Here is a 72,089-nt window from a genome sequence, read left to right as displayed (position 1 = left end):
TTTTTATGAGTTAGAATATACTTATTTTAAGGTATTTTGGGGTTCATTGAGGTTAGCTAATTTTACTTGTTTTGGAAAGTCTTGACAAGCCAAATTTTCTTGTTCTATTGGCAGATAATTTTGCTTAGTTCAAATAAAATACCCCTCATTTATGTATTTTTTTTCTTGTTTTTGAACACTGACTTCTTGTAGTGTACCTGGTACTGTCAAAATTAAAAGAATTGTATAAAACAAATGAAACATGAAAAAATTAAGAAATAAAATATTTGAACTCACAATTTGTAGCACACCATTCGACGCCGTATAAGCCAGTGGTACCGCTCGTAGTCGGTCGTAGTCGGTTGATTCGCGTGAAAGTGGCGGGAAAACCATTTCACCGCCGGGATAGCTTCCGGGATAGGTTGATTGGCAACACTAAATTGGCCCTAATGTGTGAATGTGAGTGTGAATGTTGTCTGTGTATCTGTGTTGGCCCTGTGATGAGGTGGCGACTTGTCCAGGGTGTACCCCGCCTTCCGCCCGAATGCAGCTGAGATAGGCTACAGCACCCCCTGCGACCCCAAAAGGGACAAGCGGTAGAAAATGGATGGATGGATGGATGGATGGAAAGCTTCCGGTGTCGGCCGATCTAGTGTCACAAGATGTTGTTTCTCTTAAAGGCCTACTGAAATGATTTTTTTTTTTATTTAAACGGGGATAGCAGATCCATTCTATGTGTCATACTTGATCATTTTGCGATATTGCCATATTTTTGCTGAAAGGATCTAGTAGAGAACATCGACGATAAAGTTCGCCACTTTTGGTCTCTGATAAAAAAAAACCTTGCCCCTACCGGAAGTAGCGTGACGTTGTCAGTTGTTCACTCCCTCATATTTTCCTATTGTTTTCAACGCAGCTAAAGCTATTCGGACCGAGAAAGCGACGATTACCCCATTAATTTGAGCGAGGATGAAAGATTCGTGGATGAGGAAAGTGAGAGTGAAGGACTAGAGTGCAGTGCAGGACGTATCTTTTTTCGCTCTGACCGTAACTTAGGTACAAGCTGGCTCATTGGATTCCACACTCTCTCCTTTTTCTATTGTGGATCACGGATTTGTATTTTAAACCACCTCGGATACTATATCCTCTTGAAAATGAGAGTCGAGAACGCGAAATGGACATTCACAGTGCCTTTTATCTCCACGACAATAAATCCACGAAGCTCTTTAGCATGAGCTAACGTGATAGCATCTGTCTCAAATGCAGATAGAAACAAAATAAATAAATCCCTGACTGGAAGGATAGACAGAAGATCAACAATACTATTAAACCATGGACATGTAACTACACGGTTAATAGATCTCAGCCTGGCAAAGCTTAACAATGCTGTTGCTAACGACGCTAAGGCTAACTTAGCAACCGGACCTCACAGAGCTATGATAATAACATTAGCGCTCCACCTACGCCAGCCAACCCTCATCTGCTCTGCTCATCAACACCCGTGCTCACCTGCGTTCCAGCGATCGACGGCGCGACGAAGGACTTCACCCAATCATCCGTGCGGTGGGGCTAGCATCGGCTAGGCGTCTGCTATCCAAGTAAGTAGTCCTGGTTGTGTTGCTACAGCCAGCCGCTAATACACCGATCCCACCTACAACTTTCTTCTTTGCAGCCTCCATTGTTCATTAAACAAATTGCAAAAGATTCACCAACACAGATGTCCAGAATACTGTGGAATTATGAAATGAAAACAGAGCTTTTTTGTATTGTATTCAATGGGGAAGGCATACCTCTGTTCCCCGGGCTACGTCACACGCATACGTCATCCTCCAAAGGCTGTTTCAACCGGAAGTTTTGCGGGAAATTTAAAATTGCACTTTATAAGTTAACCCGGCCGTATTGGCATGTGTTGCAAAGTTAAGATTTCATCATTGATATATAAACTATCAGACTGCGTGGTCGGTAGTAGTGGCTTTCAGTAGGCCTTTAAGTATCCTTCTTGAAAATGGCCTTGCAAATATTTATCTGCCACCTAATCAACATTCTGCTCTCCTTCTTTGTGAGCACCGGGTAGTTTTCTGTGGCTTTCTATGGTTTGTATGGCTCCGGTGCCACTTCCTGTTTTCACAACTTGTGATTGGAGACTCACTTGGGACGCCCAAGTGAGTCTCCAATAAATAAACGCGTTACCGTCTGGCGAAATAAACCAAAATTGGACAAGTCGCCACCTCATCACGGGGCCAACACAGATAGAGACAGACAACATTCACACTCACATTCACACACTAGGGCCAATTTAGTGTTGCCAATCAACCTATCCCCAGGTGCATGTCTTTGGAGGTGGGAGGAAGCCGGAGTTCCCGGAGAGAACCCACGCAGTCACAGGGAGAATATGCAAACTCTGTAGAGAAAGGATCGAACCCAGGACCTTCTTATTGGGGAGCACACGCACTAACCCCTTTTCCACCGGTAGCGTGGTATTTGTGTCATCCTCAAGCTCGGGTCCGCTACCAGAGGCCTGGCAGTTTGAGGGTTCCGTGCAGTATCTTGGCTGTTCTTAGGACTGCGCTCTTCTGGACTGAGGCTTCGAATGTTGTTCCTGGGATCTGTTGGAGACACTCTTCCATTGGCAGCAAAATGGAACTGGTGCTTTACAGAGAGTAAATGGGACAATGAAAAAGGAGGATTACCTCCAAATTCTTCAGGACAACCTAAAATCATCAGCCCGGAGGTTGGGTCTTGGGCGCAGTTGGGTGTTCCAACAGGACAATGACCCCAAACACACGTCAAAAGTGGTAAAGGAATGGCTAAATCAGGCTAGAATGAAGGTTTTAGAATGGCTTTCCCAAAGTCCTGACTTAAACGTGTGGACAATGCTGAAGAAATAAGTCCATGTCAGAAAACCAACACATTTAGATGAACTGCACCAATTTTGTCAAGAAGCAGCATGGCTGGATCAAAAGAGACGTCGGAGACGCTTTACTGAACCAAAAGTTGCGCTGGAGGAGCTCAGGTCAAAAAAATGAGGCACTCCTAAACTGGAGAAGCCAAACCACCAGTTTTATAATCCCATCTCCTGTCTGTGTGTGTGTGTGCTGGGTCAGGAGAGCACATCCTGACCATAAAAGGAGATGTTTGTGTCTGGAAAACAACTGATTTAAGTCACAACTTAAATGTTGGCGTTGAGCTAGACAGGTAGTCTCCTCTCAAGGATATGTTTATCACTTTTGCATTCCCAAATCCCAATTAGGGCCTCTTTCCTACGAGAATTGATCCAATCCACCTGCGAATATCAAACTAAGGGGCCTTATCTTATAATGTGTTCAAACTGAAATACCACTTTTTACTTAAACTTGGAGGTTTGCTTTCTCCAATGTGAATATGAACATTCACCATATGTAGAACATAATATGAGTTCATGAATTCACTTCAGTTAATTTTCTCATCTATTATTACTTCTGACCACAGAACTTTCCTCCAATGACTTTTTTGTGATAGAGTGATTGGAGCACATACTTGTTGGTCACAAAAAACATTCATGAAGTTTGCTTCTTTTATAAATTATGGGTCTACTGAAAATGTGACCAAATGTGCTGGGTCAAAAGTATACATACAGCAATGTTAATATTTACTTGCATCATATTTGCCAACCTTGAGACCTCCGATACCGGGAGGTGGGGGTTGGGCGGGGGGCGTGGTTGGGGGCGTGGTTAAGAGGGGAATATATTTAAGCTAGAATTCACCAACTCAAGTATGAAATACTTGACTTTCAGTTAATTCTAGCTATGTATACATATATATATATATATATATATATATATATATATATATATATATATATATATATATATATATATATATATATATATATATATATATATTTATTTTATTATACATATAAATAAAATAAATACTTGAATTTCAGTGTTCTGGAGACTATCCAGTAGATGGCAGTATTGTCCTGTTTAAGAGTGTCACAACATTGCTGTTTACGGCAGACGAACTGCTTTACGGTAGACTAAACGTGACGTGTGTTGTTGTGTGTTGTTACCGCGCTGGGAGGACATTAATGAAACTGCCTAACAATAAACCCACATAAGAAACCAAGAACTCGCCCTCGATCATTCTACAGTTATGACGTCATTGGGCAGGCAAGCTGTTTATATCGTGGGAAAGCGGACGTGAGAACAGGCTGTCCCCACTCAGGTCCACATTGAGCTGGAGGGGGCGTGGCCTCTAAATACCGGGAGTTTGTCGGGAGAAAATTTCTGCCGGGAGGTTATCGGGAGAGGCGCTGAATACCGGGAGTCTCCCGCTGAAAACGGGAGGGTTGGCAAGTATGGCTTACATGTCCCTTGGCAAGTTTCACTGCAATAAGGCGCTTTTGGTAGCCATCCACAAGCTTCTGCTTGAATTTTTGACCACTCCTTCTGACAAAATTGGTGCAGTTCAGCTAAATTTGTTGGTTTTCTGACATGGACTTGTTTCTTCAGCATTGTCCACACGTTTAAGTCAGGACTTTGGGAAGGCCATTCTAAAACCTTAATTCTAGCCTGATTTAGCCATTCCTTTACCACTTTTGACGTGTGTTTGGGGTCATTGTCCTGTTGGAACACCCAACTGCGCCCAAGACCCAACCTCCGGGCTGATGATTTTAGGTTGTCCTGAAGAATTTGGAGGTAATCCTCCTTTTTCATTGTCCCATTTACTCTCTGTAAAGCACCAGTTCCATTGGCAGCAAAACAGGCCCAGAGCATAATTCCACTACCACCACCATGCTTGACGGTAGGAATGGTGTTCCTGGGATTAAAGGCCTCACCTTTTCTCCTCCAAACATATTGCTGGGTATTGTGGCCAAACAGCTCCATTTTGGTTTCATCTGACATCACATGGACAAAGATAAGACCTTCTGGAGGAGAGTTCTGAGGTCAGATGAAACAAGAATTTAGCTGTTTGGCCACAATACCAAACTTCATGAATTTTTTTTGTGACAAACAAGTATGTGCTCCAATCACTCTATCACAAAAAAAAAAGAGTTGTAGAAATGATTGGAAACTCAAGACAGCCATGACATTATGTTCTTTACAAGTGTATGTAAACTTTTGATCACGACTGTACACATCAAATGTGTATTTACACAAAACCAAATACAACAAAAGGGGACAGAAAAACAACAACTATATAATAAGTATTAAACCTGTGATCTAAAGATATCCCATTAAAGCCTTGCTACATTCTTTATTGTTTTCCCCCTTCCCTAAAATTGCATTTAAACTCCATCCCCTACCTAGACTCTACAATTTGTCCCTTAGTGTTTGTGTCAGAAACGGTCCGAAATTGCCGTAAAAACTAGAGGTGGGCGGAGTAAACCAACTGTTATCGATACCTGGGTGGTATCAGATCGATACTAGCGTGAAATCAGCAGAATAACCACAACTAGTGCAACCTTAATAGACAATATCTTTACAAATGTTTTAGGGATTCACATCACTACTGGGTTAGTGATAAATGACATAAGTGATCATCTGCCTATATTTGCAATATTTGACTATCAATTCCCTAAAAGAACATATCATCAAATACTTAAGAGGAAAAGAAGTGTCAACAACTTCAGGAATGACCTATTAAAACAAGAATGGAAAGAGGTGTACACAGACGATATAAACACTGCCTATGATTCTTTTCTGAAACATTATATTACTCTGGGGCCGTATTTATCAAGCTTCTTAGAATGACTCCTAAGAAGTCTGCTAAGAGTTGACTTAAGAGTAAATAAATTCTTCGCTGAAAGCTGCACTTGAAAGTTAGTTATCAAGCGTCTTACTCACACTTTCAGCGAAGTGTAGGACTGAATCTTAAGTGTCACACTCAGAGCTGAATTACGACATTACTATGTGCCGTAAACGGAATTTTAGGTGACGTCATTTCTGTGTCCATAGAAATGACCAATCACGGAAGGGAATCCCTTGTCTAAGAATAAAGAAATATTTTAGAAATATTTAAGTGGACAATGGGAGTGTATATTTTGACAATAAACTACAAAATAATACAAAACAAAAAAACAATATTGGCAATGAATCAAAAATAAATGTTTCCTTTTTGTTGCACCTTTCCTGCTTTCTGCTCCCAGACCGTAGTCGAAGAGCACAGGGGAGACACTTCTCCAGGATGTATGCTCGGGGAAACACCCTTCACTTTACCTGGCAGTGGGTCTCCACAGCGGACGACTTTAGGGTGAAAGATGAGTCCGGCTTTTAGTTGCAAATCTTGCTTTATTGATTGCTTGCACACAGCCAATCCAACACAAAACAAACTAGTCCCCGCCCGCACTCACGCTACCGCTCCCTCTCTTCTCTCGCCCACACACTCACTGAAGTCACTCACCTCACATGCTGTCACCTATTAAAGGGCCACACACACACATTCGCTACTCTCATAACATTTTCTTTCCAATTCATTAATTAGGCAACTAATTTGAAACTGGTGTGGGTGGCTCTATATACAGTATACTAGCCCACTGCAGCCACATGCAGAAATCAACATGGAATCGAAAATTATTTAATCTGTGACAAAAATAATACCCGCTCTGTCTAAACGATACCGTTTGATCAGCTGCTCGTCATCAAACAAAGCCAGGACATCCTTCCGCTCCCTGAACATTCGCGCACGTCTCTCTCGCCTCAGTGCCATCCCCTGCTGGCAACTCCTAACCACTTAGGACACCTCTGAAGGTCTCTTAAATATCGTGGAGAGTAGGAGTGATTCTTAGACTTAAGAAAGTTGATAAAAAGCTTTTATTCTTAAGTTTGAGAGTAGGACTACATTTCGCAAATTCTCAGGACTTAAGTGTAAAATAGCACTCTAAGACGCTTGATAAATACGGCCCCTGTATAACAAGCATTGTCCTGAGGTTCCATGCAGATCTAAACAAAGGCAAAATAATGCACCTTGGATGATAAACAGTTTGAAAAATGCATGTAAAAAGAAAAATAGACTTTATAAGGAGTTTATCAAATCAAGAACAGAGAATGCTGAAAAACGCTATAAGAACTACAAAAACAAGTTGACCAATATATTGAGACAAGCAAAAAGGGAATATTACAAAATAATGTTGCATGAAAATAAAAACAACATAAAGGCCACATGGAATATTTTGAATTGATTGATTGATTGAGACTTTTATTAGTAGGTTGCACAGTGAAGTACATATTCCGTACAATTGACCACTAAATGGTAACACCCGAATAAGTTTTTCAACTTGTTTAAGTCGGGGTCCACTTAAATTGATTCATGATACAGATATATACTATCATATATACTATCATCATAATACAGTCATCACACAAGATGAGTAAAGCAATAGGGATTAGGACAAGGCGAACAGAATTACTTTGATATTTTAAAAAAGATCATATGTTAATTGAAAACAAAGATGAAATTGTCAATGAATTAAATCAATTCTTTGTAAATGTAGGACCTAGCTTAGCAAACAAAATACCAAGAGCTAATGATCAATCAGGGGGTGTCTGGAAAAGGGAAAATAGGGTTATGCAGTCAATGTTTCTTAGTGAAGTGACTGAAAATGAAATATTATCTGTGGTTTATAAACTAAAAAACAAGACCTCAACAGACAATGAGGGTATTGACATGAAAATAATAAAAAACACAATTGATTGCATCATTAAACCATTACATTATATAATTAATTGTTCTTTTAAAGTAGGAGTTTTCCCAGACAGTATGAAAACAGCTAAGGTCATACCTTTATTTAAAACTGGAGATAAACATACATTTGGTAATTATAGACCAGTATCTCTCCTATCTCAATTTTCAAAAGTGCTTGAAAAACTGTTTGTTAATAAATTAGACTGCTTTATTGAAAAACATAAATTATTAAATGAAAGTCAGTATGGATTTCGATCAAATAGGTCTACAAGCTTGGCCATCATGAACATTATTGAAGATATTACAACTGCAATTGATCAAAATAAATACACAAAAGGAGTGTCCATTGATTTAAAGAAGGCATTCGACACTATGGATCATCAAATTCTCATTTCTAAATGACATACTTGTAGAGTTAGAGGAGTTGCACTGGACTGGTTAACCAGCTATTTACAACGATGACAGCAATATGTTGAGATTGATGATTATAGATCAGAATGTATGAATATTAAATGTGGAATTCCACAAGGTTCGATTTTAGGACCCAAACTTTTTATTTTATTTATAAACGATATTTGTGAGGTTTCGAAAATTTTACAGTACGTATTATTCGCAGACGATACAAATTTATACTGTTCAGGAGATGACTTGAAAATCTTAGCCGATAATATTGAAGAGGAAATGGTTAAACTAAAATTGTGGTTTGATGTAAATAAATTATCTTTAAACTTGGAAAAGACTAAATTTACGGTATTCAGTAATAAAAGAAAAATAGAAGTTAGTTTATCCATAAACAATGTGAAAATTGAGAAGGTGTCTGAAATCAGGGGCCGTACTTATCAAGCTTCTTAGAATTACTCCTAAGAAGTCTGCTAAGAGTTGACTTAAGAGTGAATAAATTCTTCGCTGAAAGCTGCACTTAAAAGTTAGTTATCAAGCGTCTTACTCACACTTTCAGCGAAGTGTAGGACTGAATCTTAAGTGTCACACTCAGAGCTGAATTACGACATTACTATGTGCCGTAAACGGAATTTTAGGTGACGTCATTTCTGTGTCCATAGAAATGACCAATCACGGAAGGGAATCCGTTGTCTAAGAATAAAGAAATATCTTGGAAATATTTAAGTGGACAATGGGAGTGTATATTTTGACAATAAACTACAAAATAATACAAAACAAACTAGTCCCCGCTGGCACTCACGCTACCGCTCCCTCTCTTCTATCGCCCACACACTCACTGACGTCACTCACCTCACGGCCACACACATACGCTACTGTCATAACATTTTCTTTCCAATTCATTAATTAGGCAACTAATTTGAAACTGGTGTGGGTGGCTCTATATATACTAGCCCACTGCAGCCACATGCAGAAATCAACATGGAATCGAAAAGTATTAAATCTGTGACAAAAATAATATCCGCTCTGTCTAATCCATACCGTTTGATCAGCTGCTCGTCATCAAAAAAAAAAAAACATTGTTCCGTTCCCTGAACGTTCGCGCACGTCTCTCTCGCCTCAGTGCCATCCCCTGCTGGCAACTCCTAACCACTTAAGACACCTCTGAAGGTCTCTTAAATATCGTGGAGAGTAGGAGTGATTCTTAGACTTAAGAACGTTGATAAAAAGCTTTTATTCTTAAGTTTGAGAGTAGGACTAAATTTCGCAAATTCTCAGGACTTAAGTGTAAAATGGCACTCTAAGAAGCTTGATAAGTACGGCCCCAGATTTCTTGGGGTCATCTTAGATGAAAAGTTGACATGGAAAGCTCATATATTGCATGTGAAAAATAAGCTATCTAAAAGTTGATTTATTTTGAACAAGGTTAAATACAGTTTCCCGTATAATACAATGAGAATGTTATATTGCTCAATTATTCTACCTTATTTCAATTATTGTGCAGAAATATGGGGAAGTACATATCACAGCAACATAATGCCTTTATTTCTTTCACAGAAAAGAGCAATTCGTATCATTTTTACAGTAGGATATAGCGACCACACAAATCCAGTCTTCATTAGGTCAGGATTATTAAAACTAAAAGACATTGTAGAATTGCATACTCTATTAGTGATGTTCAAAGCTAGAAATAAAGTTCTTCCAAAGGACTTACAAAAGTTATTTGTGTTCACGTGTGAAGATGAGAACCACAGAAGGCCGTATGATTTTAAACATCCAAGAGTGCGAACAAATTTGAAGCAAATGTGCTTGTCTGTTGCTGGTGTGAAAGCATGGAATTCTCTAGACAAAGACTTAAAAAGTTGCAAGAATATCTTTGAATTTAAAAAGAGTTACAAAAAGAGACAACTGGAATTATATCAAACTGCTTTTTGATTTTGATTGGAACGTGTCATTTTGAAAATGCTTAAACGAAAATTAAAAGTATGTTGGAGTTCGGGTGTTGGTGGAGGGAACAGTGATAAAGTCATCTAAATAATTTGTGTTAAAATGGGGGCAGATAAATATAGGAATAGTATTCTTCCATCTGCTCCTTTCTGATCACGGAAATGTATGAGAAACAAAAAAACAATGAGTGTCAACTGTACATGGCTTGTATGTATGCATTTTCATTGATGATGATGATGAATGCTAACATGCTATTTATGCTCGCTGTATGTGCATATTGCATCATTGTGCCTCGTACTTTAGGTACATTTTATTTGCAGTTTCCGTTTCCTTCAACTTGGACACACAAACACATCTTTACTCTTGGCCGTTCTAAGCCAGTAATTTCCAGGAGTTATCACACCCTCTGAAAAGCCTCCGTTTTAGTAATGTTTTGCTATGTTGTAAAAATGTGTAGAATAAATATTACATTTCAACATTTCTGTCAAAGATTTGCGTCAGCCTGCGGCACGTAGTCATTTTGATAGTAGGCTAATATAGACACTTACATCATGTGTTGCCTTCATTATAACACTTATATAAATCTTTAAATTTGTTGCAGCTCCAGACAGATTTTTTATTTTGTATTTTTGGTTCAATATGGCTCTTTCAACGTTTTGGGTATACCAACATAGCCTGTAACCTGAGGATGCACACTCCAGTACAGTAGGTGGCGCTATGCGGCTGTAACGTTGGTCTCCACAAAATGAAGAAGAAAAAAAAGACGTTTCCGACACAAACACAGAGACGTCAGGAGGTCGAAAGTGACTACGCTCTTATTTAAATAACCAAAGAGAACACATAGAAATGGTAAGTGCGAGGTGGAATTATTCAACAGGACGAGAACGTTCCACGACGTTGTTGTTGTTGCGTGCCACTAAATGCTAAGACGGGTAAGCTAGGCTAACGTTAGCGTGGATCAAATGAGCAGACTTTAAGTTAACCAAACCTCCGTTAACGACAACTAGCTAGTTTGTTTTTGTTGGCGTTGTATTGTACACAAAAACACGCCAGAACGTTGAGGTAAACATAAATGTTGATGTTGTGGTGCGACTCTGTTGAACTTGCACCTGGCTCGCTGACAACAAGCTATCCATACACTTGGGTAAAACGGAATCCATCCTGTTTGGGTCCCACATCAACCTTAAGAAAGTCAACGACTTCACTATAAAAGAGGGTGACATTGTTATCACCAGGAAAGATGAGGTCACCTACCTAGGTTCCATTCTAGAGGCTAATCTTTCCTGTGATAAAATGGCAACCAAGGTAATCAAAAAGGTCAACCAACGAACGAGATTCCTCTATAGAATCTCCTCTCTGGTCAAAAAAAGAACGATGAGGATTCTAGCGGGAACTAGACTCAAATCTAGACTCCAAACATCCCAGAACAAGCTAGTCAGGTTACTTCTAGACTTCCACCCCAGATCACACCTCACTCCTACCCACTTCTCCAAAGTGGGTCTGGCTCAGGGTGGAGGACAGAGTAAAACAACTTGCACTGAGCCTAGTCTATAAAATCCGCTACACCTCCCTGATACCGAAGTACATGTCAAACTACTTCCTTAACGTAAATGACCGCCATAACCACAACACCAGGGGCTCCACAAACCACGTTAAACCCAGATTCCGATCTAACAAAGGTCTTAACTCATTCTCCTTCTATGCCACATCAATATGGAATGCACTCCCAACTGGTGTAAAAGAAAGGGCATCTCTATCCTCCTTCAAAACTGCACTAAAAGAACACCACCAGGCAACTTCAACCCTTAACTAACACCCTCCCCTTTCCACATCCCACCTCCCCGGATTGTAAATAATCAAATGTAGATACTTATTCTTATGCTTTCTGATCTCTCTCTCTATGTCCCCTACTTGCTGTACATATCCTACCGAGTCAGACCTACACTGTTCCAATGTCCATGTCTCTGATGATGCAATTGTTGATGACTGAAGTGTTGATATCAACCAAACCTAACCCCCCCTCCACATCGCGGATTGTAAATAATGTAAATAATTCAATGTACACTACCGTTCAAAAGTTTGGGGTTACCCAAACAATTTTGTGGAATAGCCTTCATTTCTAAGAACAAGAATAGACTGTCGAGTTTCAGATGAAAGTTCTCTTTTTCTGGCCATTTTGAGCGTTTAATTGACCTCACAAATGTGATGCTCCAGAAACTCAATCTGCTCAAAGGAAGGTCCGTTTTGTAGCTTCTGTAACGAGCTAAACTGGTTTCAGATGTGTGAACATGATTGCACAAGGGTTTTCTAATCATCAATTAGCCTTCTGAGCCAATGAGCAAACACATTGTACCATTAGAACACTGGAGTGATAGTTGCTGGAAATGGGCCTCTATACACCTATGTAGATATTGCACCAAAAACCAGACATTTGAAGCTAGAATAGACATTTACCACATTAGCAATGTATAGAGTGTATTTCTTTAAAGTTAAGACTAGTTTAAAGTTATCTTCATTGAAAAGTACAGTGCTTTTCCTTCAAAAATAAGGACATTTCAATGTGACCCCAAACTTTTGAACGGTAGTGTATATACTCTGATGATTATCTTGTGTGATGACTGTATTATGATGATAGTATATATCAGGGGTCACCAACGTGGTGCCCGCGGGCACCAGGTAGCCCGTAAGGACCAGATGAGTAGCCCGCTGGCCTGTTCTAAAAATAGCTCAAATAGCAGCACTTACCAGTGAGCCGCCTCTGTTTTTTAAATTTTATTTACTAGCAAGCTGGTCTCACTTTGCTCGACATTTTTAATTCTAAGAGAGACAAAACTCAAATAGAATTTGAAAATCCAAGAAAATATTTTAAAGACTTGGTCTTCACTTGTTTAAATAAATTCATTAATTTTTTTACTTTGATTCTTATAACTTTCAGAAAAACAATTTTAGAGAAAAAATACAACCTTAAAAATGATTTTAGGATTTTTAAACACATATACCTTTTTACCTTTTAAATTCCTTCCTCTTCTTTCCTGACAATTTAAATAAATGTTCAAGTACATTAATTTTGTTTAATGTAAAGAATAATAAATACATTTTAATTTAATTTTTCATTTTAGCTTCTGTTTTTTCTACGAAGAATATTTGTGAAATATTTCTTCAAACTTATCATGGTTAAAATTCAAAAACATTATTCTGGAAAATCTAGAAAATCTGTAGAATCAAATTTAAATCTTATTTCAAAGTCTTTTGAATTTCTTTTAAAATGTTTGTTCTGGAAAATCTAGAAGAAATAATGATTTGTCTTTGTTAGAAATATAGCTTGGTCCAATTTGTGATATATTCTAACAAAGTGTAAATTGGATTTTAACCTATTTAAAACATGTCATCAAAATTCTAAAATTAAGCTTAATCAGGAAAAATTACTAATGATGTTCCATAAATTATTTTTTTAATTTTTTCAAAAAGATTCAAATTAGCTAGTTTTTCTCTTTTTTTTTCGGTTGAATTTTGAATTTTAAAGAGTCAAAATTGAAGATAAACTATGTTTCAAAATTTAATTGTCATTTTTTTTCGTGTTTTCTCCTCTTTTAAACCGTTCAATTAAGTGTAAATATCATTAATTATTAATAATAACAGAGTTAAAGGTAAATTGAGCAAATTGGCTATTTCTGGCAATTTACTTAAGTGTGTATCAAACTGGTAGCCCTTCGCATTAATCAGTACCCAAGAAGTAGCTCTTGGTTTCAAAAAGGTTGGTGACCCCTGGTATATATCAATATCATGAATCAATTTAAGTGGACCCCGACTTAAACAAGTTAAAAAACTTATTTGGGTGTTACCATTTAGTGGTCAATTGTACGGAATATGTACTGTACTGTGCAATCTACTAATAAAAGTTTCAATCAATCAATCAAATTTCAATCATTTACCTTCGTGTGTCTTCAGGCGAGTTCCATGGTGGCAGTGGGACTGACTCTGGCCGCAGCTGGGTTCGCAGGTACGTCTTCTTTACTCCTCCATATTTAAAAAAATATATACATATATTTTTCTATTTGTGTTACCGACCTTTCATGCATTGTCCCCCCAGGTCGCTTTGCCATGCAGGCCATGAAGCAGATGGAGCCTCAGGTGAAGCAAGCCCTTCAAAGCTTCCCCAAGACTGTAAGTAAATATACATTCAATGAAATAACCCAATATGGAACTATAACGTACAGTACATCTTAAATTAATGGTAAATGGGTTATACTTGTATAGCGCTTTTCTACCTTCAAGCGCTTTGACACTATTTCCGCATTCACCCATTCACACACTGATGGCGGGAGCTGCCATGCAAGGCCCTAACCACCACCCATCAGGAGCAAGGGTGAAGTGTCTTGCTCAAGGACACAACGGACGTGACGAGGTCGGTAGAAGGTGGGGATTGAACCAGGAACCCTCTCCCAACTGCGCCACGGCGTCCCCCCAATAATAAATATTTATGTTGTTCCCTGATTAATGTAAATGTTACGATAAATTAGAAAATACTCAAAGTTTTTGATTGTGTTGTCGACGTTACACCTGACAGTTTACTATTATGTTGCTATAATTCGCATTAAGATTTTGTCAATAAAATAGATAAATATCTGTACAGTGAAAACTTGGTTATCATTCAAAATGAACGTATTCAACAAAAACATATAATATGTGGTAATTGTTAAGGACAAAGATACACTATATTGCCAAGAGTATTTGGCCACCCATCCAAATGATGAGAATCAGGTGTCCTAATCACTTGGCCCGGCCACAGGTATATAACATCAAGCACTTAGGCATGGAGACTGATTCTACAAACATCTGTGAAAGAATGGGCCGCTCTCAGTGATTTCCAGCGTGGAACTGTCATAGGATGCCACCTGTGCAACAAATCCAGTTGTGAAATTTCCTCGCTCCTAAATATTCCATAGTCAACTGTCGGCTTTATTATAAGAAAATGGAAGAGTTTGGGAACAACAGCAAGTCAGCCACCAAGTGGTAGGCCACGTAAAGTGACAGAGAGGGGTCAGCGGATACTGAAGCGCATAGTGCAAAGACTTTCTGCACTGTCAGTTGCTACAGAACTCCAAATTTTGTGACCTTCCAATTAGCCCACGTACAGTACGAAGAGAGCTTCATGGAATGGGTTTCCATGGCCGAGCAGCTGCATCTAAGCCATACATCACCAAGTCCAATGCAAAGCATCGGATGCGGTGGTGTAAAGCACGTTGCCACTGATTCTAGAGCAGTGGAGACGCCTTCTCTGGAGTGATGAATCACGCTTTTCCATCTCGTAATCTGACTGCATTGTGCAGAGTGTGAAATTTGGTGGAGGAGGAATTATGGTGTGGGGTTGTTTTTCAGGAGTTGGGCTTGGCCCCTTAGTTTTAGTGAAAGGAACTTTGAATGCTCCAGGATACCAAAACATTTTGGACAATTCCATGCTCCCGACCTTGTGGGAACAGTTTGGAGCGGGCCCCTTCCTCTTCCAACATGACTGTGCACAAAGCAAGGTCCATAAAGACATGGATGACAGAGTCTGGTGTGGATGAACTTGACTGGCCTGCACAGAGTCCTGACCTGAACCCGATAGAGCACCTTTGGGATGAATTAGAACGGAGACTGAGAGCCAGGCCTTCTCCACCAACATCAGTGTGTGACCTCATCAACGCGCTTTTGGAAGAATGGTGGAAAATTCCCATAAACACACTCAGCAACCTTGTGGACAGCCTTCCCAGAAGAGTTGAAGCTGTAATAGCTGCAAAAGGTGGGCTGACATCATATTGAACCCTATGGGTTAGGAATGGGATGGCACTTTAAGTTCATATGTGAGTCAAGGCAGGTGGCCAAATACTTTTGGCAATATTGTGTAGCAGTGATGGGTGTAAATGATGCCTCAGTGAGTGTGTGGTACACTCACTAGCTGTATTGACACTGCACTGATACTGTGTTGGTGTTTTATAATGGCCATCTACATGAATTAAAATGAAGAGTTCCATCCATCAGTTTTCTACCACTTATATTAAATTTAATTTAATCTTTACTTTTTTAACTTGCTTTGCTCTGGCCTATGAGCCAAAGAGTAAATAAGAACATTTACAATATTTGGCGCTCGAACATCAAAATGATCACAAACTATCAATTAAGATCGACAATGGTGACAAATGATTTGTATTTTTTTGGAAGTATACACATCCATCCATCCCTTTTCTACCGCTTGTCCCTTTCGGAGTGGCGGGGGGTGCTGGAGCCTATCTCCGCTGCATTCGGGCGGAAGGCGGTGTACACCCTGGACAAGTCGCCACCTCATCACAGGGCCAACACAGATAGACAGACAACATTCACATTCTCACACACTAGGGCCAATTTAGTGTTGCCAATCAACATATCCCCAGGTGCATATACATATTATAGATGGGAATTATTCGTAAATATGGATTATCATTTTCATTTGGCATTGGTTTTCCCAGAGATTACCATTTTGATTTTACCCTCACCTAAAAAAAAAATGCTAAAAGTACCAGTGGAGTGAAAAAACAAGTTGACTTTAAATGCAAAATTATGTTTTATTGTATTCATTAAACCATATCCAATTGTATTTACAATCTGCAAAGTACATGAAAATACTGTTAAACATCACAAAATGCCACAAATTCAGTCGGTCATTTTGAATATTCCGCTCCAAATATCTTCCGTCGATTCTACGTCAGTGGAGTAACCACTCTGACCATATTATTAGATCAGTTATACTGGAAATACACAACAACAATGCTGTGTATCGTTCACAATGTTTATGTAAGACAGGAAAACAAATGCTTGGCATTTTTATGCATTTGAAATTATGTAAATAAATAGCTAACAATTGAGTCAATAGATCAAGGGTCCTCTTTTGCGCCCTAAAAAACATCCAGAAACCGGCAACAATGCTCCATTTACATGTCGTGACCTAAAAAATTAACCAAATGAGCAATATCATTATTCTAACCGCCAATGCAGACGGCTTATTTTAGCGGTGCATTCATAACAGTGAGCTAATGCTATTTTACGCTGCTATTGTTGACACACAGAGCCAGCGGCTGCTTCTGCTTTGTCTCAAACTTGGTAGAAGTTGATTCTAGATTATAAGCATCTCTCACCTGGTAGTAGACAAATGTGGCCATGGACCGAGAGGCTGGTCCACTTTGAAGTAGATGCGGCAACTTTTTTTTTTTAGACTGCGATTGAATCTTTATCTAAACGGGATTATGTGATCCTCCTGTTGGAGAGTGGAAATTGTACACAGTTTGTTTTATTATGGTTAGTTTGTATGTTTAGCACCTAGCAATGCTGTTGATGCTATAATATTACAGTAAAGCTGCACTTGACTTCTAAAACTTATCGCTCATCACTTACGGATCAAAAAAGTGCAGTTCCCTTATGAAGGAACTTGTAATTAGCGCGTCATCGCTTTAACACCCCTAATTTAAAGTCAATTTTACCTTTATTGAAGAAGGCGATGAAGGAGTACATTGCGATGAGTCCTCTCTTGAATTTGAGTGCAACTTTCTTTAGATACCGGTGGGCTTATTTTGCAGTTCTTCTTCATACAAGACGGACTTGTTTGTCACGCACAAATGTTTGACCGTATGAAAACCGGTTTATTCATTAACATTTTCACTGGATACCAAATCATAAAAAGTAGTGCGTAAGTAAACCTAGAAAGAATATGATTTGGAGAGGACATATTTATAAAGTATGTAACTAATATTTCAGTAACATATTATACTATTAAAGGGGTAATTATTATTATTTTTTTAACATGTTTACTACTATTAAAGGGATCATATTATGATTATTTTACATGTAAAACACTACTCAGTGGTGTACGTAACATGTAATGGTGGTGTTTTGGTCAACATTTTGCTATAGATTGTTTTACAGACCATCTTCAAGCCGCTTTCAGACTGTCCGTTTTGTGGGTGGTATTATCTCCATGAGAAAAATAAGGAACTTGTTTACACCTGAATAAAATGGTGGCGTCGCGCAAAGCTCTTTGGGTAAACTTACACCATGTATGGAAATATCCGCTGACGTAACTAAGGCAAAATATGTCACTAAAGTCTCAAACGGCTCGCTTTGAGCAAGATTGGAATACTGGATTTGGGTTTTCAGCTTCGGGTGTTTGTACACACACATTTGCACAAGTTATCCAACTACTGAGTTCTAGTAGGATAAGGTGACTTAAGAACTGTATGTGTTTCTTTCTGAAGGCATTTGGAGGAGGTTACTACAAAGGTGGGTTTGAACCAAAGATGACTAGGAGAGAAGCTGCTTTAGTTTTAGGCATCAGGTATGTTTCTTTGCACCCGCACCACATTGTCATTCCAGGCTAACAGACAAGTGGGGGAACTAGTTACTTTACATTTGGTTGTGTCTTTCAGTCCCGCTGCCACTAAGACTAAAATACGAGAAGCCCACAGAAAACTGATGATACTAAACCACCCAGATCGAGGTATGTGGAGTGGTATTGACCAAGATTTCTGTGATTTTAAATATTTATTTGTTGTGTTCTTCCAGGTGGATCTCCCTACCTTGCAGCAAAGATTAATGAGGCTAAAGATCTCATTGAAGGCCAGACTAAGTGACAACTGTAAACCAAGCCCTTTCGCGCTTAAACAATAGTTGTGTGTTCTTAAATAAATCCATTGTACAAATTGTTCATAGAACTCTTTTTTGCTGCTCTGGCCGCATATCGTGTACATAATACAACTCACGGTTCCCTGGGAGGCTGCTGTGGAGGAGGCATTTCAACGCAAAAGCCTTAAGTACACCTGCTGAGCAGAATGGATGGAAAGCCAAGGTCTGCCCAGTGGAAGTTGGCTGCAGAGGCTTTGTGGGCCGGACAACCATCAAGCTGCTTAAGGACATTGGCGTTTGAGGTCGAAACCTGCGAAACAACATCAAAGCCCTCTCAGGAGCAGCAGAGACAGCCTGTGGGTGAAGAGGAAAGACTATCTGGAGCTGTAGTAATACCTACAGCTAAGGGTGTAACGGTACGTGTATTTGTATTGAACCGTTTTAGTTCGGGGGATTTGGAGGTGTACCGAACGAGTTTCCACACGGACATATTAAGTAGCGCACCGCACGTTGTGTAAACAATGCACACTGAGGCACAACACACGGCATGCTAGCAGCGACCGGGCTACTACAAAATGCAAAAAGCCAGAGCTGGAAGACCCTCCTGCCTCTTTAAGATCTCCCGTTTGGGAACATTTCGGTTTCGCGGTGCAATACAACAATGGATAACATCGCTTCAACGAAGAAAAAGACGAACAAACAGCTCCCAACCAAATTCATGCAGCCTCTCCTCGGCGAGTCAGGCAGGGCTAAAGCAATAACAAATGCCGTTGGTGTTTTTATAGCAGCAGATTTAAGACCATATTGCATTAAAAACTAGATTTTGACCCACTTCTATGGTGGAAGAACAATGAGCCCATATATCCTCTTACTGCCAAGTTAGCCAGGCACTACCTCGCCATACTTGCTACCACCGTGCCCAGCCAAAGGGTATTTTCCACAGCTGGAATAAATGTGGATAAACTGATTTTTCTGGCAAAAAAAACATGAAAATTGAGTGAAAGTCACCAGGGTTAAAGGCTGGTGGGGAAAAGAAAAGTTAATCTGAGGCAGAGTTCACTTGAAACTACATACAAACTTTTTGTATGTAGAAGAAATGTTTTGTCATTTTATTTAATCTGAGCAACAACTTGAAGCAGTTTAATGTTGCACTTTATATGTACAAAGTTTTGTTAAGAAACCAATTCTCAGCCTTATCTTATTTAGTTTTTATTTTATACAAACCCCGTTTCCATATGAGTTGGGAAATTGTGTTAGATGTAAACAAACGGAATACAATGATTTGCAAATCATTTTCAACCCATATTCAGTTGAATGTGCTACAAAGACAACATATTTAATGTTCAAACTGATAAAACTTTTTTTTTTTTCAAATAATAATTAACTTTAGAATTTGATGGCAGCAACACGTGACAAAGAAGTTGGGAAAGGTGGCAATAAATACTGATAAAGTTGAGGAATGCTCATCAAACACTTATTTGGAACATCCCACAGGTGAACAGGCAAATTGGGAACAGGTGGGTGCCATGATTGGGTATAAGAGTAGATTCCATGAAATGCTCAGTCATTCACAAACAAGGATGGGGCGAGGGTCACCACTTTGTCAACAAATGCGTGAGCAAATTGTTGAACAGTTTAAGAAAAACCTTTCTCAACCAGCTATTGCAAGGAATTTAGGGATTTCACCATCTACGCTCCGTAATATCATCAAAGGGTTCAGAGAATCTGGAGAAATCACTGCACGTAAGCAGCTAAGCCCGTGACCTTCCATCCCTCAGGCTGTACTGCATCAACAAGCGACATCAGTGTGTAAAGGATATCACCAAATGGGCTCAGAAACACTTCAGAAACCCACTGTCAGTAACTACAGTTGGTCGCTAAATCTGTAAGTGCAAGTTAAAACTCTCCTATGCAAGGCGAATACCGTTTATCAACAACACCCAGAAACACCGTCGGCTTCGCTGGGCCTGAGCTCATCTAAGATGGACTGATACAAAGTGGAAAAGTGTTCTGTGGTCTGACGAGTCCACATTTCAAATTGTTTTTGGAAACTGTGGACGTCGTGTCCTCCGGACCAAAGAGGAAAATAACCATCCGGATTGTTATAAGCGCAAAGTGTAAAAGCCAGCATGTGTGATGGTATGGGGGTGTATTAGTGCCCAAGACATGGGTAACTTACACATCTGTGAAGGCACCATTAATGCTGAAAGGTACATACAGGTTTTGGAGCAACATATGTTGCCATCCAAGCAACGTTACCATGGACACCCCTGCTTATTTCAGCAAGATAATGCCAAGCCACGTGTTACATCAACGTGGCTTCATAGTAAAAGAGTGCGGGTACTAGACTGGCCTGCCTGTAGTCCAGACCTGTCTCCCATTGAAAATGTGTGGCGCATTATGAAGCCTAAAATAGCACAAGGGAGACCCCCGGACTGTTGAACAACTTAAGCTGTACATCAAGCAAGAATGGGAAAGAATTCCACCTGAGAAGCTTCAAAAATGTGTCTCCTCAGTTCCCAAACGTTTACTGAGTGTTGTTAAAAGAAAAGGTGATGTAACACAGTGGTGAACATGCCCTTTCCCAACTACTTTGGCACGTGTTGCAGCCATGAAATTCTAAGTTAATTATTATTTGCAAAAAAAATATAAAGTTTATGAGTTTGAACATCAAATATGTTGTCTTTGTAGTGCATTCAATTGAATATGAGTTGAAAAGGATTTGCAAATCATTGTATTCCGTTTATATTTACATCCAACACAATTTCCCAACTCGTGTGGAAACGGGGTTTGTATATGTTGACTGCATTAACCCTGGCAATCGACCCTGTGTGTATATGTATGTTATTCTTATGTTAAAAGGATAAAGCCATTGTTTACAAATGTTGGTAAATAAATAACCAGAAAATTTATATTTTGTTTTTTTCTTACTGTACCGAAAACGAACCGAACCGTGACCTCTAAACCGAGGTACGTACCGGACCGACATTTTTGTGTACCGTTACACCCTTACCTACAGCACATAATGGTTAAAAGCAGAGGTGGGGGGCTCACCTGGGACGCCGCGTGTTGCCGATGAGGCCTCTGGAGGGTGCCCACCTGATGACCCCAATGAAGCTGGCAACCATCCCCTCCTCCTCCTCCTCTCCGTCCCCCATTTTGCAATCTCACCCAACCATGAAGGTAGCCTACTGTTACCACTGTTTTGTTTTTTTTGGTATCATGGGATTGTTCCATCGAGTCCTAAAATTGAACAAAATTGAACTTTCTAACCTGTTGTGGGTCAAAATCAACCCCTTTCCTTTGAGGAGATGAGAGCACACACACAGCTTTTAGATCTACACGGAAGATCCTATTTATTTAAGAACTACCTGCATACAAAACATATTGCACATCAACCAAACAGAATGATCATTTAGAAAAAAAACAAATACTGTTGTCGACTCAACAGGAAAAACTTGAGCTGGCGCAACTTTTAGTAGTCCAAATTTGTCATTTGTGCCAAAGCCTCTCATGATGTTGCTTTTAGTGTCAAGTTAAACGTTGCCTTTTGTTTAGTTTTGTCTTTTTTTTAAATACTGTACATAAAATAAATAAACCTTCCTTTGTGGAAAAGTCGTCACCAGTTTCCAGCCAAACTAAAATCATGACGCCGTACTTGTTCGCTACACCTCTGTTCAGAACCTAAACAGGAACAAGGCGGGTTCTGAACACATTTACCTCTTGACAGAAAAATACATTTCAGTGCAAAGGAAACAACCCTCCAAATTTTTCTTTCCCAGATACGCGTTAACAACATTTCCTGGTGAACAAAGTGGTTGCATATAGAAAAAGAGAAAGCAGCTACGTCAAACTTATTAGAATATAAAGGATAACAAACATTTAGAACAGTCACACCTGACTTTTTAAAAGATATGCATCTGAAAGTATTTTACAGCTCTTTTCAGTGGTTGCGTTCGCCAGCCCTCAAGCGAGCGTTTAAAACGAGCCATCTGGTCCGACTGTGGCGAGCGAGCATCAACGACTGAAACCAAGCGAAAAGCTTTCAGATATTGTGCGCATCAGGTTTGAAACTATCCTCAAGGCACAACAGCTGATCACGTCAATGTCAAGCATACAGGGGGCTTCCGATAAACCTAGCTGCACTGTGGTACTGCCCATGCAGACAAACAGTGAAGTACTTCAGATGCACAATACTCAGAACATGTTTTGGAAGCGTCTTCATGTCCCGTTGGTAACGTCAGACTTTAAAAAAGAAAAAGAAACCTTTACAAAAAAGAAGAGCGTCAATACCACAGTATGGGCTTGAGTGGAATCCCTGACTATTTGAAATACTGCGTTCACACTCATTCCTTGGACTGAAAATGAACATTTCCATAGTCTGTGTGTTAGACTATCTTTGGCAAGCTTGTACAGGAAGAGCTGCTAGAAGAAATAGACTAACTGCATGGATAGTCGGACAGGAGTGTGTAAAGAGGTGGTGCAAGTACAGACCACTAAAATGTGCACAGTGAAACAGGTTTCAAATTTCCCTAATGTAAAAAAAAAACAGTTCTTGCTGCAATCTTAACATCTGAGACTTACTCACGTGACTGAGATTCCAAAAGAGAAATATTTTAAACTATATTCTTTAGCTTGGGTCTGACAAAGCGAGACCGTTTACAGCAGATTGGAGGTCAGGCTCGACGTTGTTGGAGCCCTCGGTGGAGACGTCTGGGGCGATGTTGCCATTTTCTGCTGCACTGTTGGAACCGTTGGTGGTTGTAGAGACAACTTCTAGGCTGTGCTCTGCTGTGGCATCCGCCTGAACCTGGAAACACAAACAAGGAAAAAGATGCAAAGTAAAAAAAAATGATTAAACGTTACTACGTTACCAAGTTTTGGCTAAGCCTCAACATAAGAATGTGTACCGAATTTGGTGCTTTTATTGGTACCAACCAAATTCCAAGTATCAAGTAATGTAAAATCAAAAGGTGCCACGTTTAAAGGCCTACTGAAAGCCACTACTACCGACCACGCAGTCTGATAGTTTATATATCAATGATGAAATCTTAACATTGCAACACATGCCAATACGGCCGGGTTAACTTATAAAGTGCAATTTTAAATTTCCCGGGGAGCTTCCGGTTCAAAACGCCTTTGGAGGATGACGTATGCGCGTGACGTCGCAAGGTCCACGGAAGTGTTTGGACCCTTTTGGACACAATACAAACAGCTCTGTTTTCTTCGACAAAATTCCACAGTATTCTGGACATCTGTGTTGGTGAATCTTTTGCAATTTGTTTAATGAACAATGGAGGCTGCAAAGAAGAACGTTGTAGGTGGGATCGGTGTATGCGGCTGGCTGTAGCAACACAACAAGGAGGACTTTGTTGGATAGAAGACGCGCTAGCGGCGAACTCACCTTGACTTCCTACATCTCCGGGCCGCCGACCGCATCGTCGATCGCTGGAACGCAGGTGAGCGGAGGAGGGCTGGCTGGCGTAGGTGGAGCGCTAATGTTTTTATCATAGCTCTGACGAGGTCCCGTTGTTAAGTTAGCGTCGTTAGCAACAGCATTGCTAGGCTTCGACAGGCGTCGAATACACATTACCGTGTATTTACATGTCCAGTGTTTGGTTCGGTGTCTCCTGATAGTAGTATTGTTGATCTTCTGTCTATCCTTCCAATCAGGGATTTATTTATTTTGTTTCTATCTGCATTTGAGACAGATGCTATCACGTTAGCTCATGCTAAGAGCTTCGTCGATGTATTGTCGTGGAGATAAAAGTCACTGTTAATGTCCATTTCGCCTTCTCGACTCTCCTTTTCAAGAGGATATAGTATCCGAGGTGGTTTAAAATACAAATCCGTGATCCACAATAGAGAAAGGAGAGAGTGTGGATTCCAATGAGCCAGCTTGTACCTAAGTTACGGTCACAGCGAAAAAAGATATCTCTTGAACTGCATTCTAGTCTGTCACTCTAACGTTCCTCATCCACGAATCTTTCATCCTCGCTCAAATTAATGGGGTAATCGTCACTTTCTCGCTCCTAATATCTCTCGCTCCATTGTAAACAACGGGGAATTGTGAGCAGCACTACCGCTTGTGACGTCACGCTACTTCCGGTAGAGGCAAGGTTTTTTTTATCAGCGAGCAAAAGTTGCGAACTTTATTGTCGATTTTCTCTACTAAATCCTTTCAGCAAAAATATGGCAATATCACGAAATGATCAAGTATGACACATAGAATGGATCTGCTATTCCCGTTTAAATAAAAAAAAATCATTTCAGTAGGCCTTTAAATAACTTGATTGCTTGAGACTCCATGTCCAGTTTCAGAAACACTGACTCAAACACTGGGTGAGGAAGCAAGTGTGGCCTAACTGCCTCTGGAGAGGTAATGTTGCAATTTTCCATGCCAACAAAGCAAGTATGCCTGATAGAAAACGCACAAACCTAAAGTAAGGCTCCTCTTTGACAAAATATGCAAGTTTGATGCTAATTTATATTGGATTTGCCATTGACATGCTACTGATTTGTATTAGTGATTTTAAATCAAAGCCAAAGACCTACTCAGTGGCCTAGTGCAGTGGTTCTCAAATGGGGGTACGCGTACCCCTGGGGGTACTTGAAGGTATGCCAAGGGGTACGTGAGATTTTTTTTAAATATTCTAAAAATAGCAACAATTCAAAAATCCTTTATAAATATATTTATTGAATAATACTTCAACAAAATATGAATGTAAGTTCATAAACTGAACATCAAATCAAGTAGGTTATTCCATCATTACCATAAACCCAGAGTTTCCCCCATGCCATGATGGTTTGACCCTCACTAAAATGTCTGTCAAAAAGAACTGTGAAAAGAAATGCAACAATACAATATTCAATGTTGACAGCTAGATTTTTTGTGGACATGTTCCATAAATATTGATGTTAAAGATTACTTTTTTTGTGAAGAAATGTTTAGAATTAAGTTCATGAATCCAGATGGATCTCTATTACAATCCCCAAAGTGGGCACTTTAAGTTGATGATTACTTCTGTGTAGAAATCTTTATTTATAATTGAATCACTTGTTTATTTTTCAACAAGTTTTTAGTTATTTTTATATCTTTTTTTCCAAATAGTTCAAGAAAGACCACTACAAATGAGCAATATTTTGCACTGTTATACAATTTAATAAATCAGAAACTGATGACATAGTGCTGTATTTGACTTCTTTATCTCTTTTTTTCAACCAAAAATGCTTTGCTCTGATTAGGGGGTACTTGAATTAAAAAAATGTTCACAGGGGGTACATCACTGAAAAAAGGTTGAGAACCACTGGCCTAGTGGTTAGAGTGTCCGCCCTGAGATCGGTAGGTCGTGAGTTCAAACCAGGGCCGAGTCATACCAAAAGACTATAAAAATCGGACCTAGGTTGGAATTGGGGGTTAAATCACCAAAAATTATTCCCGGGCGCGGCCACTGCTGCCCTCACCTCCCAGGGGGTGAACAAGGGGATGAGTCAAATGCAGAGGACACATTTCACCACACCTAGTCATTGGTACTTTAACTTTAAATGGCTATTTCAACACCTCTGAATTTTGTAATGAAAACTACAACTAAAATGCATGCTACAATCAAACACCAGGTGTGTAATAAATACAATACTTACAGTATAACACTTTGTAGGGTGCAACAAACAACGAGAGAGACATCCAGCTTCAGGAAAAGACTACGTCTTGGAATTGCGACCGCATGCAAGATCTACTATATAACACTTGCAAATGAGACCCAGAAATGTAATAAGAAGACAATATAAAAACTAAACAATACTGTCAGAATAATTGTATCAAAGTTTTCACAAAACTTTGTGTTACATTGAGATCAGCTCGTCCGGCGAGAGGACAAAAGCTGTCTTCAAATGCATGCTACATTTAAACACCAGGTGTTTAATAAATACAATACTTACAGTATAACACTTTGTAGGGTGCAACAAACAACGAGAGAGACATCCAGCTTCAGGAAAATACTATGTCTTGGAATTGCGACCGCATGCAAGATCTACTATATATCACTTGCAAATGAGACCCAGAAATGTAATAAGAAAACAATATAAAAACTAAACAATACTGTCGGAATAATTGTATCTAAGATATCACAAAACTTTGTGTTACATTGAGTTCAGCTCGCCCGGCGAGAGGACAAAAGCTGTCTTTGATCCTACCAAGCAGAAGGCTTGTAAAACTCCACTGTGTAGGATGGGAAGCAACATGAAGGTGTTCTGTTTCTTTGATGTATTGTAATCCACAGAAAGATTTTGTCTTGGCCCGAGATCTACAAAGCGGAGAGAAAGCATGACCTGCCCAAGCTCCAGGGACCTTTACCTTTTTACCATGAATTGATTAACGTGGACCCCGACTTAAACAAGCTGAAAAACGTATTCGGGTGTTACCATTTAGTGGTCAATTGTACGGAATATGTACTGTGCTGTGCAATCTACTAATAAAAGTTTAAATCAATCAAAAAAAACTTTTCTTTGAACCGATTTACGACCTTTTCTTTGAACTGTTTTGTAATCAAAGGCGATGGCTGCTTACGACCCTCGCCCCTTTAGAAACAGCTGTTGCCATGTAATCAGGGAAAGCCCAAATAAAAGAGGCGTACAATCTTTTGTCAGAGCGTGGAACACTGTACAAGGGTACAGGTGTATGCGTTTCTCCTCATTGAGCCAAATTTAATTCTGTCTCTGTTTAATAGATGTCATCAGTGTTTGAACCTGACAAATACAGTTATCATAATCCGCTAAATCTGAAATGTTACATTAAAAATAATAGATTTTGTCATTAAAAGAATGTATATGTATAACCATACACAGAAAGGTACCAGGAATGGTACTGTATCGGTTAAAATGTGAAAGGTACACATCAACAGGTACACTCAACAAAACACCTTTATTCAATGAAGATTAGTGGTTTGTAAACGTTTTCTTCAAAAAGGAAAGAATGACTAAGCACAAACCTCATCCGTGTTTTTCTTAGTGTCCGTGGTCGTGATCAGTCTGCTCTGAGAGTCAGCTCGGGACATGAAGTCAGCCACTGTCACTGCAAGGATCATAGATCACATTCATGCATTTTAGCATGAAAGCAGAACCAGGTAAGATGACATGTTTAAAGGGGTCACTTTCTTGAAGGGTTAGTGACGGTCATAAACAAACAAAACAATCATAACCGCTTCTATCAATCAACCAGGTTTACATGAGTATTAGTTAGCTAGTCCAAAATGCGGCTGTTGGTCTTTTTAACCTTCAGGGACAAAGGCCGACATGTTTGTCCTCTCAGTAAATGTATTTTGGCCACAATTTTTGTTGTGTTCCTCCCATTATGCAGGATTTTTCCCAAGAGTGTTTTTTTAGAGATGTCCGATAATATCGGACTGCCGATATTATCGGCCGATAAATGCTTTAAAATGTAATATCGGAAATTATCGGTTTCAAAAAGTAAAATTTATGACTTTTTAAAACGCCGCTGTACGGAGTGGTACACGGACGTAGGGAGAAGTACAGAGCGCCAATAAACCTTAAAGGCACCGCCTTTGCGTGCCGGCCCAATCACATAATATCTACGGCTTTTCACACACACAAGTGAATGCAATGCATACTTGGTCAACAGCCATACAGGTCACACTGAGGGTTGCCGTATAAACAACTTTGACACTGTTACAAATATGCGCCACACTGTGAACCCACACCAAACAAGAATGACAACCACATTTCGGGAGAACATCCGCACCGTAACACAACATAAACACAACAGAACAAATACCCAGAACCCCTTGCAGCACTAACTCTTCCGGGACGCTACAATATACAAACCCCTGCAGTATCTCTACAGACCCTCTGGGAAGAACTTTAAAGGGGACCTATTATGCAAAACCAACTTTTCTCATCTATTGGTCCCCATTTTTGTGTATTTGGGATCTGCAAAAGTCTCGAAAATTTGACATCAAACCATCCATGGAAGCATTGCGGAGATATTTATAAAACCATATTGCATTTCTTCATACTTCCTCCAAACGAGCCGTTTGGAATTTTCACAAATGTTTTTCCAACATGTTTTTCCGAAGAGCTTTGAGCGAGTCCATCATTGTAGTTCGAAGTTTTAGTCACTAAGTTTCTTTTTTTTTTCGTTATCCTCTTGTTGTGGGGCAGATTGGCTCGTACATGCACATGCATCATCCACTGTTGCCATTTCTAATGCAAAGTAATGTACACATGCAACTTATTTCTGTCATTAGACACGATAGGAAGCGCTAAAAACTACAGCATGGTTGACGGGGAGAAGACAGTTGAAGTGGAGGCATGTAAATAAAAAAGCCTGGAGACGGTCTGAGTGTCTTGAAGGTCATTTGTTAAACATTATTTATGCTAAATTTTGACCAAAGAACCACCATTACATGTGATGTAGACCACAAGTAAGTATTTTATATGCAGAAAATAAAACTTGTCCAGGGTGTACCCTGCCTTCCGCCCGAATGCAGCTAAACTAGGCTCCAGCACCCCCGCGACCCCGAACGCGACAAGCGGTAGAACATGGATGGATGAATGGATGACCCCTTAAATGTCATAGATGAGATGTTGCAAACTGGAAGCAAACAATCTAATCTTTGACTGCCAGAACCATTTTGGGTCAGAATTCATTTATAATCAATACATGTTTTTTTCCTTTCAGACAACATATTAATATATAATATTTAAGTAAGAAAATGATTATTTACAACAAAGGTTCTGTAAATGTCTAACCTTAGTTGTTAATTACTAAATAATGTTTTGCATGAGTGAAGACCAATAATCGTAAGTCTGGCAGTGCGGGTCTACAATGGAGACAACTTACACAGCAAACACATGCACGTGGTTAGAAGAAGAAAACACCACATCAAACCATTTAAGACTATTAGAATTTGATCAAAAAATACGATTTAGTCAAAAGCTAAAATATGTTGACACATCACCCAAAAACTACCGGTGCAAAAGGCGATGGATACGAGAAATCCCCATTTACCTGGCTGCCTCTCTTCAGGCAAGCGAATACGACGTCGTCTACTACGGTTACGGCGTTGAGGTTGCGCTTCAGAGTCATCTATGGGTGTTGAAAGGAATTTGAAGCTGAACATGAATGCCTAGTACATGACAACTTGTTTTTTGCTAGTGCTGCCATTAATTATATTTTTTTTAAAAAGCGATGTGATCAGTTTTTTCATGCCTAGTCGGACAGAAAATTCTGTTGTTTTTAACAACGTTGGTGATCTTTCCTTAATTTGTGACTTTCATACCGATTCCATTTTCACTCAGTGAAGCGTTGTCAGACTCGCTCATTCCATCCATCAATGTGGTGTCCTCATCTGTTCTACGTCGTCGAGATCTTCGCCGGCGGTTGGTAAGCAAGTTAGATTCGCTAGCATCGGTGTCGGCCGTCTGGTCTGTCTCTGTGTTGGTCTCCGAGACAACAAAGGCACCGTTGTCATCCCGGGGCCCTGCTGCAAAGTCAGTAGTTTATTTAAACATAATACACACATCTTGCTTTTCTACCAACATGCATTCAGACCAAATGTAAAAGCGTATTCATTCACCTGAGCTGTTACTGTATCCTCCTCTTCCTCGTCCCCCTCGTCCTCTGCCAGGTCCTGGCCGCCTGCGACTATCTCTTTGTGGACGTGGGCCTCTTTCCCTTTCCCTGTAAGTCAGTCAGCCAATGCATCCGTCAAACCAAAGTTTACATGTGATCAACACAAATACAGTATGGTACAGAACATTTGGTAATAAACTCAGACACCTGACTAAAGACCGTATTTCACAAAGAACACCAAAAGAGCCGTTTGCACCGTATCATTTCTCTTACCTATTCTGATCCTCCCCAGCCAAAGACCAGTCACTGAGCTCATCTCGACGCTCAGAGTCAGTCTCAGAGGCGTTGGACTGCTCAGAGTTGGTGCCTGGCAGAATCATAAAGAGACACCAAATGAAAACGGTAGATTTCATATAGCAAAATGAGTACACACAGGGTCTCTGCAGGTTTCAACAAGTCAAATTTAAGACTTTTAAAGACCTTTTTAACATCATAATTAATCATATTTAAGAGCATTTTACACCAATACTGACAAAAAAGTCATGAATAGAGATGTCCGATAATATCGGACTGCCGATATCATCGGCCGATAAATGCTTTAAAATGTAATATCGGAAATTATCCGTATCGGTTTCAAAAAGTAAAATTTATGACTAAAACGCCGCTGTACGGAGTGGTACACGGACGTAGGGAGAAGTACAGAGCGCCAATAAACCTTAAAGGCACTGCCTTTGCGTGCCGGCCCAATCACATAATATCTACGGCTTTTCACACACACAAGCGAATGCAATACATACTTGGTCAACAGCCATACAGGTCACACTGAGGGTTGCCATATAAACGACTTTAACACTGTTACAAAGACAGACCGAAGACAGCACGTGCGGCTGGGGAAGATTGTCTCGGACAGTCGAACCACAAACACTGGTACTCCTCAGGGCTGTGTACTCTCCCCCTGGCTCTTCTCCCTGTATACAAACTGCTGCACCTCCAGTCACCAATCCGTAAAACTGCTCAAGTTTGCGGATGACACCACCCTCATCGGGCTCATCTCGAATGGCGATGAGTCCGCCTACAGGAGAGAGGTGGACCGGCTGACGTCCTGGTGCAGCCTCAACAACCTGGAGCTGAACGCCCAGAAAACAGTGGAGATGATCATGGACTTCAGGAGAGTCACAGCCCCACCATCCCCCCTCACCCTGATTGACTCTTCCACCCCCGTCCCCATTGTGGACTCCTTCCGTTTCTTGGGCACCACCATCACCCAGGACCTCAAGTGGGAGCCGACCATCAGCTCCCTCATCAAGAAGGCCCAGCAGAGGATGTACTTCCTGCGGCAGCTGAGGAAACTTAAGGTGCCGACCGAGATGCTGGTGCAGTTTTACTCAGCCATCATAGAGTCCATCCTGACCTCCTCCATCACAGTGTGGTTCCCCGGCGCCACAGTCCAGGATAAGAATAGACTGCAGCGCATCGTACGTGCTGCTGAGAAGGTGATTGGCTGCAAGCTCCCATCCCTCCATGACTTATTCACCTCCAGGACCAGGAGGCGTGTGGGTCGGATCACAGCTGACTCTTCTCACCCTGGACACAAACTATTCTCCCCTCTCCCCTCAGGCAGGAGACTACGCTCCATCCAGACCCACACCTCCCGCCACCTGAACAGTTTTTTCCCCTCGGCCATCAGGCAAATGAACAATAACTCCAAACAGTAGCTCCTTGAATTCCTTGAATTCCTTCTAAGTCTATCTGATAGCTCAGTTACAGCTCTTTTTATTACCAAATATGTGTTATATGTGTTTTATGTTGCACGATTGCACCAAGAAAAATTCCTAGTTTGTGAACCCGTTCTCAAACAATGGCAATAAAACTATTCTGATTCTGAATATGCGCCACACTGTGAACCCACACCAAACAAGAATGACAAACATTTCGGGAGAACATCCGCACCGTAACACAACATAAACACAACAGAACAAATACCCAGAACCCCTTGCAGCACTAACTCTTCCGGGACGCTACAATATACACCCCCCGCTACCCGCTACCTCCCCACACCTCAACCCCGCCCACCTCAACCTCCTCATGCTCTCTCAGGGAGAGCATGTCCCAAATTCCAAGCTGCTGTTTTGAGGCATGTTAAAGAAAATAATGCACTTTGTGACTTCAATAATAAATATGGCAGTGCCATGTTGGCATTTTTTTTCCATAACTTGAGTTGATTTATTTTGGAAAACCTTGTTAAATTGTTTAACGCATCCAGCGGGGCATCACAACAAAATTAGGCATAATAATGTGTTAATTCCACTGCCGTTACATATCGTATCGGTTGATATCGGAATCGGTAATTAAGAGTTGGACAATGTCGGATATCGGACATCTCTAGTATATAGTGCTGGTATGTGCGTTGTACAAAACAACATCGGTTTGGCAAAGGACCCCTGAAAATTGAACGTACGAAGAGACAAGCGTACGAAGCACAGTTCAAACTGCAAGGTATCAGTTATGCGGAGGAACATGGAAATCGAGCAGCCACGAGAGAATTCAAGATCAGTTGCGAGCGATGGATGACAGATGGCGAACACAGCTTTACGATAACTGGGAGGCAGCGTCGGGCGAGTTACGCCACAATTTGTGAATGGATCGTGGATGCTTGGGCTAACATGTCTGCTTGCACTGTTATTTGAGCTTTCCCAAAAACCGTCATTTTCTGAGGAGCCCCACGGCAACGAGACTGACTTTGAAAATGCTGAGAGGGAATCTGGCGTGTTGCCCAGCTGTTCATTTCGGACACAGAATATGAGGATTTTGATGGATTTGTGGATGAGGATTGATCAAAAAATAATGCGAGTACATTGTTAAATACTTCAATGAAGTACAACCCAACTCAGCTTTGCTCTTGCTGCCTTTTTAAAACGGCGTGCATGCATGCTACTGTATGTTTTAAGCTAGCGTATAATTTACCATGCCAGCACCCTTATTTATGCGTTAAATAGGACCTGTAACTGAGACTGCGCCTTTTAATACGATGCGCCCTATGGTCGCGAAAATACGGTAAGTGTTTTGAGTTAGGAGGGCTGTTATTGAACCAGTTGAGCTCATACTGTAAGTTGTGATACCAATATACAGCATTGAGCAGTTTATTGCTGTGCATGTTTCGACAAGTTTGAATTTTTAACATTGGTAAGTTTTCCATCTATTTTCTACAATACCTCAGAGTCAATGGGAAGTTTGTGCCTATCCTAGAGTCTTAAGATTAAAGATGACGTACTTGATTGATCAAAAGTCAATTACTGGACTCAAACTCACATTCTAGAAACCAAGAGTAGTTGGGGAAATCTCATGCAAGTACAGGTAGGACATACTAAAAGGACATAGACGAGACTCCTTCATCATGAATCTAAATGAACTGCCGTGTGTATGAACTGATAAGCAATTACAAGAAACGGGGACAAAAAGCTGTATTACCCACATAAGAAACGCGGACTTTGGAAGTAAGTTGGGTGCTTACCGTATCCTGTGCTGTAGTTGTGGCCCCTGCGTCCACGGCCCCGACTGTTGTAGGAACGACCGACATGTGGCGTTGAAGATGAAGCATTGGCACTGCCATCCGTGTTATTTCCCCTTCCTCCTCGCTCCGCTCGCTCCCCTTTTTCCCTGTCTGCCGTTCGATGGCCCTGAGTGAGCTGACGCAACTGTTCATCAATCTGCATCCGTTCAAGACGAAGCTGTTCAACCTCCTAGTTGGATGAATACAAATACAGCAAATAGGTCAAATAGAGGAAAAAGGAGTACAAAAAACTGAGAACAGACGACCCTAAGTACATTTTCAATTTCGAACTGGATATCAAGCAAAACATTAGGGAACTATTTTGTACATGTATACTCATCATACACACATCTACACATCTTGTTTGCCGTGAGCGACTTATTCTCAATTGTTCTAGGTTGCATCCCTGTGCAATATCCCCTATCTGTCTCAGCTCTTTCTCTGTGCATGAAGCTCCATCATGTCCTACACATACAGTGAAAAACCAACACGCCAACAGCCAACAGCATAGACATGCACATAGCACAAGACAAACATATACAGTTGTGTTCAGAATAATAGCAGTTTGGTTAGAAAAGTCAATACAGTGTTCCCTCGCCACTTCGCGGTTCACTTACTGCTGTTATTATCCTGAACAGGATAATAACAGCTAAAAACAATGGCTAAGAACAAAACAACATGCACTACTATGCTGAAGTGGTCTTCAATAAAAACTAATTGGAGGGAGCTAAAACATGCAGTCACAAGAAGGCCCTATTCAACTGTGAGACAGATGGAGCACTTTGCTTATGAGGAGGGAGCCAAAATAGCTGTGGACAGGTGCAGTCTCATTAAAAGATTACAGATTGAACGATTGCAGTGATTGCCTCAAAAGGTTTAACTTTAAGGGTCCGATCATTTTTGTCCAGTCAGTTTCATTAGTTTGTTTTAAAAACAAATACTGTTAGAACAATGTCTGCTTTACATTAATGTTATGATTAGTTTTGTCAATTTCAAGTAATTTCAGTGACCATTGTGGGTTTCCAACGCTACCAAAAATCTTGCTGTCTACAGTATATTATTAGGCCCTTATTGACTTTCATTTTTAAGTGCAACAACTTAATATTATGAACATAACTTTTTATAAAAAAAAATTTTATTGCTTAGGTATCATTCTATGTACTGTGTTTTCATTACTTACGTATTATTTTATGTGTTGTATATTATTATAGTATTTACATTCCTATACTATAACTTGCATGTCTAAAAGTTCAGTAAAAATAAAAAAGCCATTGTTTTTTTTAAACTAAATGTTTGTTTTTTTGTGACTAATCGCATGCATGAACACATTATCTTTGACATGCCAAGTTAAAATGTAAACAATTCACCTCCCCAGTGTTGCTGGGGAAACTCCAGAACACACACACACACACACACACACACACACACACACACACACACACACACACACACACACACACACACACACACACACACACACACACACACACACACACACACACACACACACACACACACACACACACACACACACACACACACACACACACACACACACACACACACACACACACACACACACACACACACACACACACACACACACACACACACACACATGCACGCCCAAGCATGCACTTACATTGAGATAAGAGATGTGGTACTCCAACAAAACCTGAACATTTCCAATGCTCTCCCTCGTACCGACAAAGGTAAAGGGGACCATTCCCTGTGTCAACAACACCAAAAAACACAATGTACAAGTCAGTATATGGCAGTTAGGGACACTAAATCCAATATTATAAAAAAACTGCACTAGCAGTGAGCAGAAGCAACATACTTCTTGCCGAGGTTGCTTGTTGTCTTTGTCTCCTTCTATCTTGACCCTTACCACTCCAGACTTGTCCACAAGCTCCTGAATTACTTTTCCATTCTTACCAATGACTTTACCTAAGGACAAAGAGTGAAGAAGTAAATAAGTGTACCAATACATTGCATCACAGATTCCTGCATTTTAAAAACATGATTGACATGTCTGTCTTTAAAAAGTGACACAGCTATTTCAATAAATAAGATCTCATCGTAGTTGACCACCAGTTAGGGCTGCACACACACAACAAATTGTAATCTGTAATAATCTGTGTGGGTGGGGCGTGGCCTGCGGACCTGCAGCGAAGCGGGGTGTGCCAGGACCGGTTTCGAGATTAGCGACAGGTGCGTAGATGACACACCTGGACTGGCTTATCTAATCACCGGTCGCTCTGTTAAAGGGCAGCAGCCGGGAAGGAGAGAGGTTGTTGATGGTGGAGAGAAAACCCGAGCACGCGAGAGTGAGGGCGAGACGGACAGAAATGACTGAAAACGAACACAAAAAACATTTATTGCAAAATAAATTATTGTTCAGAAAGATGAACGAGGCGGTCAAGTCCGTAATTGGTGGTCTGAAGAACCCGGAAGAGCAAGTCTTCCACAATCTGTAATCTGTAATGTAATTGTAATAAGTAACACTAACACATCAAAACTTAAGAGACACCTGAAATGCCAACATCGCTATGACTGTATTTGGAAAGCCAGAGAAGACGCCTGCTGTTAAAGAAGCTGCCCAAAGCCAGTCGCAAAAAAATGGCTAGGGATTGTTCTCATCGCTGCAGCGTTTGAAAAGTGCAAAAAAACGCTCGCCAGAGATAACCCGCAAGTTTAGGACTGCAGATAACAAATATTTTAGTAATAAAGTATTTTGAGTAATCGGGTAAAAAGTATTTTTGCTTGGTTACAGCAAGAATAAATACATGAGAAAAAAATCTGACATTTCACTTGACGATGAACGACCAGTTAGTTTCATTTTTAAATTACTAAGACTAAATAACATTACAATATGTTCATGGCTGTGCATTTATGAACCGTAAACTTAGACTGGTTGACTAGAATTAAGATACATTTCTGTTTTAAGATTTTGAGTTTTTGCAGTGTTTTAAACTAAAATGAAGACAACTCCTGCTGTGAAGCCCATTAGACATCATTGTTACTTGATATTTTATCCATCAACCAATATTGAGACACAAACTTCCTTATTCTATTACACAGTATTGTCTGCTCCAAATGACAAGCTACTGATTAGTTACCGGGTAGTTAAAATGTTATTTTCCATCTCTTTAACTCAAAGCACTGTTGTGACATCATCATGTAATTTATAATGAAATAAGATAATAAAAAGGATGACGAAATGTTATAAATACAATTTAAGACAAATCTTTGTGTCTTTATTCATTATTAGAACAGACATTTAAACTTTTTCTCATTACATTATACCTTTTAAAAATAGATACTTTCCATTTTTGCTGTGTTTAGTGTTATTTTATTTCTAAAATGTGGCACGGACCCTAAAAAAGATCAAAGTTCTACAATTGGCCCCAGGTCCATAAACTTTGAACACCACTAGTTTATGTCCTTCATCATGAAGGCAAAGTGTTAGCAAACTATGGAAAAATGTCTTCAAGCAAGGTTTCACACTATTGGAGGTTTTGGCACGCAATGCACAATGAAGGTAATGCACGTTTGCAGACTCCCTGGGCTTGTGGAGGCAGATGTTGGCACTCACTCACACAGCCAATACTTTGTCTTTCGTGATTGCTTGTATTTCGTATATAAATATATATATATCCGAAACAGTCGACTGCCGCAAAAAAGCTAAGTACTATCTTTCTATCTGAGTGCTTATAATTGTTTTAAAACTTTCTTTGTTCCTTCTCAAACATATTTAGTAGTCTTATCAAACTTACAAAGCACCCACTCTCTGTCTCACCGCCTCTCTCTCAGCCGTTAGCTGCTAAGCTAACAAAGCTAAGCTAACAAAGCTAAGCTAGTCGCGGTCCAGATTAGTCTAGCTTAACAAGTGGCCGGCTAGTTTTTGTAGAGAACAGGGAATAACGTTTATTGATAATTGGCCCTCTTTCTGGGGCAAACCGGGCATGTTGAGGAGGGACGGCCTTCACACCAACCAGGGAGGCATCATCACTCTTTACAAAAATCTACACTACTATTTGAGTCAAGCTTGACTAACTACACTAGAGCAAGCTCGGACACAGGCAATTCCAGTGTATGTTAGCCCGGGTGAGGAGTCAGTTAAGCTGGAACTAACCAACGCCAGGCTAGAAAATTCCTGCACACATAGCATTTCTCTTAGAATAATACATAACTCACATGATGTTTTTCTGTAGTGACTGTGCCAGATGTGAACATGCATTCACTGAGGTGGCAAATTATGACGCAGCACCAAGCAAATAATCTCAAGATCTCCATCATATCAATTCCTCGATGTGATCGAAATTATTTAGGGTGCACTACACAAAATAAACATACCGTTATTATTATCACTACTACGAATACCATTATCAAAAATGCCTCAAAACAGCCCACTACCCATAATATGGGCTTTTTAAACATCAGATCATTGTCTCCCAAAACGTTATTAGTTAATGAGGTCATTAGAGACAACAATCTTAACGTCATTGGTCTCAGCGAAACCTGGCTAAAACCAGATGAATTTTTCCCGCTTAACGAGGCATCTCCTCCTAAATATACGAGTGCACATATTGCCCGTCCCTTTAAAAAGGGTGGAGGGGTCGCACTAATATCCAATGAAAACATTAACCTTAACCTAAGTAATAAATATAAATCATTTGAGGAGCTTACTATGAGGTCTGTCACACCGCTATCTGTTATCTATCACCCCCCTGGGACTTTATCAGTGAATTTTTAGTTTGTCGCTGATCTAGTGACGCATGCAGATAATATAATTATAATCGGGGGTTTTAACATCCATATGCGTCGGACCCTCCGTGTGTGGCGCTCCAGACAATAATTAACAGCTGTGGTCTAACACAAATAATAAATGAACCCACGCATCGCAACGGTAATACGATAGACCTAGTCCTTGTCTGGGGTGTCACCACCTCCAAAGTTATGGTACACCCGTACACTAAAGTAATGTCCGATCATTCCTGATCAAATTTGAAGTGCTGACTCATTGTCAACAAGCTACTAATAACCAATGCTTTAGCAGCCGCAACATTAATGCCGTCACAACTACGACTCTTGCTGGCCTACTGCCTTCGGTGATGGCACCATTCCCAAATTATGTGGGCTCTGTCGATAACCTCACTAACAACTTTAATGACGCCTAGCGCTATGCCATTTATAGTATAGCACCGCTAAGGCTAAAAAAGGCCCCTAAAAGACACACCTCCTGGTTTGCAGAAGAAACCAAAGCTCTTAAAGGCCTACTGAAGTGATTTTTTTTTATTTAAACGGGAATAGCAGATCCATTCTGTGTGTCATACTTGATCATTTCGCGATATTGCCATATTTTTGCTGAAAGGATTTAGTAGAGAAAATCGACGATAAAGTTTGCAACTTTTGCTCGCTGATAAAAAAAAGCCTTGCCTGTACCGGAAGTAGCGTGACGTCACAGGAGCTAATATTCCTCACAATTCCCCGTTGTTTACAACGGAGCGAGAGATTCGGAGTGACAAAGCGACGATTACCCCATTAATTTGAGCGAGGATGAAAGATTTGTAGATGAGGAACGTTACAGTGAAAGACTGGAGAGGCAGTGATGGACGTATCTTTTTTCGCTCTGACCGTAACTTAGGTACAAGCTGGCTCATTGGATTCCACACTCTCTCCTTTTTCTATTGTGGATCACGGATTTGTATTTTAAACCACCTCGGATACTATATCCTCTTGAAAATGAGAGTCGAGCACGCGAAATCGACATTCACAGTGACTTTTATCTCCACGACAATACATCGGTGACACACTTAGCTACTGAGCTCACGTGATAGCATCATTCTCAAATGAAGATAGAAACTAAATAAATAAACCCCTGACTGGAAGGATAGACAGAAGATCAACAATACTATTAAACCATGTACATGTAACTACACGGTTAAAAATTCTCAGCCTGGTAAGGCTTAACAATGCTGTTGCTAATGACGCTAAGGCTAATTTAGCAACTTAGCAACCGGACCTCACAGAACTATGATAAAAACATTAGCGCTCCACCTACGCCAGCCAGCCCTCATCTTCCCATCAACAGCCGTGCTCACCTGCGTTCCAGCGATCAACGCCGCGACGAAGGACTTCATCCGTGGGTTTGGCTGCAAGCATCGGCTAGGCGTAGTAAGTAGTCCTTGTTGTGTTGCTGTAAGTATTGTACTTACCCGCTAATACACCGATCGATCCCACCTACAACGTTCTTCTTTGCAGCCTCCATTGTTCATTAAACAAATTGCAAAAGATTCACCAACACAGAATACTGTGGAATTTTGTCGAAGAAAACAAGAGGTTTCTGTATCGGGTTCGATGGGGTCCAACCACTTTCGTGGATTTTGTGACGTCACGCGCATAAATCATATCCAAAGGAGTTTTTCAACCGGAAGTGTGGCGGGAATTTTAAAATTGCACTTTATAAGTTAACCCGGCCGTATTGGCATGTGTTTCAATGTTAAGATTTCATCATTGATATATAAACTATCAGACTGCGTGGTCGGTAGTAGTGGGTTTCAGTAGGCCTTTAAACTGTCATGTAGAAAGTTGGCGTGTGACTAAACTTGAGGTTTTCTGTCAAACTTGGGGTGATAGTTTCATAAGTTATAAACATGCACTTATCTTAGCTAAAACTAATAACTTGCCCAATCTCATCCGCCTCAACAAAAACGATCATAAATATTTGTTCAGTACAGTACCATCGCTAACCCAACAAGGGACTCACCCCAGTAGCTCCACCAACTCGGCTGATGACTTTATGAAATTCTTTACGAAGAAAATTTAACTCAGTAGAAAGGAGATTAAAGATAGTGTCCCAGCTCCAGCTGGGCTCTATTAACGCAGATACGAATGTATGTACGACGGATAAGGCCCTCCAAAATAATCTCTCTCTTTTTGAAGAAATAACTTTAGAGGAACTCCTGCGACTTGGGACAAAACAAACAACATGTTTACTTGACCCACTTCCTGGGGAACTTATCAAGGAGCTGGGCGCATTCAAAACAGCGGTTGTTCATCCTCTGCTCACAAGACCTAACCTCATTCCTGACCTCATTGTAAACTACCAGCCGGTGTCCCAACTTCCCTTTATCTCGAAAATCCTCGAAAAATTTGTTGCACAGCAGCTAAATGAACACCTAACGTCTAACAATCTCTGTGAACCCTTTGAGCCCGGTTTCAGGGCAAATCACTCTACGGAGACAGCCCTCACAAAAATGACTAACGATCTATTACTAACTATGGATGCTGATGCATAAGCCATGTTGCTGCTGCTTGATCTTAGTGCTGCTTTCAATACCGTATAGAACGTATCAAAACACATATTGGTATGTCAGACTTAGCCTTTTCTTGGTTTAACTCCTATCTTACTGACAGGATGCAGTGCGTCTCCCATAACAAAGTGACCTCCGAGCATGTTAACGTAACGTGAGGAGTTCCGCAGGGTTCCGTTCTTGGCCCTGCGCTCTTCAGCATCTACATGCTGACGCTAGGTGACATCATACGCAAATATGGTGTTCGCTTTCACTTTTATGCTGATGACACCCAACTCTATATGCCCCTAAAGCTGACCAACGCGCCAGATTGTAGTCACCTGGCGGCGTGTCTAAATGAAATTAAACAATGGATGTCCAGCAACTTTTTGCATCTTAACGCTAAGAAAACTAAAATGCTGATTATCGGTCCTGCTAGACACCGACACCTATTTATTAATACCACCTTAACATTTGACAAGAAAACAATTACACAATGCGAGTTGGTAAATAATCTCGGTATTATCTTCGACCCAACTCTCTCATTTAAGTCACACATTAAGATTGTTACTAAAACAGCCTTCTTTCATCTCCGCAATATCGCTAAAATTTGTCCCTTTTTGTCCACCACCGACGCGGAGATCATTATTCGTGCTTTCGTTACGTCTCGTCTTGATTACTGTCACGTATTATTTTCGGGTCTCTCTATGTCTAGCATTAAAAGACTACAGTTGGTACAAAATGCGACTGCTAGACTTTTGACAAGAACAAGAAACTTTGATCATATTACGCCTATACTGGCTCACCTGCACTGGCTTCCTGTGCACTTAAGATGCGACTTTAAGGTCTTATTACTTACACTACCGTTCAAAAGTTTGGGGTCACCCAAACAATTTTGTGGAATAGCCTTCATTTCTAAGAACAAGAATAGACTGTCGAGTTTCAGATGAAAGTTCTCTTTTTCTGGCCATTTTGAGCGTTTAATTGACCCCACAAATGTGATGCTCCAGAAACTCAATCTGCTCAAAGGAAGATCAGTTTTGTAGCTTCTGTAACGAGCTAGACTGTTTTCAGATGTGTGAACATGATTGCACAAGGGTTTTCTAATCATCAATTAGCCTTCTGAGCCAATGAGCAAACAAATTGTACCATTAGAACACTGGAGTGATAGTTGCTGGAAATGGGCCTCTATACACCTATGTAGATGTTGCACCAAAAACCAGACATTTGCAGCTAGAATAGTCATTTACCACATTAGCAATGTATAGAGTGTATTTCTTTAAAGTTAAGACTAGTTTAAAGTTATCTTCATTGAAAAGTACAGTGCTTTTCCTTCAAAAATAAGGACATTTCAATGTGACCCCAAACTTTTGAACGGTAGTATATATATTAAGTTATTCTATCGGTTTGAAAAAAACAACAACTTTGCATCCCTAGTTTTTAAGGTAATTTCACATCATAGTGATTACATAGAAATACAACTGCAAGTGAAGAGCGTATTGTACAAGTCAAACTTTGCAAAAACAAAGTTCTAATAGACATTTACAAATAATATATGTGTTTACATACCAACAAGGTTTCTTGGTACTTGGACAGAATCCTCCAGAAATTCGAGAAAGTTCCTTGCCTTTTTCACTGCTTCCGCTGTCTGAAAAAAACATTAGGCCGCTTTATACAATCAACACCTCCATGTTCTACAAGATATAGAAAACACCTCAAGGAGTATCTGACAAAACGTCAACATTGTGACCTACAAACATATAGGTTAGGAGACAACTTGGGGGTTAAATCACCAAAAATGATTCCCTGGCGCAGTCACCGCTGCTGCCCACTGCTCCCCTTACTTCCCAGGGGGTGATCAAGGGTGATGGGTCAAATGCAGAGAATAATTTCGCCACACCTAGTTTGTGTGTGTGACAATCATTGGTACTTTAACCACTCTACCACATGACGCTTGTCGCCGCACGCTTCACAGGTCTTTACACCTTTATCCACGATATTACATTTTTTGTGAAATACGCAAGTAATAATGGCTTGCAAATGATTGACTCGCAACTGCAAGTCGTTTTTTATTAATCACTTAAAAGGGCAGCTCAAAAAACCATACCTGTTCGGGAACATCACAGCTGAACTAAGCAAAGACCAGCAACCCTAAGATCTGTCACCAGTTTAGAATTACTTTGTTAAATAAGTAAAAAAATAAAATAAACACACACATCAACTAAAAACTCTGAAGTTAATTCAACTGAGGGTAGAGAGGATGCAGTGTTGACACTCAGAGTGGGAAAGTTATTTGCATTTACTTTGTATCATACTACGATAAAGGTACTGTGTATATGGAATGGAAATGTTCACAGTAGAGATGTCCGATAATATCGGACTGCCGATATTATCGGCCGATAAATGCTTTAAAATGTGATATCGAAAATTATCTGCAAAAAGCCATTATCGGACATCCCTACCGATAATGGCTTTTTTGCCGATATCCGATATTGTCCAACTCTTAATTACCGATTCCGATATCAACCGATACAGATATATAGAGTCGTGGAATCAACACATTATTATGCCTAATTTGGACGACCAGGTATGGTGAAGATAAGGTCTTTTTTTAAAAATAAAATAAAATAAAATAAGATAAGTAAATTAAAAACATTTTCTTGAATAAAAAAGAAAGTAAAACAATATAAAAACAGTTACATAGAAACTAGTAATTAATGAAAATGACTAAAATTAACTGTTAAAGGTTAGTACTATTAGTGGACCAGCAGCACGCACAATCATGTGTGCTTACGGACTGTATCCCTTGCAGACTGTATTGATATATATTGATATATAATGTAGGAAGCAGAATATTAATAACAGAAAGAAACAACCCTTTTGTGTGAATGAGTGTGAATGAGTGTAAATGGGGGAGGGATGTATTTTGGGTTGGTGTACTAATTGTAAGTGTATCTTGTGTTTTTTAAGTTGATTTAATAAATTTAAAAAATAAATCAATTTAAAAAAAACAATACCGATAATAAAAAAAAACATACTGATAATTTCCGATATTACCGTAATTTCCGGACTATAAGCCGCACCTGACTATAAGCCGCACCAGCTAAATTTAGGGGAAAATACAGATTGCTCCATATATAAGCCGCATCCGACTATAAGCCGCAGGGTTTTGATGTGTAATTACCGTAGTATATAGGGGTTCCTGCTACCACGGAGGGGATTATCGGGACAGACATGACTGTTTGGGAACGCAAAGCGTCCCAGTGGTTAGAGTGTCCGCCCTGAGATCGGTAGGTTGGAGTTCAAATCCCAGCCGAGTCATACCAAAGACTATAAAAATGGGACCCATATCCTCCCTGCTTGGCACTCAGCAACAAAGGGTTGGAGTTGGGGGTTAAATCACCAAAATGATTCCCGGGCGCGGCGCCGCTGCTGCCCACTGCTCCCCAAGGGGATGGGACAAATGCAGAGGACAAATTTCACCACATCTAGTGTGTGTGTGACAATCATTGGTACTTTAACTTTAATTTATTAACAATAAATCTTTCAATCATTCAATCAAACTTTCACATCTTTGACATGGCGAACAGCATTCGTGCAGAGTACAAATAATACAACGGTGCAAAGTAATACAAAGTGCTCGCATGTACGTTATCAAAATAACCAGCCTACCGGTATATGAAAAGTCAGTCTTTAATCATTGTGTCATCGTCTTCCTCCTGCGTACTAAAACCACCGAAATCCTCTTCGTCGGTGTCGGAGAAGAACAGGCCGTAAATAAGCCGCACCCTTGTATAAGCCGCAGGGACCAGAACGAGGGGAAAAAGTAGCGGCTTATAGTCCGGAAATTACGGTACATTGTAAAGTATTTATCGGCCGGCCGATATTATCGGCCGACATCTCTAATTATTGGACATCTCTAGTTCACAGGCATTGTTTTTTTTCCTAATCACTATACTTCCCATGGTTCCTCTCTTTAAGAAGGGGAACCGGAGGGTGTGTTCCAACTATCGTGGGATCACACTCCTCAGCCTTCCCGGTAAGGTCTATTCAGGTGTGCTGGAGAGGAGGCTACGCCGGATAGTCGAACCTCGGATTCAGGAGGAACAGTGTGGTTTTCGTCCTGGCCGTGGAACTGTGGACCAACTCTATACTCTCGGCAGGGTCCTTGAGGGTGCATGGGAGTTTGCCCAACCAGTCTACATGTGTTTTGTGGACTTGGAGAAGGCATTCGACAGTGTCCCTCGGGAAGTCCTGTGGGGAGTGCTCAGAGAGTATGGGGTATCGGACTATCTGATTGTGGCGGTCCGCTCCCTGTATGATCAGTGCCAGAGTTTGGTCCGCATTGCCGGCAGTAAGTCGGACACGTTTCCAGTGAGGGTTGGACTCCGCCAAGGCTGCCCTTTGTCACCCATTCTGTTCATAACTTTTATGGACAGAATTTCTAGGCGCAGTCAAGGCGTGGCTGCAGGATTAGGTCTCTGTTTTTTGCAGACGATGTGGTCCTGATGGCTTCATCTGGCCAGGATCTTCAGCTCTCACTGGATCGGTTCGCAGCTGAGTGTGAAGCGACGGATGAGAATCAGCACCTTCAAGTCCGAGTCCATGGTTTTCGCACGGAAAAGGGTGGAGTGCCATCTCCGGGTTGGGGAGGAGACCCTGCCCCAAGTGGAGGAGTTCAAGTACCTCGGAGTCTTGTTCACGAGTGAGGGAAGAGTGGATCGTGAGATCGACAGGCGGATCGGTGCGGCGTCTTCAGTAATGCGGACGCTGTATCGATCCGTTGTGGTGAAGAAGGAGCTGAGCCGGAAGGCAAAGCTCTCAATTTACCGGTCGATCTACGTTCCCATCCTCACCTATGGTCATGAGCTTTGGGTTATGACCGAAAGGACAAGATCACGGGTACAAGCGGCCGAAATGAGTTTCCTCCGCCGGGTGGCGGGGCTCTCCCTTAGAGATAGGGTGAGAAGCTCTGTCATCCGGGGGAGGCTCAAAGTAAAGCCGCTGCTCCTCCACATGGAGAGGAGCCAGATGAGGTGGTTCGGGCATCTGGTCAGGATGCCACCCGAACGCCTCCCTAGGGAGGTGTTTAGGGCATGTCCGACCGGTAGGAGGCCACGGGGAAGACCCAGGACAGGTTGGGAAGACTATGTCTCCCGGCTGGCCTGGGAACGCCTCGGGATCCCCCGGGAGGAGCTGGACGAAGTGGCTGGGGAGAGGGAAGTCTGGGTTTCCCTGCTTAGGCTGCTGCCCCCGCGACCCGACCTCGGATAAGCGGAAGAAGATGGATGGATGGATGGATATACTTCCCATTTACTTTTAGTCCTGATTTTTAGCTGAATCAATACTGATCCCATTAATAGTCACGAATATCCCAACAAACAACAGGCAGAAACCTACCTCTCCATAAATTCTAAAGGTCGCAGTCTCTTCATCCAAATCAATAGCGGTGACGCCTGGAACTTTCCGTGCTTGCTGAATGTTACTGCCATGGCTACCAATGGCCAGTCCCATCAAATCTGGTCTCACCGTAAATTCCTCCTGGAAGGATGACACCAGGTGTCTGGAGTTCTGAACAAAAAAAGCAACAATTGTGAGGTCGATATTAGTTAATCCTATAGCATCCCCAAAACAATTCCCTGGAAACAACAAACCTCAAGGTGTTTGGTGGCTTCCTGGTTGCGAGACATTAGCAGAAGCTTAGTTCTGAGGCTGCGGAGGTGCATGTCACTCAGCAAAGACACACGCTTCACTGTTGACTCATTGGTGGACTACACATGAAACAGATGAATCAACATTATTGATCTTTGCATTACGATAAGTGTGTTGATCACTATTTATAATGACCATTACATGTACAGTAGCATAACATGTAAATGCCATTACAGGTACAGTAAAGATAGATAAATAAGACAAAGGTGTAACAGAATAATAGAAGAAAGCTTGTTACCACAATGATGAGCTCACTGGTCTCAGGACAGTATGACACTTGACAGGCTTCCACAGCTTTTTTAAATTCTTTATGGGCATTATCACTCTGGCACCTGAAATGTATAAAAAACTATCAACATATTACAAATGATTCCAAAGTTAAACCTCTTTCAACATTCAAATGCAAAATCTGAGTGTGAAAAAGCTACTTCAGCCTACAGATTCCTTGCTGAGAAATTAAAGTAAATGTAAATGTGCTCAGAGTGAGGCATTAATGACATTTTGTCAAAAGATACCAACATTACTGGAATGCAGAGGGATTCATTTGCTAAATTAGTTCATTTTGGATTTTGATAGTCACCCATTTAGTACTAATTAATTGCAACAGAACTGCATTGATTCAAACATTTGACGAATCATATTTCACATAGTTTACAAAAATGCTAATGACCTGTGGATAATTGACTATCCTTATTATAAATGGAGGTCAATTAAAAGGGGACCTACTGCAAGTATTGTACAGTACATATTAAGTAGATCAGTCTAAGACAAGGGTGTCAAAAAGTGTGTCTTGGGGGTAGGACATTCTAAAAATACAATTAATTTTAAACATTTAAACTTTGACGCTAACAAAACTAACAATGACACAACTTATCACCAATAAGACATAGCTAAAAAGCAGGCTGGTCTTCTTGAACTATATATAAAATGTCTTAGCATAACTATCCCAGATTTGTTTAGCCTATTTAATGAAAAAATGAGTGTTGTAACGATACCAATATTTTGGTACCGGTACAAAAAACATTTCGGTACTTTTCTAAATAAAGGGTACCACAAAAAAATTGCATTATTAGCCCTATTTTAACAAAAAATCTTATGGTACATTAAACATATGTTTCTTATTGCAGTTAAGTTCTTAAATAAAATAGTGAACATACTAGACAACTTGTCTTTTAGTAATAAGTAAACAAACAAAAGCTCCTGATTTAGTCTGCTGACATATGCAGTAACATATTGTGTCATTTATCTACCTATTATGTTGTCAACATTATTAAGGACAAGTGGTAGAAAATGTATTATTAATCTACTTGTTCATTTACTGTTAATATCTGCTTACTTTCTCTTTTAACATGTTCTGTCTACACTTCTGTTAAAATGTAATAATCACTTATTCTTCTGTTGTTTGATACTTTACATTAGATTTGGAGGATACCAAAAATGTGGGGATCAATCCGATACCAAGTCGTTACAGGATCATACATTGGTCATATTCAAAGTCCCTACAGTGGATGTTAGGTGTCGATCCACCCATGGTGTTTGTTTACATTTTGATGCCGGTGAGCTACGGTGTGTAGTGAAGTATATTTAGCTATTCCTCGTCCTGCAGGGATGATACTTGTAAGAAACGTACTTTATTTGTCGCCGTGGAGACAAAGATTAGTGATTTAGAAGTAGCTAAAACACTGCCGACGGCGGATGGACTTTAGTCGCTAAAGTCTTAAAGCATCTCTTCCTGAGGGCGTTTCAGTGTTATAACTTCACCTTTATCTTTAGTTTTTAAGCCAAAATGCGTCCGTTCTCTTTTTTCTGTCTACACACTGTCTGCTTGTAAGTACTCCGTGATTGCGCGCCGCCGAACATGCTCGTCTGCTCGTAAACCAGCAATGACATGACCTGACTTCGACGCGGGGGGGTGCAGGACCGGTACGTTTCAGAAACGGTATCGTACCGAAAATTAGTATCGCGGTACTATACTAATACCGGTATACCGTACAACCCTAATATATATATATATATATATATATATATATATATATAATATATATATATATAATTATTATTTTTTTAAATCTATTATTTATTTATTTTTATATTGAAATTAAAACATGGCCCCTGAATCCTTAAAGTTCGGACACACCTGGTCAAGCACTGACTTTGTAATGCTGGTGTACTCACGCCTCTTGTAGATCTTGAGGAACGGGGATACTGCACTTGTGAAAGTAATTCTCCGTGATTGCCTTGTTCGCGTTGACTGGGCGTAGGCGCTCAAAGGTCACAATCTCATTGTAGGTTGCATCACAGGCTGCATACTCGATCACATAGAACTGAAGAGATACACTGGTTAAGTGCAGGCTCATGAGGGGTTCAGTTGTTTTTTTTTAAATGTATGAGAATCACTGGTTCTAAATACAATTGTATGTAAAAAAAAAAGTGGGTTGAGATTACATTTTGGGGAATTTTGCGCTGTATAAATAATGACTTTGTATATATTGTAATCTCAAGCATACACTGTTCCCCCTACCATTACATTGTAACAACAACAACCCACCACCCGACCTTGAAGGTGAAGCGAATTCTACACAGATCACCACAAGCTAATTAAATTATATTTACAATAGAACACAAAAATATAATTTTATTAACCAACCCCTTAAAATGAAATAACTGCTCAGTCATTAAAAGCTTGAAACCTTCAATAGCGGAAACAATGTACCACTTCATTTAAAAAAAAAAAGCAACAGCAGTGTATGTTATGTCAGCACAGTAGATGGTCTTGAGAAAGGGTTTGTGACAAAAACTCACATCTCCTTTCATCATGCAGACTTTAGCCAGCCACCAACCACAAGGCTCTTGGTCATTGGCCCTGGAGAGGATCTGTCAAGAAGACAAAGGATTAAGGTCAAGTCCGCATGATGTATATTTTTCTCTGTGTTTTGGCGTCTAGTCCACACCCAAATGTATGTTTGGCGTGAAAAACACAGCCTTTTAAAAACTTCAGCGTTTGTGTGGGGTAAAACAGAATGTTTTGGTTTGTGTCATACAAAATATGCAACTTTCTGTCATGTTTTTTTAGCCTAACAACAGAACACAATAGTTATTAACTAATGAGTGTTGTTTCATTTCGTGGCAGATGCACGTGCATGTGCTTTAAAGGGGAACTGCACTTTTTTTTTTTTTTATTCTGCCTATCATTCACATCATGACGACATGATGACTGAGGGATTTTTTTTTGTAATGCATTCCAACTTGTAAATTAACGTAAATAAAAGTCAGTTTAAAACGGAGCCTATTTCGCCCATAAAACCCAATAAAAAAATGTGGGGGTGGGCGTTCTCACCATTTCCGGTTCCTAAATGGCTGTCAGAGTGAAGTGTACCAACTTGTCGGAATACGTCACAGAATTCTTTTGTCCAGGTGAGATGCATGATTTATGAACTACATTAAACTTTTAGGGAGCAAGGAAGCAAGGAAACACCTCGTCAGTCGATCATGTTGAAACTGTACACCGCTGTAAATAGTTTGTCTGCGTTAGCGCTCTAACACTTGGTTAATACTCAAATCACAAAATGTAAATGGAGTATTGCTGGCGGCTTTGAAAGAGAATGTATTGGATTTTATGGGTGAAATAGAGGAGCTCCCATTGGCTCCGCTATTTATATATATACAGTATATCAATCAATCAATGTTTATTTATATAGCCCTAAATATGTATGTATGTATGTGTGTGTGTGTGTGTGTGTGTGTGTATATATATATATATATATTTATTATATACACACACATACACACATACATACATACATATATATACACACACACATACATACACACAGACAGTCGTGGTCAAAAAATTACATACACTTGTGAAGGACAATGTCATCTTATTTTTTGTGATAGAGTGATTGGAGTACATACTTGTTGGTCACAAAAAACATTCATGAAGTTTGGTTCTTTTATGAATTTATTATGCATCTACTGAAAATGTCACCAAATCTGCCGGGTCAACAGTATACATACAACAACATACATTATCAATTTTGGTGATGTAGAAAAGTTACAATCAAATCAAATTAGCTTCATGACATGGCCTCTTAACTTCATGTGAGTGATTATGATTGACGACACCTGTCGACTCCTCTGAGCCCATTTAAACAGGGCTCATGCGATGCGGTCATTAAGACTCGGTTACAAACGCGACAACGGGAAAGTCAAAGGAACTCAGCACAGATCTGAAAAATCGAATCATTGACTTGAACAAGTCAGGAAAGTCACTTGGAGCCATTTCAAAGCAGCTTAAGGTCCCAAGAGCAACTGTGCAGACAATTGTTCGGAAGTATAAAGTGCATTGCACAGTTTTGTCACTGCCACGATCAGGAAGAAAACGCAAGCTATCACCTGCTGCTGAGAGAAAATTGGTCAAGATGATCAAGAGTCAACCGAGAACCACCAAAACGCAGGTCTGCAAATAATTGGAAGGTGCTGGAACACAGGTGTCAGTGTTCCCAGTCAGGCGTGTTTTGCATCGCCATGGACTGAGAGGCTACCATGCAAGAAGGAAGCCCTTGCTCCAGAAGAGACACTTCAAGACTCGTCTAAAGTTTGCTGCTGATCACATGGACAAAGATAAGACCTTCTGGAGGAAAGTTTTGTGTTCAGATGAAACAAAAATTGAGCTGTTTGGCCACAATACCCAGCAATATGTTTGGAGGAGAAAAGGTGAGGCCTTTAATCCCAGGAACACCATACCTACCGTCAAACATAGTTGTGGTAGTATTATACTCTGGGCCTGTTTTGCTGCCAATGGAACTGGTGCTTTACAGAGAGTAAATGGGACAATGAAAAAAGGAGGATTACCTCCAAATTCTTCAGGACAACCTAAAATCATCAGCCCGGAGGTTGGGTCTTGGGCGCAGATGGGTGTTCCAACAGGACAATGACCTCAAACACACGTCAAAAGTGGTAAAGGAATGGCTAAATCAGGCTAGAATTAAGGTTTAAGAATGGCCTTCCAAAAGTCCTGACTTAAACTCCATTGAGAACATGTGGACAATGCTGAAGAAACAAATCCATGTCAGAAAACCAACAAATTTAGCTGAGCTGCACCAATTTTGTCAAGAGGAGTGGTCAAAAATTCAACCAGAAGCTTGTGGATGGCTACCAAGAGCGTTATTGCAGTGAAACTTGCCATGGGATATGTAAAGGTGGCAAATATTAACATTGCTGTATGTATACTTTTGACCAAGCAGATTTGGTCACGTTTTCAGTAGACTCCTTATAAATTCATAAAAGAACCAAACTTCATGAATGTTTTTTGTGACCAACAAGTATGTGCTCCAATCACGCTATAACACAAAAATAAGACTTGTAGAAATGATTGGAAAGTCAATACATATATACAGTACAGGCCAAAAGTTTGGACACACCTTCTCATTTCAATGCGTTTTCTTAATTTTCATGACTATTGTAGATTGTCACTGAAGCCATCAAAACTATGACACCTGTGAAGTGAAAACCATTTCAGGTGACTACCTCTTGTAGAGCATCGAGAGAATGCCAAGAGTGTGCAAAGAAGTAATCAGAGCAAAGGGTGGCTATTTTGAAGGAACTAGAATATAAGACATGTTTTCAGTTATTTCACCTTTTTATGTTAAGTACATAACTCCACATGTGTTCATTCATAGTTTAGATGCCTTCAGTGACAATCCACAATGTAAATAGTCATGAAAATAAAGAAAATGTATTCAATGAGAAGGTGTGTCCAAACTTTTGGCCTGTACTGTATATATACTTGCAGTGTGTATGTAAAACGTTGGAGGGTTTTGAAGTTGTTTTGGAGGGCTTTGAAGGCTACAAAGATGGCTCCCATTAGCCGCATCTTCCAAGCGTTTATCATCTTTAAAATCCTACAACAACAAAAAAAGATAGGCAACATTCCAAAAAAGTGCAGTTCCTCTGAGTAGATCATCCATACCTCCACCTCCTCACCCTCCTTAATCTCCTTCGGGGCATCAGCAGGAGGTGGCATCCTGACATCAGTGAAGGGCACTTGGCGTTCTGGTTGCCAACTAAAATCAAGGAAATGATCATGATACAATAGTTCAGTATTGTTTTTTAAATGGAAAGGGACATTTATTGCTGAGGGAGAGCAAATACTTACTTGTTCTCAAAGGCAATTGTGAGTGAATCATTGTGAATATCTTTGACTAAGCCCTTTTAAAATAGAAACAGACAAGAATACTGTAAGTTATTCAACAAGAACATTAAAAACAAACAAACATAACTGACTGAAGATTTAAATAATACACAACAAGCTGATCAAAATACCCCGTGGGACTTTTAAATAAAGGCATCATTTGAATAAATAAAATGTACCATTCATTTTATATTGGTGTGATCAAAAAACCTGAAAAAAAAATTATATACATATATATATATATATATATATGTATATATATATATAAATATATATATATACATATATATATATATATAGAGGCCGGTGCCACACCAACAAAATGCCCAAGCCACCGTATGAAAAAAATAGTCAACAACAACAACAGAAGGAGATAACGCAGGAACCTACCACATAGCGAAGGACATACACTATTTGATTTCCTATTATGCTGCTAATTTTATTTATTTATTTATTTATATATATATATATATATATATAATTTTGATACTTGTCTGTACTTTTCTAAATCAAGGGGACCACAAAAAAATAGCTTTTTTGGTTTTATTTTAAGAAAAAATCTTAGGGTACATTAAACATATGTTTCTTATTGCAATTAAGTCCTTAAATACAATAGTGAACATAAGACATCTTGTCTTTTAGTAGTAAGTAAACAAACAGAGGCTCCTAATTAGTCTGTTGACATATGCAGTAACATATTGTGTCATTTATCATTCTATTATTTTGTCAAAATTATTAAGGACAAGTGGTTGAAAATTTATTATTTATCTACTTGGTCATTTACTGTTAATATCTGCTTACTTTCTCTTTTAACATGTTCTATCTAAACTTCTGTTAAAATGTAATAATCACTTATTCTTCTGTTGTTTGATACTTTACATTAGTTTTGGATGATACCACAAATTTGAGTATCAATCCGATACCAAGTAGTTACAGGATCATACATTGGTCATATTCAAAGTCCTCATGTGTCCAGGGACATATTTCCTGAGTTTATAAACATAATATACATTTTGAAAAAACGAAAGAAGATGTGAAGTGAAGTGAATTACATTTATATAGCGCTTTTTCTCAAGTGACTCAAAGCGCTTTACATAGTGAAACCCAATATCTAAGTTACATTCAAACCAGTGTGGGTGGCACTGGGAGCAGGTGGGTAAAGTGTCTTGCCCAAGGACACAACGGCAGTGACTAGGATGGCGGAAGCGGGGATCGAACCTGCAACCCTCAAGTTGCTGGCACGGCCGCTCTACCAACCGAGCTATACCGCCCCATGTTGTGATTAGGGCTGGGCGATACATCGAATATAATGGATATATTGCGAGTTTGTCTCTGTGCGATATAGAAATGACTATATCGTGATATTCGAGTATACGTTGTCACACAGTTGCTTTTAGCTGCGGGCATTACACTATAGCCGTTTCTCACTCTTTCTTGTATTTGCTTCTCACAGAGACATAAAACAAGCGCACCTTCTTACAAACGTCACATACTGTCACGTGTGCAACGTCACACGCCTTCGCAGAGCAGAGAGGTAGCAGCATGGTAAAGTTAGCTGTGATGCTAGCAGTGCAGTGCGAGTGGTAATACGAGAGAGAGAAGGTGTGAATCTGGTAACAAATGAAGGAAGAATTAATTCCCAAGAAAAACAGCAGGGGGTCCATCGTCTGGCGGTGGTTTGGCTTCAAGCGGAAAGATGTTGAACAGACAACCGTAATATGTCAAGTATGCGGCAAAAGCGTTGCTACAAAAAGTAGCAGCTCTACTAATTTGTTGCATCATTTTAAAAGTCACTCGCTAGAGAATGAAGAGTGCTTGAAACTCCACATGTCAACATCTCGGCCGGTGCCACACCAACAAAATGCCCAAGCAACCATTTCCAGATCAACACCGTATGAAAAAAATAGTCAACAACAGAAGGAGATAACGTCCGCAGGAACCTACCACATAGCGAAGGACATACACTATTTGATTTCCTATTATGCAGCTCATTTTTATTTGACACTTATTGAAATATCTTGGGTGACATCATGCACAAAAGAGCACTTTATTTGTTTTAAACTATTGTAGTGGCGTTCTGTACAAAAAGTGCACTTTAATTTAGTGTTGTTTTGATATGTCATCTTAGTGACATCATGCACAAAAGTGCACTAATAGCTTGTTTTAAAATGTCTCTGACAATCTTGCACTTTCTGTTTTGGAAATTACATGAATGTTTGTGCCACTGCTTAATAACTGTTTAATAAATACATCCATCCATCCATTTTCTACCGCTTGTCCCTTTTGGGGTCGCTGGAGCCTATCTCAGCTAAATACAGTTTTAGTAAATTGACTTAGTTGTGATTTCCCTCTCTGCATGAAAGTTTAAAATGAGCATATATTAATGCAGTATGAAGAAGAATGTTTTAATGCAGACACATAGAATCATCATACTGCTGTGATTATATGCATCAAGTGTTCATTCAAGGCTAAGGCAAAATATTGAGATATATATTGTGTATTGTGACATGGCCTAAAAATATTGAGATATTAATAAAAGGCCATATCGCCCAGCCCTAGTTGTGATGACAAAAATAATCGACGTAATCATAGTAGTATCGACTAGATACATGCCTGTACTCGATATCATTACAGTGGATGTCAGGTGTAGATCCACCCATGGTGTTTGTTTACATTGTGACGCTGGTGAGCTACGTGTAGTGAAGCATGTTTAGCTATTCCTCGTCCTGCAGGGATGATACTTGTAAGAAACGTAATTTATTTGTCGCCATGGAGATGAGGATTAGTGATTTAGAAGTAGCTAAAACACTGCTGACGGCGGCTGGACGTTAGCCGCTAGCTAGTGAGCCATGTCTTAAAGCAGTGGTCCCCAACCACCGGGCCGCGGACCGATTGGTACAAGAAATGTAAAAAAAAAAAAATGTATTAAAAAAAATTAAAAACATTTTTTTAATTAAAACAACATAAAAAACACAATATATACATTATATATCAATATAGATCAATACAGTCTGCAGGGATACAGTCCGTAAGCACACATGATTGAACTTCTTTATAAAAAAAAATAAAAAATAAAATAAAAAATACCCCACCCGGTCCGTGGGACAAATTTTCCAGCGTTGACCGGTCCGCAGCTACAAAAAGGTTGGGGACCACTGTCTTAAAGCATCTCTTCCTGAGGGCGTTTCAGTGTAATAACTTCACCTTTGTCTTTAGTTTTTAAGCCAAAATGCGTCCGTTCTCCCTTTTCTGTCTACACCAGTGGTTCTCAACCTTTTTTCAGTGATGTACCCCCTGTGAACATTTTTTTAATTCAAGTACCCCCTAATCAGAGCAAAGCATTTTTGGTTGAAAAAAAGAGATAAAGAAGTAAAATACAGCACTATGTCATCAGTTTCTGATTTATTAAATTGTATAACAGTGCAAAATATTGCTCATTTGTTGTGGTCTTTCTTGAACTATTTGGAAAAAAATATATAAAAATAACTAAAAACTTGTTGAAAAATAAACAAGTGATTCAATTATAAATAAAGATTTCTACACATAGAAGTAATCATCAACTTAAAGTGCCCACTTTGGGGATTCTAATAGAGATCCATCTGGATTCATGAACTTAATTCTAAACATTTCTTCACAAAAAAATTAATCTTTAACATCAATATTTATGGATCATGTCCACAAAAAATCTAGCTGTCAACACTGAATATTGCATTGTTGCATTTATTTTCACAGTTCTTTTTGACAGACATTTAAAAAAAATCTCACGTACCCCTTGGCATACCTTCAAGTACCCCCAGGGGTACGCGTACCCCCAATTGAGAACCACTGGTCTACACACTGTGTCTGTTTGTAAGTACTCCGTGATTGTGCACTGCCGAAAATGCTCGTCTGCTCGTAAACCAGCAATGACTCGACGTGACTTCGAAAATGATTAATTAGTACCGCGGTACTATAACGTACAACCCTAATATAGTCCATTATCAGTGGTCTAGTGCAGTGTTTTTCAACCTTTTCAGAGCCAAGGCACAATTTTTTTCATTGAAAAAATTCTGAGGCACACCACCAGCAGTAAACATTAAAGATGAAACTCAGTAGCCGATATTGACAATAAAAAGTTGTTTTCGCAATTGTTGGATATGACTTCAAACCATAACCAAGCATGCATCACTATAGTTCTTTTCTCAAAGTAGGTGTACTGTCACCACCTGTCACATCACCCCCTGACTTATTTTGAGTTTTTTGGTGTTTTCCTGTGTGTAGTGTTTTAGTTATTGTCTTGCGCTCCTATTTTGGTGGCTTTTCCTGTTTTGGCGGTATTTTCCTGTAGCAGTTTTAATGTCTTCCTTGGACGCTATTCCCCGTACCTGCTTTGTTTTTGCAATCAAGACTATTTAAAGGCCTACTGAAACCCACTACTACCGACCACGCAGTCTGATAGTTTATATATCAATGATGAAATCTTAACATTATAACACATGCCAATACGGCCGGGTTAACTTATAAAGTGACATTTTAAATTTGCCGCTAAACTTCCGGTTCGAAACGCCTCTGAGGATGACGTATGCGCGTGACGTAGACCGGCGAACACGGGTATGCCTTCCACATTGAAGCCAATACGAAAAAGCTCTGTTTTCATTTCATAATTCCACAGTATTCTGGACATCTGTGTTCGTGAATCTGTTTCAATCATGTTCATTGCATTATGGAGAAGGAAGCTGGGCAAGCAAAGAAGAAAGTTGTCGGTGCGAAATGGACGTATTTTTCGAACGTAGTCAGCCACAACAGTACACAGCCGGCGCTTCTTTGTTTACATTCCCGAAAGATGCCGTCAAGATGGAAGAACTCGGATAACAGAGACTGTAACCAGGAGGACTTTTGACTTCGATACACAGACGCCTGTAGAGAACTGGGACAACACAGACTCTTACCAGGATTACTTTGATTTGGATGACAAAGACGCAGACGTGCTACTGTGAGTATGCAGCTTTGGCTTCTAAACATTTGTTTGCTTGACCGTATGTGCGCAACATTTTTTTGCGTATGTACGTAACTTTTTTAAAATATATAAGCTTTATGAACCTTGGGTTAGGTGAACGGTCTTTTGGGCTGAGTGATTGTGTGTGTTGATCAGGTGTTTGAATTGTATTGGCGTGTTCTATGGAGCTAGGAGCTAGCATAGGAGCTAGGAGCTAGCATAACACGTACCGTACCGTACGTGCGCGTCACGTACGTAACTTTTTAAAAATATATAAGCTTTATGAACCTTGGGTTAGGTGAACGGTCTTTTGGGCTGAGTGATTGTGTGTGTTGATCAGGTGTTTGAATTGTATTGGCGTGTTCTATGGAGCTAGGAGCTAGCAGAGGAGCTAAGAGCTAGGAGCTAGCATAACAAACACGCAGGTGTTATTATGCAGGATTAATTTGTGGCATATTAAATATAAGCCTGGTTGTGTTGTGGCTAATAGAGTATATATATGTCTTGTGTTTATTTACTTTGTAGTCATTCCCAGCTGAATATCAGGTACTGTGAGTATGCAGCCTTGGCTGCTAAACATTTGATAGCTTGACCGCATGTGCGCGTCACGTACGTAACTTTTTAAAAATATATAAGCTTTATGAACCTTGGGTTAGGTGAACGGTCTTTTGGGCTGAGTGATTGTGTGTGTTGATCAGGTGTTTGAATTGTATTGGCGTGTTCTATGGAGCTAGGAGCTAGCAGAGGAGCTAGGATCTAGCATAACAAACACGCAGGTGTTTTTATGCAGGATTAATTTGTGGCATGTTAAATATAAGCCTGGTTGTGTTGTGGCTAATAGAGTATATATATGTCTTGTGTTTATTTACTGTTGTAGTCATTCCCAGCTGAATATCAGGTCACCCCCGGCTCTCACAGCATCTTCCCTATCTGAATAGCTTCAACTCCCCACTAGTCCTTCACTTGCACTTTACTCATCCACAAATCTTTCATCCTCGCTCAAATTAATGGGGAAATTGTCGCTTTCTCGGTCCGAATCTCTCTCACTTCATGCGGCCATCATTGTAAACAATAGGGAACTTTGCGTATATGTTCAACTGACTACGTCACGCTACTTCCGGTAGGGTCAAGCCTTTTTTTTATCAGATACCAAAAGTTGCAATCTTTATCGTCGTTGTTCTATACCAGGGGTCGGCAACCTTTACCACTCAAAGAGCCATTTTGGCAAGTTTCACACATTAAAGAAAGTAATGGGAGCCACAAAAAAAAATTTTAAATTTAAAATGAAAAACACCGCATACAAAGCTTACATGCTTTGTGCTATGTTAACCAGGGGTCTCAGACACACGCACCGGCACGCACTTTAATGTGGGAATTTGATGTTAGTGCAGCCCGCGAGTTATGGATGAATGTCGCTTGCGTCACACTTGCCAACCCTCTCATTTTTCCCGGGAGACTACCGAATATCAGAGTGTGGTGACACTGCATTTGACGCCCTCTACAGTCTGCACAATCAGTGTACCTGCTCGGTCACAAGTGGAATGCAGCTTTAGCTTGCTCACGTAAGAGACAGCAAGGCTACCAAGTCAGCAGCCACACATCTTACACTGACGGTACCAATACCCAGAATCCCATGCAGCCCTAACTCTTCCGCTCAACCAACCACGAAGAGGGGGGGGGGGGGTTGATGTGTGGGGGGATTTGGTGGTAGCGGGGTGTATAATGTAGACCGGAAGAGTTAGGACTGCATGGGATTCTGGGTAATGGTTGTGTTGTGTTTATGTTGTGTTACAGTGGGATGTTCTCCAGAAATGTGTTTTTCATTCTTTTTTGGTGTGGGTTCACAGTGTGGCGCATATTTGTAACGTAACAATGTTAAAGTTGTTTGATACGGCTACCGTCAGTGTAAGCTGTGTGGCTGATGAGTAACTATGCTTTGCTGTCTCCTGTGTGTGCAAGTAATAACAACATGCAACATGTGGCTGGCCTGGCACGCTGTAAGTAAATGCTATAGAGGACAATTACTGCAGTGCAATTTGGGCACGCCCTTTATACAGTAATTAGAGTGTTAATAGGGTTATTTTTCCCTGGGAGTAGTCTATGAGAGACACTGACATCCATAAGTCTCCTGGGAAAATCGAGGGGGTCGGCATGCATGTAGCTGAGCCGCATCAGAGTGGTCAAGGAGCCGCATGCGGCTCCGGAGCCGCGGGTTGCCGACCCCTGTTCTATACTAAATCCTTTCAGCAAAAATATGGCAATATCGCGAAATGATCAAGTATGACACATAGAATAGATCTGCTATCCCCGTTTAAATAAAAAAAATTCATTTCAGTAGGCCTTTAAGTTGTGCGGACGCTATAATTCTATGTGAGGACATTGTTGAGTGTCATGTCATCTACGGATGTACTTTGTGGAAGCCGTCTGCTCCAATCGCTGTAAGTCTTTACTGTCGTCCAGCATTCTGTTTTTGTTTACTTTGCAGCCAGTTCAGTTTTAGTTTCGTTTTGCATAGCCTTCCCTAAACTTCAATGCCTTTTCTTAGCGGCACTCCCCTTTTGTTTATTTTTGGTTTAAGTGTTAGATACCTTTTTACCTATTTACCTATTGTGATCACAACGAACCATGTTCCCGACATCCACAAAGCATGTGCTACCTGCTGCCACCTACTGCAGTGTTTCCCAAACATTCATTTATTTGTGGCGGCCCGCCACAAAAGAATTACGTCCGCCACAAATAATTGTTATTGATTTTTTTGTCCTGTCCAGCTCCTCAGGCAAATCATATAGTTGATGTAGATGCCCATATAGGCTGTTCAGATTTACTTTACAAAAGAGAAGTGTAGGATACTTCTCTTGTTGCCTTATTTGTATTTGACCACTACTATTTTCTGTTTATTTGTTACTGACTGTGGCAGGACACCTCTGCCTCTGTTTCACTTTATGTTGCTGGTAAATAATATGGTTGTAGTAGTAGGCTAAAGTTAAATTATTTAGTATGCACTAATTAAAGGGGCAGAGCTTTAAGAGACATTTTAGCTTTTATATTTTATAAGATATATTTTTTGTAAGAACCACAATTAATAAATATATTTCAGTGAATAACTTATTGTTCAAATCTGTATATAAATATGTACATAAAGTGTTGTAATTATATTGTAAAATGGATGGATGGATGGACGGACGTTTAAAACAAAACTGTTATTATTAATTATTAAGTATAAATTTTTTGAGCCTTTTTAGAGAAAATCATATCATTGTACTAAATTATGCAAATTACTCGATGATGTCATGGTGACCACGCCCATAGCCACGCCCCCACCGCCACAGGTATCTTGGCAGTTTATGGGAAACACTGGAGTGTCATGTCATCTACGGATGTACTTTGTGGAAGCCGTCTGCTCCAATCACTGTAAGTCTTTGCTGTCGTCCAGCATTCTGTTTTTGTTTACTTTGCAGCCAGTTCAGTTTTAGTTTCGTTTTGCATAGCCTTCCCTAAACTTCAATGCCTTTTTTTAGCGGCACTCCCCTTTTGTTTATTTTTGGTTTAAGTGTTAGATACATTTTTACCTATTTACATATTGTGAACATGACGAACCATGTTCCAGACATCCACAAAGCATGTGCTACCTGCTGCCACCTACTGATATGGAAGAGTATTACACGGTTACTCTGCCGAGCTCTAGACAGCACAGACACTCAACAACGGCACATTTGCGGATTATAATTACTGGTTTGCAAAAAATATTTTTAACCCAATTGAGTGAAATTACATAACCTCCCACGGCACACCAGACTGTATCTCATGGCACACTAGTGTGTCGCGGCACAGTGGTTGAAAAACACCGGTCTAGTGGTTAGAGTGTCCGCCCTGAGATCGGTAGGTTGTGAGTTCAAACCCCGGCCGAGTCATACCAAAGACTATAAAAATGGAACCCATTACCTCCCCTGCTTGGCACTCAGCTTTAAGGGTTGGAATTGAGGGTTTAATCACCAAAAATGATTCCCGGGTGCGGCCACCGCTGCTGCTCACTGCTCCCCTCACCTCCCAGGGGGTGAACAAGGGTGATGGGTCAAATGAAGAGAATAATTTCGCCACACCTAGTGTGTGTGTGTGTGTGTGTGTGTGTGTGTGTGTGTGTGTGTGTGTGTGTGTGTGTGTGTGACACCTAGTGTGTGTGTGTGTGTGTGTGTGTGTGTGTGTGTGTGTGTGTGTGTGTGACAATCATTGGTACTTTAACTTTAACTTTTTAAAATATTACGTCAAATGAACATTAATTAGTGTGACATTCTAGTCTCAAGTCTGAAAAATGTGTGTTTCTTAATTGCAAACATAAAACTTCACTTAAATCGATATCCTGTGTGGCTCATTAATGGCTCGTTGGAGCCGAAAAAAGATCAGATGGAAATACAGTAGGTGGGTGACACGGAAGATGGGTAACAAGAAAGTGCTTTTAAGCTGACTGGAAATAGCATTTAAGGTTTCAGTATCAGGGAGCCACTCCTCTTCCGTCAGCTGCTCATGACTGACAAGGAACAACTGGCTCATAGCAAAAAAAACAAAAAAACAAATAGCTTCGGCATGATGAAGTATCAAATAATAGACGACAATGGCGGCGGGAGAGCGCTTAACTTCACTCACTGGGCTCGTTGTTAAAGCATTATGCTTCATGGATATTAAAACACTCGGTCAAATAAATAAGACTACAAAATAAAATATTAGGCAGCAACACGTCGAAACTCTCTGTGACGTCATTCCTTGACGTCAGTTAATAAGTTAAGTAACTAAAAACATGTACTTAAAAAAAAAAAAAAACATCCACAAAGGATTACGCGACAGCAATGTTGCACTACTATTACTACAATTTGCAACAATATACAACATCAAATTACATTTTTAGGCTAGCTGTGGGAAGAAGTGGCGAAGACTCGGCATCAACGTTAGCTTAGCCGGCTAGCTGTTGCTAGCGGGGCTAACAGGGGTTACTAGCCAGCACTCGGGCGGCTTAGACGTCGTCTGAAAAGCGCAGGCACCTTCCAAGATGTCCCGACCAAATGCATGAATGCGACGAGGTTACGCACGGTCACGATAAGGCAGTATTTACCTTGTAATAAGCTCCGTTAGAGCCACGGACCTCCACCTCCAGTTCCTCCATGTTGGACGCGCAAAGGATGCTGGGACGACAGGTGCTGCTTAAAGCGCCAACGATGTTTATTTCACGTCCTGCTCTTTGGCAGCACTTTTACTACCCTTTTTCACCTCAATAATCACATATTAATAAATAACAGCAGATATGTGTTGATAGAAAAGAAGCTAGTTGCGCGGGTGTTGAAGTAGAAGAGTTTAAAAAAAAAAGCAACAACAGTGAACGCCACAAAAACCTTGTGTGGTGTTCGGGTCTGTGGGACCCGTTTTCATTTTTTATTAAAAGAAAAATGATACAATTAATTAATTTTTCAAACTGAGACTCACTGACTTTGGCTCATTTTCTGTGAAGAACATATATCAGAATACATATATAAAGGCCTACTGAAATGTGATTTTCTTATTTAAACGGGGACAGCAGGTCCATTCTATGTGTCATACTTGATCATTTCATGATATTGCCATATTTTTGCTGAAAGGCTTTAGTAGAGAACATCGACGATAAAGTTCGCAACTTTTGGTCGCTGATAAAAAAAAGGCTTGCCTGTACCGGAAGTAGCAGACGATATGCGCGTGACGTCACCGGTTGTGGAGCTCCTCACATTTGCACATTGTTTACAATCATGGCCACCAGCAGCGAGAGCGATTCGGACCGAGAAAGCGACGATTTCCCCATTAATTTGAGCGAGGATGAAAGATTTGTGGATGAGGAAAGTGAGAGTGAAGGACTAGAGGGCATGCAGTGGAAGTGATTCAGATAGGGAAGATGCTGTGAGAGGCGGGTGGGACCTGATATTCAGCTGGGAATGACTAAAACAGTAAATAAACACAAGACATATATATACTCTATTAGCCACAACACAACCAGGCTTATATTTAATATGCCACAAATTAATCCCGCATAACAAACACCTCCCCCCTCCCGTCCATATAACCCGCCAATGCAAATCAAACACCCGCACAACACACTCAATCCCACAGCCCAAAGTATCGTTCACCTCCCCAAAGTTCATACAGCACATATATTTCACCAAAGTCCCCAAAGTTACATACGTGACATGCACATAGCGGCACGCACGTACGGGCAAGTGATCAAATGTTTGGAAGCCACAGCTGCGTACTGCGTTACACATACAAATTAAACAAAATGCTTATGGCAGCATTCTGGTTGCGTACTCACGGTACCGCATCTGCGTATCCAACTCAAAGTCCTCCTGGTAAGAGTCTCTGTTGTCCCAGTTCTCCACAGGCCAATGGTAAAGCTTGACTGTCATCTTTCGGGAATGTAAACAATGAAACACCGGCTACGTCTTTGTGTTGCTGCAGCCGGCCGAAATACACCGCTTCCCACCTACAGCTTTCTTCTTTGCTGTCTCCATTGTTCATTGAACAAATTGCAAAAGATTCACCAACACAGATGTCCAGAATACTGTGGAATTTTGCGATGAAAACAGACGACTTAATAGCTGGCCACAATGCTGTCCCAAAATGTCCTCTACAATCCGTGACGTCACACGCAGGCGTCATCATACCGAGACGTTTTCAGCAGGATATTTCGCGCGAAATTTAAAATTGCACTTTAGTAATCTAACCCGGCCGTATTGGCATGTGTTGCAATGTTAAGATTTCATCATTGATATATAAACTATCAGACTGCGTGGTCGGTAGTAGTGGCTTTCAGTAGGCCTTTAATGACCACACACCATACACCCCCCCCCCTACACATTTCTATTACATATAAGATGTCCGGGTCCACTGGACCTGGGGCTAATAGAAGTGTGGAAATTGATGTTCTGTGTACCACACACACACACACACACACACACACACAGCAGGCCTACACAGGAGGAGGACAGAATGTAGGTACACACAACATCAGAGGGTCAAATGTGCGAGAAAATGAGAGCAGCCAGCGTTGACAAACAATGTTGCAACCTTGTGTGGGAACCGCAGGTGCAGAAACACAAAAGAAGAATCCCTGTGGGATGTACGATAAGGCAGTATTTACCTTGTAATAAGCTCCGTTGGAGCCACGGACCTCCACCTCCAGTTCCTCCATGTTGGACGCGCAAAGGATGCTGGGACGACAGGTGCTGCTTAAAGCGGCAACAATGTTTATTTCACGTCCTGCTCTTTGGCAGCACTTTTACTACCCTTTTTTCACCTCAATAATTACATATTAATAAATAACAGCGGATATGTGTTGATAGAAAAGAGCTAGTTGCGTGGGTGTTGAAGTAGAAGATTTAAAAAAAAAAAAGCAACAACAGTGAACCCAAAAAAAACCTTGTGTGGTGTTCGGGTCTGTGGGACCCGTTTTTATTTTTTATTAAAAGAAAAATGATGCAATTAATGCATTTTTCAAACTGAGACTCACTGACTTTGGCTCATTTTCTGTGAAGAACATATATCAGAATACATATTTAATTAAAGCTGCAAGCAGCGATGGACGGGACCGACTTTGACGGCACATAAAATCCAAACCGGAGCAGTAATTAAAACTCTTTCGTCAACTTTTAATCAGAAGGGTTCAATCTCTCTCCTGTGCTAGTTTGAAGCCGACACAACAAACGCGCTCAGAGGAGAAAATGTTTGAAAAAAGGTGACCGGTTTTTACAAAACTTTTGTTTTGAAGGGGGAATTGCAAACTTCCTGTTGATTTTTGCTGGGGTTTGTCAGTGAATGAAATCTAGGTCTAAGTGAGACCTACATAGAGGTTTTTGTTTCATGTCTCTACGACATTCCTACTGGAAGTTACAGGCAGTTTTGTCTGTGTTTTCTTCCTAGGAGCAGTTTTGTCTGTGTTTTCTTCCTAGGAGGCGCTAGAGCGCAATTTTGAGTTTTGGGGTTGGGTTTTTTTATTAGATCGCAATTTTTGCCAGTCCTGATGTGTGTGTCCAGTTTGGTGAGTTTTGAAGCATGTTAAGGAGGGTCAAATTATAGCTCCAAGAGACAAAGGTGACTGTTTTCACAAAACTTTTGTTTTGAGGGGGAATTGCAAAATTCCTGTTGATTTTTGCTGAAGGATGTCAGTGTATGAAATCTAGGTCTAAGTGAGACCTACATAGAGGTTTTTGTTTCATGTCGGCGGAGGTCAAAACACACCCGACTCATCGTGAAAATACAAACTTCTTCCTATCGGTGTATTACGGATACGGCAACAGCTGACTGGTTTGCAGGTGTGTAATTTGTTGTGAGTTTATGCACTGTGTTGGTTTTGTTGTTTGAACATTTTATGCACCAGTAAATAAACATGGTAACACTTTAGTATGGGAAACATATTCACCATTAATTAGTTGCTTATTAACATGCAAATTAGTAACATATTGGCTCTTAACTAGTCATTATTAAGTACTTATTAATGCCTTATTCGGCATGGCCTTATTATAACCCTAACCCTCTAACCCTGACCCTAACCCTAACCAAATAACTCTAAATTAAATCTTTATTACTTAGAATATGTTCCCGTAGTGTCCAAATAACTCTAAATTAAGTCTTTGTTACTTAGAATATGTTACCCATACTAAAGTGTCACCAAAAACATATAACTTTGTCTTGAATTTGAAAAAAAAAAAACATTTTGTTTTTCACTAAAGAAGGGTTCGGTGAATGCGCATATGAAACTGGTGGGGTTCGGTACCTCCAACAAGGTTAAGAACCACTGTGTTAGATCCCCTATGGACTGGACTTTCACAATATTATACTAGACCCACTCGACGTCCATTGCATCCGGTCTCCCCTAGAGGGGGGGAGGGCGCGGTTACCCACATCTGCGGTCCTCTCCAAGGTTTCTCATAGTCATTCACATTGACATCCCACTGGGTTGTGAGTTTTTCCTTGCCCTTATGTCGGCTCTGAACCGAGGATGTCGTTGTGCTTGTGCAGCCTGTTAGAATAATTGTTTCTAAATTATCACAAAAACTTTGTGTTACATTGAGGGTCTGGTGAGAAGACAAAAGCTGTCTTTGAAACCTACCAAGAGTAAGGCTCGTAAAACTCCACTGTGTAGGGGGAAAGCAAGATGAAGGTGTTTCTGTTTTCTCTCATGTATGGTAATCAACAGAAATATATTGTTCTAACCCAAGGACTTCAAAGCGGAGAGACCCGGGGCTAATAGAAGTGTGGAAATTGATGTTCTGTGTACCACACGCAACCACCCCCCCCCCCCCCCCCCGTGCCGTGCAACGTTCATATTGTTGTTACTCAGCCGGCGTTTGTGGGTCTGATGGACCCGTTGCATTTTGTGGCTTTTAATGCCTCACAATCTAACACTTTTATGTTAAAATACTGAACAGATGTTTACCTTATCCCAATAAATATCTGTTTAGTATTTTAACATAAAAGTGTTTGATTGTGAGGCATTAAAAGCCACAAAATGCAACGGGTCCATCAGACCCACAAACGCTGGCTGAGTAACAACAATATGAACGTTACACAAGGTTTTAAATAATCCAGCTGTGCCAAAAGTACATTAGTTTGGGAGCTGCATACACACACATGCACACGCACACGCATGCGTACACGTACACTTAGGCGCCAATCTACATTTCTGCCAGTGGGTGCTCGGTGTGAAGTGAAGTGAATTATATTTATATAGCGCTTTTCTTTAGTGACTCAAAACGCTTTTACATAGTGAAACCCAATATCTAAGTTACATTTAAATTTCTAGGCGCAATCAAGGTGTTGAAGGAATCCGGTTTGGTGGCTGCAGGATTAGGTCTCTGCTTTTTGCAGATGATGTGGTCCTGATGGCTTCATCTTGCCAGGATCTTCAGCTCTGACATATTCACACCTCACTCCTACCCACTTCTCCAAAGTGGGCTGGCTCAAGGTGGAGGACAGAGTAAAACAACTTGCACTGAGCTTAGTCTATAAAATCCGCTACACCTCCCTGATACCGAAGTATATGTCAAACTACTTCCATAACGTAAATGACCGCCATAACCACAACACCAGGGGAGCTCCACTAACCACGTTAAACCCAGATTCTGATCTAACAAAGGTCTTAACTCGTTCTCTTTTTATGCCACATCAATGTGGAATGCGCTCCCAACAGGTGTAAAAGAAAGGGCATCTCTATCCTCCTTCAAAACCGCACTAAAAGTACACCTCCAGGCAACTTCAACCCTAAACTAACACCCTCCCCGGATTGTAAATAATCAAATGTAAATAATCAAATGTAGATACTTTTTCTTATGCTTTCTGATCTATCTCTCTCTATGTCCACTACTTGATGTACATATCCTACCAAGTCAGACCTACACTGTTTCAATGTCCATTTCTCTGTTCTCAATTGTTGATGACTGAAGTGTTGATAACAACCAAACCTAACCCCCCCAAACCCCCCCCAACATCCCACACTCTGGATTGTAAATAATGTAAATAATTCAATGTATATACTCTGATGATTAACTTGTGTGATGACTGTATTATGCTGAAAGTATATATTTGTACCATGAATTGATTTACGTGGACTCCGACTTAAACAAGTTGAAAAACTTATTCGGGTGTTACCATTTAGTGGTCAATTGTACGGAATATGTACTGTACTGTGCAATCTACTAATACAAGTTTCAATCAATCAATCTCACTGGATCGGTTTCGCAGCCGAGTGTGAAGCGACTGGGATGAGAATCAGCACCGCCAAGTCCGAGTCCATGGTTCTCGCCCGGAAAAGGGTGGAGTGCCATCTCCGGGTTGGGGAGGAGACCCTGCTCCAAGTGGAGGAGTTCAAGTACCTCAGAGTCTTGTTCACGAGTGAGGGAAGAGTGGATGGTGAGATCGACAGGCGGATCGGTGCGGCGTCTCCAGTAATGCGGACGCTGTATCGATCCGTTGTGGTGAAGAAGGAGCTGAGCCGGAAGGCAAAGCTCTCAATTTACCTGTCGATCTACGTTCCCATCCTCACCTATGGTCATGAGCTTTGGGTTATGACCTAAAGGACAAGATCACGGGTACAAGCGGCCGAAATGAGTTTCCTCCGCCGGGTGGCGGGTCTCTCCCTTAGAGATAGGGTGAGAAGCTCTGTCATCCAGGAGGAGCTCAAAGTAAAGCCGCTGCTCCTCCACATCGAGAGGGGCCAGATGAGGTGGTTCGAGCATCTGGTCAGGATGCCATTCCAACGCCTCCCTAGGGAGGTGTTTAGGGCACGTCCGACCGGTAGGAGGCCACGGGGAAGACCCAGGACATGTTGGGAAGACTATGTCTCCCGGCTGGCCTGGGAACGCCTCGGGATCCCCCAGGAAGAGCTGGACGAAGTGGCTGGTTCCCCCGCGACCCGACCTCGAATAAGCGGAAGAAGATGGATGGATGGCATTTAAACCAGTGTGGGTGGGTAAAGTGTCTTGCCCAAGGACACAACGGCAGTGACTAGGATGGCGGAAGCTAGGATCAAACCTGGAGCCCTCAAGTTGCTGGCACGGCCACTCTACCAACCGAGCTATACCATGTGTGTGTGTATTAATGTTGTCCGGATACCAATATTTTAAGTATTTCGGTACTTTTCGGTACTTTTCTAAATAAAGGGGACCACAAATAAAATGTAATTATTGGCTTTATCTAAACAAAAATCTTAGGGTACATTAAACATATGTTTATTATTGGAATTTTGTCCTTAAATAAAATAATGAACATACAAGACAACTTGTCTTTTAGTAGTAAGTAAACAAACAAAGGCTCCTAGTTAGTCTGCTGACGTATGCAGTAACATATTGTGTCATTTTCCACTCTATTATTTTGTCAACATTATAAAGGACAAGTGGTAGAAAATGAATTATTAATCTACTTGTTCATTTACTGTTAATATCTGCTTATTTTCTGTTTCAACATTTTCGATCTACACTTCTGTTAAAATGTAATAATCACTTATTCTTCTGTTGTTTGATACTTTACATTGGTTTTGGATGATACCACACATTTGGGTATCAATCCGATACCAAGTAGTTACAGGATCTTACATTGGTCATATTCAAAGTCCTCATGTGTCCAGGGACATATTTCCTGAGTTTATAAACATAATATACATTTAAAAAATGTATGTTGTGTGGGTGTGTTGGCCCTGTGATGAGGTGGCGACTTGTCCAGCCTTGCCTTCCGCTCGAGTGCAGCTGGGATAGGTTCCAGCCATCCCCCCGAGAACCAGAGAGGGACAACCAGTAGAAAATAGATGGATGTATGGAAACTTGCCTTCCTTCATACTGGGAAATGAGCCGTTTGGAATTTGCCCGTTTGCTGATGTTTCTCCCAATGGTGATGTCAGCGGTATTATCCAAAGGTGGTATATATTTACCCAAAGAAGTTTGCGTGGGTCCGCCACTGTAGTCTGCATTGTCGTCAATATGCTTCTTCTTTTTCTCTATCCTCTTGTGGGGCAGACTGGCCCGTACATGCACAAACATCCTCCGCTGTTGCCGTTTGGAAGCGAAGTTGAAGTGGAGCCACGTATAGAAGACCGCCCACAAAACGGGTAGACCACGGAGACTGTCAGATAGCAGCTAGAAAATGGTCTATAAACCTAATCTATGCAAAATGTTGACCAAATAACTACCATTAAATGGAAGTGGTTTAAATGTAGAAAATAAATCATAAAATTACTCCTTCAAGGCTGCTGAAGGCTCCCCGGCAAGCTGTTCCATAGACAGAGACCATAATATTATAGAGCTGCATGACTAAGGTACCTGGGAATATATACTGATACTCATGGTACCAATTGTTGGTACTTTTGTGTGTGTTAACACTATGTGTTCAATTATAAAATCACAATTTTTTAATGTGTCCTAATCACTTGGCCCGGCCACAGGTGTATAAAATCAAGCACTTAGGCATGGAGACTGTTTCTACAAACATTTGTGAAAGAATGGGCCGCTCTCAATGATTTCCAGCGTGGAACTGTCATAGGATGCCACCTGTGCAACAAATCCAGTCATGAAATGTCCTCGCTCCTGAATATTCCAAAGTCAACTGTGGGCTTTATTATAAGAAAATGGTAGAGTTTGGGAACAACAGCAACTACGCCACCAACTGGTAGGCCATGTAAACTGACAGAGAGGGGTCAGCGGATACTGAAGTGCATAGTGCAAAGACTTTCTGCACAGTCAGTTGCTACAGAGCTCCAAACTTCATGTGACCTTCCAATTAGCCCACGTACAGTACGCAGAGAGCTTCATGGAATGGGTTTCCATGGCTGAGCAGCTGCATCAAAGCCATACATCACCAAGTCCAATGCAAAGCGTGGGAGGCAGTGGTGTAAAGCACATTACCACTGGACTCTAGAGCACTGAGGACGCCTTCTCTGGAGTGAATCACACTTTTCCATCTGGCGATCTGATGGACCAGTCTGGGTTTGGAGGTTGCCAGGAGAGCACTACATTTCGGACTGCATTGTGAAATTTGGTGGAGGAGGAATTATGGTGTGGGGTTGTTTTTCAGGAGTTGGGCTTGGCCCCTTAGTTCCAGTGAAAGGAACTTTGAATGCTCCAGGATACCAAAACATTTGGACAATTCCATGCTCCCAACCTTGTGGGAACAATTTGGAGCGGGCCCCTTCCTCTTCCAACATGACTGTGCACCAGTGCACAAAGCAAGGTCCATAAAGACATGGATGACAGCGTCTGGTGTGGATGAACTTGACTGGCCTGCACAGAGTCCTGACCTGAACCCGATAGAACACCTTTGGGATGAATTAGAACAGAGACTGAGAGTCAGGCCTTCTCCACCAACATCAGTGTGTGACCTCACCAATGCGCTTTTGTAAGAATGGTGGAAAATTGCTATAAGCACACTCCGCAACCTTGTGGACAGCCTTCCCAGAAGAGTTGAAGCTGTAATAGCTGCAAAAGGTGGACCCACATCATATTGAACCCTATGGGTGAGGAATGGGATGGCACTTCAAGTTCATATGTGAGTCAAGGCAGGTGGCCACATAATTTTGGCAATATAGTGTATGTTCTATTCTAATTCAAATAAATAAAAAATACAATACAAATAATAAAAGGTGCATCATGAGA

The 72,089-nt window shown here is 40.6% G+C and overlaps 2 protein-coding genes across 8 annotated transcripts; one reads left to right on the top strand and one right to left on the bottom strand.

Annotated features, from left to right (window-relative positions):
* Positions 1 to 10,686: 10,686 nt before the first annotated feature.
* Positions 10,687 to 18,701, top strand: dnajc19 (DnaJ (Hsp40) homolog, subfamily C, member 19). The gene is made up of 6 exons (XM_062028613.1): positions 10,687 to 10,839; positions 13,939 to 13,990; positions 14,081 to 14,154; positions 18,255 to 18,334; positions 18,426 to 18,496; positions 18,562 to 18,701. The coding sequence occupies exons 1-6, from the start codon at positions 10,837 to 10,839 to the stop codon at positions 18,627 to 18,629; spliced, it is 348 nt and encodes a 115-aa protein (XP_061884597.1). The 5' UTR covers positions 10,687 to 10,836; the 3' UTR covers positions 18,630 to 18,701.
* A 3,259-nt stretch (positions 18,702 to 21,960) lies between these two features.
* fxr1 (FMR1 autosomal homolog 1) lies at positions 21,961 to 63,147 on the bottom strand. Of its 7 annotated transcripts, none has more exons than XM_062028608.1 (18): positions 63,044 to 63,147; positions 52,929 to 52,981; positions 52,743 to 52,836; positions 49,574 to 49,645; positions 48,947 to 49,095; positions 47,010 to 47,103; positions 46,714 to 46,830; positions 46,460 to 46,630; positions 42,629 to 42,707; positions 35,602 to 35,711; positions 35,404 to 35,499; positions 33,723 to 33,951; positions 30,485 to 30,578; positions 30,216 to 30,319; positions 29,919 to 30,122; positions 29,648 to 29,725; positions 27,609 to 27,691; positions 21,961 to 23,431 (listed from the first exon to the last, which is right to left on the bottom strand). In XM_062028608.1, exons 1-18 carry the CDS (start codon positions 63,092 to 63,094, stop codon positions 23,252 to 23,254), a joined length of 2,058 nt encoding a protein of 685 aa, XP_061884592.1. In that variant the 5' UTR covers positions 63,095 to 63,147; the 3' UTR covers positions 21,961 to 23,251. The 7 variants fall into 7 exon arrangements, with proteins under 7 accessions (XP_061884592.1, XP_061884593.1, XP_061884594.1 ...); XM_062028609.1 differs by having other exon boundaries at positions 35,404 to 35,496; XM_062028610.1 differs by having other exon boundaries at positions 35,404 to 35,490.
* Between the last annotated feature and the right edge of the window lie 8,942 nt (positions 63,148 to 72,089).

The sequence above is a fragment of the Entelurus aequoreus genome, linkage group LG19 (assembly GCF_033978785.1).
Source record: "Entelurus aequoreus isolate RoL-2023_Sb linkage group LG19, RoL_Eaeq_v1.1, whole genome shotgun sequence".
Taxonomy (NCBI): domain Eukaryota; kingdom Metazoa; phylum Chordata; class Actinopteri; order Syngnathiformes; family Syngnathidae; genus Entelurus; species Entelurus aequoreus.
The sequence above is the reverse complement of the archived record's forward strand: the minus strand, read 5'-3'. Positions and strand labels throughout refer to the sequence as shown.

What these genes read in the sequence shown, in the direction of transcription:
- dnajc19 (XM_062028613.1), top strand. An exon ending in GGCCGCAGCTGGGTTCGCAG is followed by an intron (nt 13,991 to 14,080) that starts GTACGTCTTCTT and finishes TTGTCCCCCCAG; the next exon opens with GTCGCTTTGCCATGCAGGCC. An exon ending in TTCAAAGCTTCCCCAAGACT is followed by an intron (nt 14,155 to 18,254) that starts GTAAGTAAATAT and finishes TTCTTTCTGAAG; the next exon opens with GCATTTGGAGGAGGTTACTA.
- fxr1 (XM_062028605.1), bottom strand. Translation starts at nt 63,094, where the DNA reads ATGGAGGAACTGGAGGTGGAGGTCCGTGGCTCTAACGGAGCTTATTAC. An exon ending in ACAATTGCCTTTGAGAACAA is followed by an intron (nt 52,837 to 52,928) that starts GTAAGTATTTGC and finishes CCTTGATTTTAG; the next exon opens with TTGGCAACCAGAACGCCAAG. An exon ending in ACTGAGTGAAAATGGAATCG is followed by an intron (nt 29,726 to 29,918) that starts GTATGAAAGTCA and finishes CAACACCCATAG; the next exon opens with ATGACTCTGAAGCGCAACCT.